General features: G+C 29.9%; 4 protein-coding genes and 1 pseudogene across 4 annotated transcripts; 3 read left to right on the plus strand and 2 right to left on the minus strand.

Moving 5' to 3' along the window:
• The first annotated feature begins 8,041 nt into the window (after window positions 1-8,041).
• Window positions 8,042-15,016, plus strand: LOC112694352. Its single transcript, XM_025569791.1, has 6 exons — window positions 8,042-8,543; window positions 12,694-12,896; window positions 13,645-13,708; window positions 13,787-13,920; window positions 14,392-14,518; window positions 14,593-15,016. The coding sequence occupies exons 1-6, from the start codon at window positions 8,445-8,447 to the stop codon at window positions 14,980-14,982; spliced, it is 1,017 nt and encodes a 338-aa protein (XP_025425576.1). The 5' UTR covers window positions 8,042-8,444; the 3' UTR covers window positions 14,983-15,016.
• A 13,455-nt stretch (window positions 15,017-28,471) lies between these two features.
• Window positions 28,472-31,784, minus strand: LOC112694327 (annotated as a pseudogene).
• Window positions 31,785-38,282: 6,498 nt separating this feature from the next.
• On the plus strand, window positions 38,283-41,464 carry LOC112694315 (seipin). Its single transcript, XM_025569746.1, has 5 exons — window positions 38,283-38,506; window positions 40,392-40,537; window positions 40,636-40,838; window positions 40,906-41,137; window positions 41,222-41,464. The coding sequence occupies exons 1-5, from the start codon at window positions 38,283-38,285 to the stop codon at window positions 41,371-41,373; spliced, it is 957 nt and encodes a 318-aa protein (XP_025425531.1). The 3' UTR covers window positions 41,374-41,464.
• Window positions 41,465-47,280: 5,816 nt separating this feature from the next.
• On the minus strand, window positions 47,281-50,105 carry LOC112694341 (tubulin alpha-2/alpha-4 chain-like). Its single transcript, XM_025569780.1, has 3 exons — window positions 49,889-50,105; window positions 48,683-48,984; window positions 47,281-48,185 (listed from the first exon to the last, which is right to left on the minus strand). The coding sequence occupies exons 1-3, from the start codon at window positions 50,007-50,009 to the stop codon at window positions 47,358-47,360; spliced, it is 1,251 nt and encodes a 416-aa protein (XP_025425565.1). The 5' UTR covers window positions 50,010-50,105; the 3' UTR covers window positions 47,281-47,357.
• A 17,904-nt stretch (window positions 50,106-68,009) lies between these two features.
• LOC112694349 lies at window positions 68,010-68,649 on the plus strand (the record flags this gene model as incomplete). The annotated part of the gene is given in 2 exon segments (XM_025569788.1): window positions 68,010-68,190; window positions 68,284-68,649. Coding segments are annotated over 2 exon segments (377 nt in total), but the record flags the coding sequence as incomplete, so codon positions are not given.

The raw sequence follows: 68,649 nt of genomic DNA on the forward strand, positions 1-68,649 counted from the left end.
AATAAAATATGATGAATTTACTGAATGTTGATCGACAGAATTTGACCGGTCTGGACGTGCCAATTCATTGTCAGCGACAATGTTTATAAACTTTGTCGAATTTTCCCATGTCGGATGGAAAACAAAAATTTGTCGATAACAATGTCGCCGATACAATTGTTGTACCATAATAATAATAACAAAAAATTATTAATAACAAATTATATAGAGAATAAAGATAATGAAATAACTGTCGTGGACCGGTGGGAGGCACGACGCACAATTTAATAATAATAAAAAGGAATAATAAACACAACGCGGTTGACGAGTTGGTAAGTACGAGTGGGCCGTATATTAACGGGCGTGAGCACTTAAAAATAATAATTATAATATTGATCAACACGATCGTGCGCAATGTGGCGAACACCGAATAACAAAAAATTATAATAATAAAACAAAAGAAATCACGTTACGGTCTGTAGTCGCAAAAAGATGAAGTTAATTCGTAAAGACGCAAAGTGGCGATGTGACCAGGCGAAGAGTTGACGAACATCGGCTCATCGTTCCGCCGACACTTGCCTTCGGCGGTGCCGATGCCCCGCTCTCCCCGCTCCTTAAGGAAGGTGCGGGGTGCGACGCGTCGGTATCGTGATCCGCGAACTATCGGCTGATTAGGAGACTATAAATACGGTCGGCGGCGCGCCGCTATGGTGAACGGTCGTCGCCGGGTCCGCGTCATAACAAAAAGCAGTTTCGATGCAGAATATAATAATGTTGATTTATGAAATAAATAGTTAAACAAAAAAGTGAGATCCGTATTGGCATTAGACATCATCAGGATTGCCAACTATTCAGTTTAGAAAATCGGGCCTTTTTTTCCAACATAAGAAAATTTTCTTCCGGTTTTAATATATTAAAGGCAATCATATCTGGCATAACATATTATAAGATATAAGTATACAACACAGATATTTTTTTACTGTATGGTGTATGTATATAATAAACTTTATTAATATAAATTGTATTATGAACATAATGATTAATAAAATAATAATAATAATGATAATTATAAAATATTTTAGACGAAATGTTTAATTAAAAAAAGTAATATTAATTATAAACTGTACATTATTTATTTATCTAATTTTATTTTTTCTGGCTCTTCACGGTGTTCAAAAAAGCAGTATCTTCTTTTACCAAGTTCACAAAATCAATACAGGAACTATTTTTAGAAGGCAATATATTTAATGATATCATTAATTCACTTTTTATCAGGTCCACTGATCAACGATTTCTAAAATTTGTCTATTGGTATACTTAGAATAAATTCTAATAACATTCCAAAATTTTTTAATTTCTGAATTGATTAAAGTTCTAACCATTTTTCGTATTGTTATTCGTATTTATGGTGCTGCACATCTGATTTATCACCATGAGATATTAAAAAGTCTTTCTTACATACCTTACAATTACCATACAAATTGTTAATTTCTGATTTTTGAAACCTTTGAAAAATGTTTGAAAATGTTTGTTATTATTATTAACCTGAACAAAATCGCTATTGCACTGTATAATGATATGCAGTCTTATACTTTCAAATAGAAATGATCGTCATTGGTCGGAAACTTCCTTACCGAATTCATTAACATATGTCGTTTCGAACTAATATATTTGATTTCGACGTTTTTACTCTCGGCATATTGAACTTATAAATCACATGAAAAAACACCACCCGACGAAACAACGAATACCAAGACTACGACGATGGGCGTACTAATTGGTTACGAATTCAGTAATACTTGTCGAAGCCTAGCTATGATGAAATTGTTATCAACGATAACTTGTCCCTGTGTATGGTGTAATAAAAATAATAATTCATAATAGGTACATAATGGTGATAATTTTCGGGGAAAAGCCAAGGTATGATAAAATATATGGTACTATATATAATTTATTATTCGTACCATCGGCAATTTGCCGAAGTCTCTTGCAAATCACAATTTTCGTTCATTTTAAGGTACGGTTTCCAAGACGCGACAACTTGTCGCGACGTTTTTTGGATAGAGTAGTTTCCAAGACGCGAAAAGTCGCAGTGACACAACTGATATTCGGGGGGGTCGGAGCCAGTACAGTTTTAATACACAAAAACATGTCTTACAGGAAAAACTCTCACGCCCTATAGAATTGTCGAATTTTGTTAATTTTTTTATTATTCAAAAGAAGAAAACAGGTCGGATTCGCAGGTCGGATCAAAACGAAATTTTTAAAATTATAATTAAGGAATCTAAAATATGCATTCCAATAATGCACAATATTTGCTTTTTTTCAAATGTAATTTTCTAGCACTGTTCAAAGTAAAATGAAAATTCGGGCTTTGATCCGACCTGCAAAATGTTCTCATTTTTCAGAAAAAAATTTTTTTTATCAAAATGCGACAAATAATTGTGACGTGAGAGTTTTTCCCGTAAAAGCATTTTTGTTCATCCTAAACAGTGCTTCGAAAAATAGTGACCAAAGTCAATCACTGACTTGTGCGTGCGCGTACGTAAATATCCTTATCTGTGCATTTGTCAACGCACACAACCAGTATAAATTGCGTATCGCAGTTCCCGGATAAAATTAAAAATAATTTGCTGTTGACGATACCGTGTTGTATATTATATTCGGAATAAAGGCGCGTTTACACGGTGACAGTACAGTCATGACAGCACTGTCGTATAGTAATGCGACAGCTACTGTCACATGAAGATGAGCGTTTACACGGTGACAATAATTGTCATAACAAATATTGTGTTTCGTGCGATAGCTAATTAAAATTGACTAACAGTGTCACTAGTTTATTTTATTATTCACTTTATTATAATTTATAATTAACTGATTCACTTATTGTTTTAATTTTGCCTATTCTTAAAGTCAGGTATACATTTATCCCATAAACAAGGATGTTCTTCGTAATATTTTAGAAATTGAATAGTATCAAAAACCATTTTGAATTATAATTTCATTTATATAATTTTCAATTAATTATTATAATTAGATATATATTATTATTTAAACATTTAAATTAATTGAATAAAAACTGTAGGTATATGTAATAATAAGTAATAATTGATAACAACAATACAAAAATCGTACTACGGTAGTAGTTGACAGTGTGGTAGTCACTGTTTACGCGATAGAAGTGGCTGTCACACTGTCAGCTAGTTACTGTCTACTATCTAGCAGAGCTAGATAGTTCGACAGCTGGCAGTTGACAGTGTGGCAGCAACTGTCATTATGTTTACACGACGACAGTCTTACGACAGCGACTATCATGACGGCGACTGTCGAGTGCTACTGTCATCGTGTAAACGCGCCTTAAGAACAAGCTTCGGCGGCTGTTGTATTTTTCCGTACGACTATATCAGACCCCAGTACCATCAGTCGTTACTCGCGCACCATATCACATACGTTGGTCAGTCCGCGCTCTTGAAAACCAATTTCTTTTGTTCGATTGTTATTCCCTATATTATTTTGTTTTACCCGAAGTAATAAATACGTAAAACAAATTCCTATAATTTAATTATTTACACTTTATTATAATAATAAAAAAAATAGTAACCGTTTATCAGTTCCAAATTATAACAGCCGTCCATTATACATTTGTATATATTATTATTATTGTAAAAATGTATCTAAATAAAATATAAACTAGTGTATGATAATAATTCACGACTAATAATTACAATAATAATAGTTTAAAAAATTTCCATTTATTTTAAAATTGTAGGATTTACAATTTCTTGTAATAAATAACAATTATAAAACTCGACCAATTGTGTTTCCATTTTATCCTTCCAGAAGTCGTCATCACGCATTAATATTTCTACAAACAAAAACCATATTTAAACTATGAATTAAAAAAAAAGAGCATTTGGTTATAATATATTATTGTATATTATTACCTTTTGGAGTACAAACTACAAAATAACACGAGCATTTATTGGCTACTCTTAATTGCCCCTGAACCTGGTAATAATAATTATGGTTTTTGTCCAATTGCAGATCACCATTATTTTTTATTTTTAAAAATTTGATTTTTTTAGCCACAACTCCTTGTTGTGGTGTCATATCTTTACTAATATGTGGGCATTTTATTTCAATAATTTTATTATAATAATAATAATAATAATAATAAACACAATTCATAACAGTAATTCTATGAAACGATAACGCATGGACTAATAAAACGTATAATATACATAAATATACACATCGGATAATGTGCAGTCATTGTAGTTATCTAATTTTATCTTATTATAGCTCACGCACACTAATATCGATTTACATACTCACATTCATGCACGGTTGGTGCGCCGCCGATACAACATGTGAATTTAATTGCTTAAATTTTACTCCTTAATAAATGACCAGGTTAACCGACATACGTTTTTAAACCTGTTCAAGTGCGCACGTATTTTTCATATAATATAATATCATATCACAACGAATAGATATATTTTAAATAATAATAATATTCTTCTTACGCTATTATTATTATTAGAAGAAGAAAAACAACAAAAACAACAAATTTTAGTTACCTTATCGTGAAACATTAGAAAATCTATAAATTAATTATTTATACATCGAGACAGAGAATGATTGATGATGACCAAATGTCATATTTTTATAATTTGAATCTCCAAATCTCCAATATAGTATAGAAGTGTATTCTGAACTTCACGAATTAGAATTTCGTCTTCCGACACCGAGAAAATCAATGTTGACGCCATTGTAACTACAAACGTTTCAATAGTCATTGGATGTGTCGCGCCTTGGAAACTGTACATTTAAGAAGAAATTGTGAAAAATGCTCTTAAAACCAAGAAATGTAATAAAAACGTCAAAAAATGTCCTAAAAATACATTTAAGGTTAATTTTGTCAAGAAATGCAAACAAATGCGAAATAAAAATACTTTCAAATAATCAGTATCACGCAAAACAGTGGCGTATCCAGAATTTTTTTTGGAGGGGAGTTATAAAAAATGTAACTAAATTTTTTTTGAATTTTGTGTGTTTTTATTATAATCAATAGACAATATACATATACTAAACATTTTCGAGGGGGGGGGTATAACCCCCTAACCTCCCCTGGATACGCTACTGACATTTAATACTTACGGACCAACGTTTCAGAACATCCAAAAAAGAGATGACTTTGCATCAAAATCCCAACCATAATCATAATTATCATTATTATATTATCAATAATATTTATTCTACAGTAATATTTATACACGTAGGGATGTAATACATTATTATATAATTTCATATTTAGAAATATATATTGTACTATTTGATAGATGCTCAACTTTGATATTTCAATATAAACGAATAATGAATGCTTATCTATCCAAAAAAAAAAACATCTAGTTTTTCTTATTATCGTTCATTTTTAGGACGCCCCTTAAATTTATAATACTTTATACGCCCTTGGGCACTTACCCCATTTGCCCCTCCCCATTGGGACGGCTATGAGTCCACCTTTTGCGTAGGCATATAATAATATTCAACATCATACTGTTCTTTTTATTTAAAATATTAACTATTATCAAACTTGAATGTTTCGTGTTTATTTTTACTCTAATGGGTGAGTACTCTAGGGCGGGTTTAAGGGGGTGGCTAAGGGGGCATCAGTCCCCCCTTGGGACTAAGCTATCTATTTACAAAGTAAATTTTTATTATGTGTTGATAATTATAATAAAATATCGTCAATGGTCATTGATGAATATGGTACTTATTTTGTATATTTTTTTATAAATAAATAGCTCACTTTTGTTGTTAATTATATGTATTTACCTATATTTTAAAATGGTTTCAGATTAAAATTAATACCAATAATATAACTATTTAAACTTTGTCATTATTGTGAAAAAAATGAATTACTTATGAGGGACTCAAAAACATATTCTGTAATTTAAAATTTTATATAGATTTAAAGAACCAACTAACTAAATTCTTAAACCTCCATTAGCCCCTCCCATGGTTAGTGATAAAAGCCGCCCCTGTGAGTACTGAGTATGAAACAATAGTCTCATATTAAGATTATGTAAACAATAGGTTCCAACCAAAGGAGCACTCCAAAGGAGCAATAAATGTTGTCTAGTTAGTTCATTGGAGACTAGAGAAGTCATTTTTTGAATAGTTGCGGAAAAGAAAAATTGCAAAAAAAACAGCAATATTTAATGACTGCCGACTTTGATTTTTATTTTTTAATGTAATTCAAAAAGTAATAATCATAAGTAACTTGAAATGTTCACTAAATATTCATATGGATTTTCTTTAGAGGTGTTTTAAATTTTTAACGATTTTGGATTTTATCGCGGAAATAGATTTCATAAAAATAAAATTTTCTAACACATAACATTTTTTTGTGCTGCTCCGGTAAACTTTCGCTGGAAAGAGTAACTTCTCTAGTATATTATTACATTAAATTTTTAAATTTTACATAAGTATACATATTGGAATGTTTATCAACTTTTAACTACCAAAAATCGGCAGATTTCGTGATTTTTATCAACATTTCAAATTCAAATGCTTATTTTTAAAAATTGTGACTGTAGATTTTTGAGATTTTTTCACATGAGTAAAAACAATGTGTGGAAAACATTGTATCAAATTTTCAAAATTTTATGGCCAACCAAAATTTTTTATTGACGTTATACGAAAAAAAAATAGGACAACGGAGAAACGATCGCGGTGAAACGGTCGCGTCGAAATGTCTGAATCCGATATTATGAATTACCCACCGTTATGCCGGGTTTACATGCTGCGTAAGTACTTGTCATTAGTACTTGTCACTCGCACTTGCACGTTGCGTGTAAACAGAAAAAATAGTGTTTAGTATTAGTAAAACCGGGAGTGCGAGTGAATAAGAACGCTGTTCTATTTACTAACGATAAGTAGCTACCCCTCCCACGACTCTACTCGCGGTTGCAACTCGCAACGTGTGACCGTCCGATATAAGTGTTTAGTGACAAGTATCGGTAGCAGCACATGCGTATTTCGTTGGTTTTTTAATTTATTTATTTGCGTTTGTGCTGATTTTTTTATACTTATAAAAAGTTTAAAATTACTGAAAAATGGAGTTCAGAAACGACAATTAATTACCAAGGGTATCCCGTCTCAAAAACCATTTTCTAGTTCATAATAGTTTTTTTTTTCCGATTCGTTTTCAAGTTTTTGTATCAATGATGATATTATAACGTTGGCATAATGTTTAAACATTGTCTTTAAAAAAAGGCAAAGGTCCATCGTGACATTTGGTTCGCTACTACTTACTTGCTACTTACTAGGTATTCACGTGTGAACAATAATAGATAAGAATAGTACGAGTGGTTAGTGCGAGTGACAAGTACTACGCATCGTGTAAACCCGGCATTACCATTGTTTTTTGTATTTTTAGATCTTTTCTGAAAAAATACTGTTATTTCACTTGTTCGCTTCATCTTAACCACGTATTCACAAATCACAATTATATAAATTATAACTCGACTGTGACCGATCTCATCGGTTGTTGGTGGTAACCTAATGATTCTTGAAATAAATTAGATTATAAATCATTGTACAATCGCGATAATGCATTTGCTATTCTATTTTGGGTGTTGCGGTTAAATACTAAATCGTTTCCGTTAAATGTTAATTGTCTTCATGTTATCTTATTTTTATATACGTACTTCATATAAAATATATTAACTGCTACGTACATGGTACATGCAAATAAAACTTAGTTTACTGTATGCGTATCTTAAAATCATGTTTATTAAATATATTTGAGTTTTGTTTCTATATTCAACATAAAAATCAATATAGAAGACGGCCCATATATATTAGTCACCGGAACGTAAATCCTAGGAAAATGTCCATAGAGGTCATGCCTTCACGGAATTTTTCTCGTGGGGGGAGTTGCCCCCATGTGTTTGCCTCTATACTCCAATCGTTTATTATTAATCGTTGTGGTTGTATCGATAATGTGCATAGTTGTATATGTGCGCTGCAGCGGAACACGTGAAATGTTTTTGTTTTCGTTTATTTCTCGAATGACCCGTGCTCCCGTGAGCCGGTGTAATTTTTTATCAACGGTCCGTTCCGAGATTTAATCTATTCCGTGCTTGCAGCGACGGCCGTTATTGGTGAAGTACTAAAGCGTCGGTGTAATGTCGCGGAACCGGGTAAGGGTGCTGGTGGGGAATGTTGTCGACGCTTGACCCGCACGTACGAGTGTGCGCGGGATAACCGCGCGCGGTCACGTGCGCGATTTATTACGGTACCGCTGTAACCTCACAATCGCAAACGGTTTCGCTCGCGTCGTCGACCCTCCGGACCGCACAGTCGTGCTCGCCACGCCGAACCCTTCGTCACGTCCTCGTTTGCGGTCCGTCGTTCGTACGCGTTCCACCCGCCAATCGGACACCAGTGCCAGCGAGATGTCCGTCCACGACCGGTACCGCCGCGTCTACATCGACGACGAACTGTCCGCGTACGAACGGGCCAGATTGAAAAACATCAAGGACATATACGAACAGGTGAGCGGTGGCAGGTTCGCCCTTTCGAATCCCGCGTGCTCCGCGGAACGTCTGTTAAATTATAATAGTAATAATAATATTAATAATAATAATAATAATAATAATAATACTCGTATCTAAACGTTTTCCCGTTGTCGGTACTGCTGCGTCGGCGAATCAGTTGGTCCGCGGGATAACGCTGAAACGCGAGTCGGGTGTACCCGCGCGGCTTCCAAGGGACCTCTACGACCGATTTCTCAAATCGAAATTTGTTCCGTTTTTTATTTACAATTTTTTTTCTCGCCCTATCGTATTTTTTTAATTTACGTTGCTGGTTTCCAATTAAATATATTGCAGACATAGATATATTTATCGAGCACTTTTTTTCTATCGACTCCTCCGGTTGGTATTTGCATACATGGATTCAGATCACCCGTCCTTGAAAACAAAATACGTCTCTAATATAATGTTTCTTTTTATTAGTTTTTTTTTCAATCCATAATGATTTAGGAAACTAAAAATAATTCGACTATTTCAATATTATTAAGTGTGCGCTACCCTACATGTATTGTACTTTGACCTATCATTTATTGCGTTTAGTACATCTATTAATTTGGGCACAATATGATAATGTATTTTCAACTAAGGTTTTTTTTAGTCAGATGTCCATGACCGGTGTACTAGAGCACTTGTCTTATGTTCTACCAAAAGTAAGTTTTTCTGAATAGGTCATACAACAATTAATTGTTATGGGTATTGAGCTATATTGTTTTAATGCTTACCTATTACGTTGAAAGTTAAATAAAAATATGTAAACCTAAAATAGTTCACATTCATTTTATTATTGGCAGCCTAATGTTTCATATACTTACATATTTAAAAAAATTTATTTGTTTAAAATATTCATATACGTCTCTAATTAAGAAGAAAAAGTTGAGTTAATAAATTGCAAATAAAATTTAATAATAACATTACATGAAAATTACATGTAATTTTCTACCATCGCTTATGACTTAATTTTTTGTTTAATTTATTTATTATTTGTTCATTTAAATAAGCTTATATAAACTTTATAAAATCAATTTATAGTTTAAAATACCTAATATTTGTTAATTAATTAATTATTATTTAGTTGAATATTTTGCCTTTACATGTACGTAAACTTTAAATTAAGTTTATGTTATAAATAATACAGGCAACTTTCGATATAACGAATTTCAAAGAACCAAGTTCAGTATATCAAAAGTTAAATACATCAAAATGTTGTTATATCAAGAGCAGGGACGTCATTTCAACTTTTGAAAGGGTGGGGCAACTGTTTAAATTTGCTGACTTCATAATATTTAAAAAATTATGGTTACTTATATATTTAAATATTTAATATTTATGGACCATAGACTATCAATAAAATATTTTTTCGGAATAAAATATGTAAGGATTATTAATGAATATGATGTCATGAAGATAAACAAAGAACATGAAACGTTTCAATTTACCCAATTAAATAATAACATTAAAGATAGTAAAACATTAATTAGTTTGCTTATCCTATAGGCTGTAAGTTACCTATCAATAGGTTTATTGGAATAATAATATTAATCTAATTAAATAATTACTTAAAATTTTATTATTTGTATGTTTAATACTATTCAGAACTTATTTATAAAAACAAAAAAAATTGTATCTCAAATATAATGTACCGTGGTTTGAGGTGAGTAGGAACGATTTTAACGGTTTTTTATAGATTATGACTCAATTTTTATGGTATGAATATCACGAAAACGGTTTTATATAGATAACATATACAGAAATATATAATATACGAAAAATAAAATTATAAGGTTCGCGTAATAGCGATTATCATAAACCAGGGTGAAGCCAGTGTTTCCCAACTTTTAATAAACCGTGAACGTGTATTGAAAAGAGAATATAATCTGATTTCTGAGTACAAAATAGTAAATAAAAATTTACTATTTACCGATTTCAGCATTTGATCATCGGACAAAGAATTGCCGACTTTTTAACATTTTATAGAGTGAGGCATTTGCCGTAGTCTGCTCGCCCCCCCTCCAATGACGCCCCCGATGAAGAGTATAAACCAACAAAATTTATTGAAAGTTATTTAAATGAAAATTCAAATTTAAATTAACATGCTTTGTTGTAATGTTTACGACAAAGGCGTACAAATACGTATTCATGATCATTAAATAATATGTTGTTGCACAATTACTTACACATCGTCACCTCAGTTCAAGACTGCAAAAACTATTATTGAGTTATTTACTTGATATATTTTGCAAAATTACGACGATTTCGATTCTATAATGCAATAACTTTTAGTTGCATTATTTATCTCTAGGGGTCGTTTATTTCATTCTAGAACCAGTAGTTTCATAATTTGAGTTATTGCACTCTTGAACTGAGACGTCGATATATGCATACATAGTTGTATTTATAGTTAGTAAAATTGAATACAGACAAACAATTTGAGTCATTAATTACATATATATATGTATATTTACTTTTTTAAAAATCAGTAAATTCTTTGTGTATAGCCTCTTGTCTACTCAGTCTAACTACCCGGTCGATAGCATTGTACAAATTTAAAATATTACATAAAACACTATCATCGATATCATGATGATAATTTAAGACAGCGCAGAGACCTGATTTTGCTTCCTTCGGAGGTTACAATTACGTAACACGAATTATGTTACTAGTTATTTATATTTATCGATATGAATTTTATCTTATCGCATGATAATCGCCAAAAAAAAACTTAGTAATAGTAGGATATTTACTTTAGTTAATAGTTTTTCGTAATCACTAACACACGCAGTAGCGTAGATACAATTCTTTTCTGGGGGGGGGGGGGTGTTTAAGAGTAAGTTTTTAAGTGTTCGTAGTATATCTTAAAACGAGATCATATATAATATTACATTTAAAATAGTGTTATTATGTCCCGTATTAATGAAAATTATTTTGTTATTCAATTTTTAATATATACCTAATCATAGTAAAATCAAAATATTTTACTATAATATATAAATATTAATAAATAATAATCAAATATCATTAAAAAAAAATCTGTGGGGGGGTGGAAACCCCTTACACCCTCCTCGTAACTACGCCACTGAACACACGTGTATCATATATTAACGAAAATTAAAAATTCGTAATATTAAGATCTAAAATTGTAAACATTTATGACATTGTGAGAGCTTTGATCAAAAAACTTTGGGACAAAACTACATTCAATTTTTCATTATATCACAAGATTTTCCAGAGAACGATAATTTCATTCGCTGTATCTAGATTTTCGTTTCATAGAGCTTCATTATATCGGTAGTTGACTGTAAGTATGTGCAGTTTTGACAAACTAGAGTTAAAAGCTTGAAAAATATATTTTGAAAATGTATGTATTTTTTTATCATAACTTATTAATAGTTAATTTAATAATTTAATCTGTGTATCATGTCCTCAATTATTACTACTATTATACAGTGTGATCACTATTCAAGGCAACACTAAATATCTCAGGTGGATGTTCTTATATTGAAGTGAATATTTTAGAGGACCTAGGGGTACTTAAATACATATACTTAAATACACATTTATTCAAGATTCTCAAATTTTTAACACTTACGGTGTGCGCATGCATAATACAACTTACATTTTTTTAAATGGGAACACTACTTTTTTTTTACATATTCGGATAGATTTTTTTTTTAAACATTTTTTGTCTTATAAATTTTTTTTCTATTTACAAAATTGAACAAGTTAGATTAAGTCAAAATTTGAATTTAGGCATAATTCGTATACTAATAGAATAATCGTGAACTAAAAATTATATTTGTAATTATTTCACACTTATTTTGTTATTTACAAGGGTTATAAATAGAAATTCCATTATTAATTATTTGTAAACAAATAAAGTAAATTAAACATTTATCAGGCATTTTTTTTTATTATTATTTACAGTGGTTATAAATGAATATTCCATTAAACAAGATTAGGCAACTTATATTTTAAAAATAAAACTAAATGTGTTAATTTGTGTTAAGAACTACTGAAAGTTTAAAAAAATGTATAATTTTATATACATTATTTGTTTAATTATATAATTGATTTGTTGAGTATTGAATCTTAATATTATTTAATTATTTAACAGTTTGGTGAGTTATTTGAAAATGTTCAGAAGTCTGCTGAAGTGTTGCAAACAGCAACAAAAAGTACTTCGGCACCAGTAAAATCTGAAGTGAAGACCAACGGTAGAGTTCATAACCGAAATTGGCAACGATTCAAATTAGGCTCTAAACCAAAATTACTATTAAATGATAGTGTTCGCCAATCATCTAGACTGGGTTGTAAAAGGTATTTTATATTTTAGAAAATAATTTTTTGAAATTTTAATTGCCATAATCGTATTTAAAATGTTCACTGTTATTATGAACTCCTGAGTATTTATAATTAACGTTATTCGAAAACGGAGCATTACGATTATGTTTTGTCATCGCGTCGCGACAGTAAGAAATGCTTACATAGAATTTTACGGGATTCCACGCACGTATCATAGCAAACATAGAGATCAATTAATCGTATTTCAACAGCTAATGTGTGAGATTGTCATTCATCATATAACTATTATTCTTTTTAATCTTTTAACTTTTTTTCGTGTGTTATTCATTTTTTGATTTTTTGTGATTTTATTCATAACACTACTTTACAGAATTACAATATAACTCATCACAATAGTTTATTAATATATTAATTAAATTGCTTAAAAGAAAAAACATGATATATTCAATTTAATTTGGCAGATTCAATATTAATATACAATAAATATTTATTATATATTATTATTTACTATTATTTATTTAATTAAATTTCAATATACATTAAGCAATTAAACCTAAAAAATGTAGGTTGATTACAATCGGTAATAATTTTTTTTTTTATTTACTTAAACTAACTAACTGTATTTTATAATTTATTAGTTATGAACAATGTAAACACTTTCAAAATTGTCAAGTTAAAAATTTGAAAGTTACCTAAATTATGTTCTAAAAAATCAAGTTTTGTGAAATTTAATAGGTAATTATTTTTTATTTTGTTATTGTAGAAAACCAATAAAATATAATGACTTAAGTGATAATGATGATGAACCAAAAAAAAAGAAAAGAACTGTATGTATTAATCATTATGATATATAGTTATTAGTGATATTAAATTGTATGCTTAATTATAATTAAATATGTATGCAGTCTTCAAAAAAAATTTGTAAAGGAAGAAAAATATTGTTAGTATCAGACGTGACACAAGAAATGCTTAATAATATTGCATATAAAACATCAGGAAAAATTCTAAGCGATAATGGTACTACGTGTCATCAGTGCAGGTATTATTTATTTTAATATTAATCAAAATACAATTTGTATAATATTTGAAGAAAATTTATAATTATTGTTTAATTTAACTAAATTACTTATAATTTAAACAATATACAATGTAGAATCTCAATGGAGTCTGAAAAGTATTATCCAATTGTTAATTTATGTTATTAAATTAATTCATAGTGTGATTTTTCTTTTTTCCAAACATAAAAAATTCCGTTTTTAATTCTCTATAAACTTTTATTATAATTATTTTTTATTTCATATATGTAATACATTTATAAATATATTGTTATTATTTTGTTGCAAACTTTCTTTTTTTCAAATTTCTGAAAAACTTTTAAATTATTACTTAAACATTTTTGTAACTTACCTTAATTTTTTACTTTCTAATAAGCATTAATCTTACTGTTACTATTACTGCTATAATTTTTTAGTATAAAATTGAACTAAAGTTTTACTTATTCAACCTTTAGGCAGAAAACTTTGGATCAAAAATCATGCTGTAGAAACAAGTTATGTGTTGGTGTTCGTGGAATGTTTTGCGGGTTCTGTCTAGGAAATCGTTATGGTGAAGATGTTGCTGATGTTTTACAAAATCCAGTAATTTTTAAATTATAATTATGTTTGATATATATATTGTTAATTTTAAATTAAATTTATTATTTGTTTTAAAGAATTGGACTTGTCCTGTTTGTCGCAATGACTGTAATTGTAGTATATGCAGACGTAAACGAGGTCAAGGACCAACTGGACCAATGGTGCAACTAGCTACTGCTTATGGATACAAGTCTGTTAAGCATTATTTATATGAGAAGGAAAATAAGTTTAGTGAAAACCTTGTATCTGAGAATGTTAACTTAAATGACTTTAATCCAGTTGAGCAAGGGTTTACTGATGACATTAAATCAGGAAATCAAATTCCCTATGAACAGTTAGACAAACTTATAAACAATGATTTTGTCGAGGTAAAAATAAAACAAGACTCTCCTGAAATGATTCTTAACAGATTGTATCAGGAGCTTTATTCAAAAGAGGACGATTTTGAAGAATTTGAACTTCATTAAAACATTGTTATTTTTACAAAAAAAAAAAAAAAAACTATTAAAATACTAGAGTCATAAAACTATATGAAAATAAGATTATATTCCTTGCATATTAATTATATAACAATTTAAATGGAAAAATTTATTTCTTGTTATTTATCTTTTTATGTATTGGTATGTATTGTATGCTTGGTTATTGTTTTTTTTTGATACTTGATGATTTTTAGTCCATTTAAGTTCCATGGTTTATATAAAAAATATTTTATTATATTTGATTTTTTTCTCTTTTTTAATATACTTATTTAATTTTGTTATCATATTATATACATTCATATTTCTGGAAACTCAAAGATTGAGTTACATGATTTGTATTAACCTATTTTTATTAAATATGTTTTCTTTATGACTTGCACAATTCAAGATTTTGTTTTAATTATTATGGAGAAACTCAAGGAAAGAATTTCTTTATATTATAATGTACATTCAATTTTCTGAGTTATCTATGTTTGAGTTCGGTGATTTTTTATTAATGGTACCATTTTTTATTTTTTTTTTTGTCCTATATTTTATACTCAAGTTTATATTTTGTATAATTACTTAAAAACTAAAATAAAATAATTTGATTATTTGCAAGTTATTTGCACTTTTTCATTCATTTTTTTTCTTTAAACACTATTATTTTGTTATGTGATTTTTAAAAATTACGACTATTTTATTTTATATATAACTTTTCTTTTAATATTATATATATGAGTTTTGATTTGGTCTTTACCTTCACATTTTTTGAAGCATTAGTATAAAAAAAATATTGTTACATTTTGTATTAAGAATATTTGTCTGTTGTGCGACCATTTGATAATATTATTTTATTTTTTATATTTAAAAACTAAATTTAAAAAGATAACTTTATAATTTTTCAAAATAATTACTAATAAATAGTGATTTGAAATTAATTGTAATATTGAAAACTATATATATCAATGTTCAGAAGAAGAAAAAGCTGTGTTTTTTTAAATTTTTAAATTTATTAATGTATTCCTTTTGTTTTCTGTACGATCTCGACTAGTTGGAATACTCCGATCATCACCAAATAAAAGGTAAAATGTAGTTTATAGGTTTTAGTTGATACGTTTAAGAAGTAATTTTTTAATTTATCAGCAGAATAATTGAGGAAAATGGAATAATACTTCAACTCTCGCCACTAATAACTGCATATTATTTTATTGTACATTATTTTCTTCGAGACAACATGATTTTGACTAAAAAAATTGTTATGATCCTCACAATCATGCGAGATTTCTAATACCAAATGTTGTCTAGTTAGGTACTTAGAAAAAAAGTAATTTTATAAATATCCTAACAGTTTTCTAAATAATTGCTAAAAAGGTATAAGAATATGACAACATTTATGGTATATCGTTTTCCGACAAAATCAAATTTTAGTTTTCATCTTTTCTAAAAATTAATTATTATAGAGACATGAAATGTACAAACGGTTTCAAATTTAAAAGACTAATACAAAAATCACCAATTTCACACAACCTAGAAATTTAGCCATTTTTTGTACTGTTACTGTTTTCAATTTCTTAATAACTATGTACAATTTTTAATATTTTATTAATAAGATTATATTCAGGAGTAGCAACATATTTTTTTTAAATGATTTTTCATTGAAAATTAAAATTGCTACATGGTTCTATAAAAATTAATTTTGTTTGCTTATTTAAATTTATTAAATATAACAATTTTACTTGTTACATTTATAGAAGGTATAGTTTAACTTTAATTTTCATGTTTTATAGAAATATGCATATGTTAAACAGTCAAAATGAATATGTTAATATTTTATGTAGTACCAAGTTGTATAGTTTACAATTTACCTATTTTGAAGTACGTTATTCGGGACGCTGATTATGAGTAAAAAACCTAAAACGTGTTGGTACTGTTTTTGGAGGGCTGCTATGCAATATTCTTTTTTTTTCCAAAGAATTAGATATGCAGTCAGTCTGTTTATTTGGCGAATGGTTAAGTGACGTTCACGAAAACCGAATTGGGTTTGTGGTATAACTGATACGTCATTTAAAAAAAAAGAAATCCGTTTAATACTAACTTTTCACAAAGCTTATCGAAAAGTGGTAGAAGATTTATGGGTCGATATAATAACGGATTATCGAGGGTTTTACCTTATTTTAGAATTAAGGTGATAACTGAGATTTTCTATTGAAGGGGAAAATGGGAGAGTCTTATGATAGTGTTTAATATGTGCGAAAATTGCTATAATTATAACTTTAGAGCTACTTCTGCCGTAATTAAGTCCAGACCGGGAGATTTTTTTGAGGCGAAATAGGCTTAGGTGCACGATAAAGTGGTAGTAAGGGAGTTCACAATATAATCTTCAAATATGATAATATTGATGTCGTGATGAGTTTTTTGTAACAATAAATAAAAACATTTGATTATGATTTTTTATGTTTCTAATGTAACATAAGAAAAAAAATAACAATAAGTAACTGCAGAACTGCTAAGAAAATATTTCAAAAAGTTTACGATATTTTGCAATTTAAAATTCTTCAAAGAGTTTTTTATGGACGTCTTCAGTGCGACATGCAACGGCTTTTTCAAATACTTTCTTATTTAAAACACTGTCATTATCCGGTACGAACGGAGCTTCTAATTTCTTGTTCAATATCAACGTCCAATCTATGGTTTTAAACCAACTAAAAATAATTGAAGAGTAATCTTACAAACAATTTTATATATATTAGTATTAGTATTTACTTCTCACATATAAATGATTATAAGTAAGCAATGCTCGACTTGGCAAAGTGAAGAGGGACTCTGTTTACTTTTAAAAAAAGATCGTCCTCAAAGTTCGTTAAGCAGAGGCGTACCCAAGAGGGGAGATTTCGAATACGGACCCCCCCCCCCCCCCATTGATATTTCAACGTTTACATTTTTTACGTGATTCAAATTAAATTTAATAAAACATAAAATAAAATAGTATTAATATTATAAACGTATTTTGAAATCTAAACCATTTGTTATTTGTTAATGTATTTATCATATTAATCATAATTAATATGATACATTTTGTCTGTTGTGGTCTTTACCCGAGGATTGTATAACTTTTGAAAGATAACCACGGACTACAAGTTGTAGTTCGTAATAATAACTATCGTTTTGTGGAGGTACCTGTCATGATAGTGATTAGTGGCGGCAAATATTATAACAAACAGGCCCGTGTTCGCTTGAACTACAAATATCCATAAATAGATATTCATATATAGATATTCTATTTGATAAAACAAAATTTATTAATAACAGCTATCGTAGTTGTAATTAGTGGTAGGCATAATCAAATGATTTCAACAATCGAATTAATAGTATTCGAGACATTTTTATAATCGAGAGATGTCTAGAAATAATCATTCGAAATGTTCAATAGAAATATAATATAATTTTATTTAAAAACGTTCTGAGAAATTTTTGTTGTTTTGTGGTTGAGTAATTCAAAAATTATAGCTATAGGTAATATAAATAACTAAGAATAACCGTATATCCATCAATATTTGTCTAACAACCAGTCTCATGAGTAGCACGAGTCGAAAATACAGACTCAAAGTGAACAACTAGTATTTACTTTTTCGATTATGAAGATTAAAAATAGTATTCCTCCCTCACTCCTTCGTTCCATGAAAATTATTCGAAATATTTTTTCATTCGATACATATTTCGAGATCAAGAATTCATTGTTTTTAAAATAAACGAGATAATCTTTCGGGTATATAATCGAATTATTATTTTGATAATCGAGATATCTTGATTACGCCCATCACTAGTTGTAATCAATAATGAGAAACAACGATACAATGACCAATGGAGCTATTACCCACATAACTTGTCAGTTGTTAAATGTCAATTGACGTTTATGTGATTTTGTGACCTATTTTTTGAAGATTTTTAATTTTATTATAAATTCGAAAAAAGGTGATAACACCAATGAAAGTGACAAAAAAAAAAAAAAAAAATCAAAAACGTTTCACACTACAGTTCTGATTATTTTAAAGTAATTTTTGTTTTGCATTTTTTTACCTTTTAAATGTATTTTCTTAATTTTTAGAGCATTTTTAACTATTTGTTCATAAAAATAAACGAAAATTATGAAAAAAGGATATTATCCAACGACAATAATTTTTGTTTCAAAATATAAGACAGCAAAGTATATCATTATACCATAGTAATAGTAATGTCGTTCAGATTAGTAATAATGACTAGCAAAAAAAAATTTTAAATATTAACATTTTTTTAAATTATGATTTAGAATGAATTAAAGAAAACAGAAGTTAATAGAAGTTAACAGAAGTAAACAGAACTAAACTAGTAGCAACGTACAATACTATCAAAAAATAAAGAAAATACACAACTATGGTATAATTTTCAATTTTTTTCCAATTTTTAAGCTATAATAAATATAATTGAAATCCAATTTTACAGTGCATTTTTTGAGATATTTTAGGATATTAAAATCCCAGCCCTAGTTATAACTTATTATTTATTTTATATTTTATAGTACTCTGTTGATTTTAAATTTAACTATGATCATGGGTACCCATAAGTACAACTTTAAAAATGAGCCAATTTTTGTTTTTTAAATTATGAGCTATATATTCTAAAAAAGGTAATACTTATTTAATTTTATATTAATATTATTTTTTTAGAGAAGGGAAGGGGCAAGTGCACAATCTTGTCTTTCCCAATGATCACCCATTACTATGATTATATATAAAAAACAAATTAAGTAAAATTGTTAAACCCCCCTTCAATAATTTCTAGCTATGCCACTGTTATTAAGATTTATAATTTTAACGTAACAATAGTAGGGGGACGCTAAAATCTCTGAAAATTAGTTAGGGTACTCCGTTCCAATGCGCAAGTGGAGCACTGTTAGTCAGATGATTAACATACATGTATGTTTATCGACGTATTACATACAAGTATACGTATGATATATTTTTATCATATTAAATAGACGTACACGTTGAATAATAATCTTTGAACAATATACATCCCAATGGATCGTATTATATTCAAGACTGGGCAAGTAAACAATTTTTTTATCTCGTTAAGTTGATTTGAAAAAATGTAAGTCAAGTTTAAATTCAAAAGTTACTTTTATTTTTTATTTAACTTGCTAAAGTTACAAATTAACAGGAAAAAATAGTAACTTAGTTAAAAATAAGTTACTTTTTTTTTTTATAAAAAACTATTGATAAAATAGCTCTTGTTTAAACTTAACAAATAACATAATACTACGCAGTGGCTTAGCGTGTGCATATGCTGTGTATGCACAGCATACACTTCATAAATTGAAAAAATAATTTTTTTTTATATTATTAATGTAATATTTTTATAAAAAAAATGTTTGTTTGTATTAATTTAACATTTTGTATATTTCTTCATATATTTCTTTATATATTTCAAGTTCATTAGAATTGATTAATCTGCAACACTACGGCCGCATCGCGTTATTGTCCGTTATATTTATATCTAATGGCTGGTACCTATCATGTAACATGTTCATTATGTACGCAGTATGCACGTCGGCGATTGCATACGGGTACAGAAACTATTTATATTTCTTATCGATAATATTAATAACAAAACATAAAATGCTCGCGGTCGTGTTTTCGTCACTCGTGTATTCAGGATCAGTATGCATACGCTATCGCATAGAGCCGTCTATCGTGTATTCTGCCGACTATATTGCTATAATTAACATTTATTATTTAAAGTTGTAAAGTGCATATTATTAATTTTATATTATAAGTGTGACATATCGTTTTTAAATAAAAACTATTTAAACTAAATAAATAATAATGAATACAAATAATACAATATGTGAGTGTGCAATCGAAAAATTATTTTTAAAGCCTTTCAGTTCACTTAATTTTGATGAGAAAAAAAGTATTATTGAGTCAGGAAGACCCACACCAAAATTACCTAATTTAACAACAAAATCAAAAAATTATGTTCGAACATTTAAATATGAGTATTACAGTACATATAAGTAGTTATCGGGTTGTAAAAAAACAAATAAACTATATTGTTGGCCATGTGTTATTTTTTCTCGTGAAGAAAATTTTTGGTCTAAATATGGTTTCAATGATCTTAATAACTTTCATCATTTAAAAAGTCGTCATGAAGCCTCTAAAAATCACATACAATGTTTGATAGATTTAACTAAATTTGGTAAAATAAGAATATATACTTGTTTGAGTGAAGCTTTCAGAAAAAATATCGAAAAACATAATGTTACAGTAAAAAACTAGAGATACATATTAAGTAGTATGATAGATTCAACGTGTTTTTAAGCTCAACAAGAATTGGCATTCAGAGGTCACAACGAATCAGATTCATCTGTTAATAAGGGTAATTATGTTGAACTTATTTACTCAATGGCCCAGCGTGATGAGTTGTTAAAAACACATCTTGCAACGTCCACTATATTTACTGGTTTATCCGGGGAAATACAAAATGACTTGATTCAATCAATTTCAAACGTTCTTCTTAAACAAATTGAAAATGAAATACGTGATACTCCGTTTGTTGCAATCATTATAGATAAGACAACCGATATTGTTTCAAAGTCACAGTTATCAAAAGTTTTGCGTTATGTTAATACCATTGATGGTAACGGAGTTGTCGAAACATTTTTGGGATTTACTGATGTTAGTGAAGATCGATCAGTGAAAGCATTATCAGAGCATATATTTAGTTTTATTTCAAAGTATGCATGTGAAGAAAAATTAATAGCCCAAACGTATGATGGGACAGCTGTTTTTTCCGGGCAACATAATGGTTTGTAATCGTTAGTGCGTTCGAAATATGAAAATGCTATTTTTGTACATTGCTATGCACATAAATTAAATCTTGTCTTAAAACAGTTAGTTGAGCATATTAAAGATTATAAAATATTTTTTTTCAACCCTTTCTGGTTTATCGTCTTTTTATTCAAAATCTACCAAACGAGTACATGCACTTGATAATGTAGTTAAAAAAACATTTTCCATCAGTAGCTCCAACAAATTACAACAGTCGACTTATTGAAATGATGGTTGAACATAAACTAGATGTTATAAATCTAATGGAATCAATCATAGAAAATGCCCACAATTGGGATTCGGAAACATTGTCTTCTGCTAAAGGGCATGTGGCAATTCTTCAAAGTTTTGATTTCAATTTTTTCCTTAAATTATTTTCAATCATTTTACAACAAGTAACGATTATTTTTGAAATATTACAAAAAAAAGTTTTTGATATTTCTTATTGCTCAAAAAAGATTGACGATTTTATTGTTTATTTAAATACTGTCAAGTTTTGATGACATTTGGTCACTGTTAGAAATTATAAACAATGAAGTAGTACAGCCTCAAACTCACCGTTCAAAAAAGCAAAGATTTAATCAAGTTTCTGGAGATAAAAAAACTAATTACATGACGACTATTTTTTTAAATAATTGACGTTATAATTAATAAGGTAAAAGAAAGGTTTTCAAATCTTAATCAATTATAATTTTTTGCATTATTAGACTTTAAAAAATTTAGTCTATATGCTAATGATTTTCCTATAAACTTATTCAATTCGTTGAAACAATTATACAGTAAATATTTTGATTTACCCAAACTGAGAAGTGAACTTTCGGTTGTCTACTCAACGGAAAAATTTCAAAAACCTAATGTTCACGATCTTTTAATTTATTTAAAAACCACCAATTTAGACGAAAACTTACCACAAGCAACAAAATTGATTTCATTGATATTAATTATTCCTGCTTCTAGTGGGTCAGCAGAACGTTCATTCTCGGCCCTTAAAAGGATTAAGAATTCATTAAGAAATTCCCAAGAACAAAATCGTCTTTCATCATTATCAATGTTGTCAATAGAAAAAAAAATATTGGTAGAGTTGAAAAAATAATTTACGTTTCGTAATGAAGTAATCAAAAGTTTTCTTACTAAAAATAGAAGAATTGATTTAATATATAAGTAATTTTTTTGTTAATAAGTTAATTATTTTTAAAAAGTGATTTATTTTTTGTTTATTAAATATAATATTGTGTTATGTACTAACGTAATATATATAAAAAAATACTCAAAACTTTGTATGTTAAAATTTTATGAAAAGTATTAGGGGGGGGGCATAGCCCCCACGATTTTATTAACTTACTATTTCAATGCATACACTAAGTTGAAATCCACGCTACGCCACTGATACTACGTCTGTATACTTAAATATGTGTACGTTGATGTAAGCACTAACATAAGATATATATTAAGCTGGAGACACTATTATTACGTTACGTGAGCTCAAGTGCTAATTTTTCCACTGGTGTCACGTGAGTACCTTTGGAAAATCGTGTAGTATAGTCATACTATTATCACGTCATCACATGAATGATGCAGTTGATATGGTAATTAGTGCCGCAACTACAAAATAGGAGACTCGTGTGCGGTAATTATATTGGGCCCCTTCCTAGGGTTTATTTTTGTTCAATTTAAGCATCAATTTTTTTAGGTTTTAAAACATGTTTCACATCAGTTAGTGTAGTGGCGTAACTGAGAAAAAACCTAGGGGGGGCAATATAATATATTTATTATTACTAAAACCCTGAAATTCCTCCCCCTCACCAGTTAAAACATATTTTTATTGTATGTTTTTTATACACTATATCTGATTGTTTGATTTTACATAAGTCTTTTAACTCATTTTATGGTTTAGATAAATATAAGTTGTAGGTAGCATGTACTAGGTACCAATATTGTTAAATAATATCCATAAGAGTTCATTAATAAAAGATGCTATTTGTACTGTTGGATTATCTGGGGAGGGGGGGCAAAATTATACCTTTATCTCTCAAATAATGGTCAGAGGGGGCATTTTGCCCTTTTTGCCCCCCCACAATTACGCCATTGAGTTAGTGTATGATATATGTATAATATATATATATCAAACTAAATACCTATAACTGTTGTATATTATACTTCACTACATATTTATGTAGTAAATTTATTTAAGTAGTTTAGGTAGGTCTATTGTATGCCTACTCAATGGACTCATTGTTAAATAAATATTATATTATTCTAAATTTTTTTTTTTATTATTAAATAATTGTGTGTTAGTAAAGTGTAGTTTATTTCAGGCCTTGACTAGGGGGCCCCCCAACTGTATTTAAGCCTTGGGGATCGTGTGCGTGGCACACTCTGCACGCCCGGTTTTTGCGGCACTGATGGTAATGTGGACCATGTTTGGTGTCTCCCATCGTCATTATAAAAAAAATGATTGTTATAAGTTATTGTTGTTATTTGTAAAATTATAGTATAGAAAAAATAACAATAATTATGTAATTTTTTTTGATTTTTGACAATATTTTATTTATCACCAATACAACATGAACTAGTTCATCAAAACGTCTAATGATCGAATAAAGTTAATTTGATCGGTTGTATTATCTAATTCAGCGGTTCCCAAATTTTTTTTTCAGCGGTGCTTTTTTTGGACCCAATTTACCCACGATGTCCTGTTGTTAACTACTGTAACTACATTACAGAACAAAAATCTTTTGGACGCCACTGTTTGTATTGATACGCGTTATTTTAAAATCCAGACATAGTACAGAACACTGACAGTCTATAATATTTAGAATACATTACACGATGATTCATTATACAAATTTTATGTAGCGTTTTCGAAATATTAAGGTGGAGTCAACTCTCAAGTATTAGGTAGTCTTGTGTTTAAAAAATTTGATAACTAGAGACACGCGTTTGAAACATTTAATGAACACTCGTCAATAAAATGTAATTAATATTAATTATATATTTACATAAATATTATACATTGATAAAATCACTGCCAACAGTTTTTTTAATATAAATAATGCCTATTGAAAAAAATGTTATTTTTCAGTACCCATTAGCGCAACTAGAGGGGGACTTAGGGGGGGCTTAGCCTCCCAAAATATATTATAGCCTCCAAATTTTTTTTGATTATTTAAAATTTAATGATAATTTAAGCATGGGATAGTGAGATACATACTAAATAATATGAGTATATGACGCAGAAAAAGTAAATTGTATAAATATAAAATATTATTATTATAGTTTATTTTGTAATTCCTAGAATCCTACATAATTAATAATATTATTGTTATCTATTAATTATGACGGACAACGGTGGAATATTGAGGTGGTGTTATGTTATTTTTTATGTAAAACATACTACATAGAAATAGGTACATGATTTTTAATAATATAGTATGATAATAATATTTTATGATTATTTTTATTTCAATTAATAATTATTGTTCTGTGGCTGTGGCAATGGTGGGTATGGGGGCAGAGCCCCCCATGGTTCACATTGACTAAATTTATTTGTAGGGCTTCAGCCCCCCCCCCCCAATATTTTAAACCTATTTGCGCCAATGTCAGGACACCCTCTCCCAAAAAAAATGTTGAAAATCCGCCACTGTCAAGTGTGGAGATATAATATGATAGAAGAACGGGTATAAACAGAATTATATTTAGTCCATGATAAAAACAATTTTATAACTAGTATTTTATGAGACAAGCCAAAACGTCCGAAACAATAAGAATAAGTTAAAAATAATATATTATTGGATTTCCGTCGAAGCCACGGCTCAGCTTACCGATAAACTGGATAAACGTAAATACAATTTTTTATACACCCAAATTATCTGATTAATTATCTGTATTAATGTAGTTTGAAAAATCACAATATTGTTAAATTTTATAAGGTATCAAAAATCAAAATATTTTTGTTTTTTGTGACCCGTTTTCAATTTAAAAATTGTCCAGAAATTGCACAGTTATATTGATGAGTTTATGACAATAATTATAAAGTATTTTTGTTGTTGTTAAGACCAAACGACCAGGGGGACTAGGACCTCTACTTTAAACTTTTGGGGTACTAAGTCCTCTCAAGCCTCCCCCTGATTTCCGCTAATGACTACCGGAGCGTTTTAATAAAATCAATATTTATTCAACATGATGTACGTCTAACATGATTAAAATATGAAAATAACTTATTTACGACTATGTATACTACACTATTTTTAATATTTTCTTGTGCAAAACCTACACTATGTTATTTTTTTCTGAATTTGAAAACAAGCAGGTGTCTATATCATAGCTTTAATTGGCGTTGCGCGGTTTTCGTTCGATTCTGCATGTTAGTAGTGCAAAGCGTCTTCAATGTTTTTTTTATTACCACTTTTTAACATTTTTAAACCGTTTCATCTTTCAAAAAAATTACTGATAAAAATAGGATCCACTGAACCTGGTAAGTACTTTGTGTAATTATTTATCAAGCATGGACCAAGGAACAATTATAAGAATAGTTAAAAACAATATTTTAGGATTTTGAGTTCATAAAATGTATTTAGTGATGTATGTCTTATTTTCATTACGTGAACATGGACGATATAATGTGAAATCGTTTTAAAGTTTTATTACAATTAAAATACATATGACCACGACGCGTCAGTTGTTTTATAATTTTTTTTTTATAAATATTAGATTAATTTATAAAAATTAGTAAACCGACAACTGGTGAAAATACAATACACATATCGCACCCTTAGAGCAAGAGTGCCACAACTCAACGTTTCGTTGTTTTGAGTTATGACTACAGGTCGATTATTATTATTATTTTATATTATATATTATTATTATTATCTATTATTTTTCTCTATAAAATGTTACACCGACAGACGTTGTCTGTACCAGCGGTTCTTAACCATAGGGTCGCGACCCAATTTTGGGTCACCAATAATTTTAAATGGATCGGATAAAAATTTAAAACGTTGGTATAATATTTTTATTTTTAAGTCTTATTAATAATAAATGAAACCTCATGTACATTAGTTATCACGGGGAAAAGTTTTAACAAGATTTTTTGAATTAAGAACTGAAATAGAAGTATTTTTAAGAGAAAAAGATTCACTGTTATCCAACCATTTTCAAGATATAATTTGGTTGACAAAAGTTGCGTATCTATCAGATATTTTTTCGTTATTAAATGAGTTAAATTTAAGTATGCAAAGGCCATTAACTAATATTTTTAAATGTTATAATAAAGATATTAACTACAGTGAAACCTGTATATAATGGACAGTCACTGGACCAAAATAATTGTCCGTTATAGACAGGTTTCAATGTTTTAAAAATTACAATTTTTACGTACATTTGTATTATTTTAAAATATAATCTATTAATATTATATACACATTATACACTTACATTATAAATTTAATTTTAATTATTATTTTTATATTACATTCATATAATGACGTATTATAAATTTGTTATACTATATTTATATCAATTTGTTAATTAATTCTTAAAAAATGATTCTATTGATGGTTGTTTTTTGAACTTCGATTTGGTAATTTCCAATTCGTGATGAATGAGTAATTCGCTCACGGGAGGTGGCATTGCTAAGGAAAAGATGTACAACTCTGACTGCGAACCGATAGAAACTGAATAAAAACGTTTGATATTCATAGTTATCATTTATACGTATTGCAATTTATATCTGGATATATTTCTGTACAAATTTCAACTTTATAAATTCAATAGGTACTCGCAATTAGCGTTATCGTAATCGGCGATAATGTAATTGATCGTAATCCGTGTTTTCACTGAATGACCTAATTGCGTTCCTTATCGACGCTGTTTCGTAGCATGTATGTATTTTTGTCCGTTATGAAATTGTCGGGTTAAATATTAGTGTCTGTGTCCGTAATAGAAGGAGTCCGTTATAGACAGGTCGAAATACATTGGAATGCCTATCTTTTTGTCGGGACCTGGTCATTTTGTCCGTTAAGAGAGGTGTCCGTTATATACAGATGTCCGTTAAGTCAGGTTTCACTGTCACAATCAAAACGAAATCAAGAAACAAGCTTGATGTCGAACCGACGATGCGTATTTCACTCACTAACTTTATAGAAGCTCAAATTGATTCATTGGTAAAGCAACATCAAGACCAAGGAAGTCATTAAATTAAAAATTATTTAAAAAATATGTACAATAAAATTATTAAAAGAAATGTTTATTTTTAAATATAATGTAATTAATATTATGACTTGTTATAAATACAAGTAATATGAGCAAAAAATTGTATTAAATTAAGAGTACCAAATAGTTATTTTTTATTCTGCCATTGAATATTATTTATAAAAAGGTCGCAGGAAAAATTTGGTAAATATCTTGGATCGCCACTACACAAAGGTTAAGAACCGCTGGTCTGTACAACCATAATACATTTATGTCAGTATTGAAGTTAATAAATTGTTCAGTAAAAAAAAAATAATAACGTCATATTATTATATATTATTTTGATGTATTGCTTTTTTGAATTGTGGCACTCTTGTACCAATGGTGCGATATATACGTGTACTCGTATACACCTTTATAAATATATTTAAATGTTTTTTTTACCGGTGATTTTTTATGTCGTTTGTTCCATTTTTGAGGTTTCCAAATCTTTTCGATACATCCAATTGAAGTAGGTTACGTATTATATCGGCAAGGTCCGATGAAATGGTATTCGGGGCTTTATATTTGACACCTAAGATATTTTTGAACATCTTGTTGGTGTTCTTATTTTTAAACGGTGTCCTTCCAACTACGATTTCAAACATCACGACGCCCAGTGCCCACCAGTCAATTGGTTTGCCGTAAGCTTTCGACAAAATTATTTCGGGCGCTAAATATTGTAGAGTGCCGCACATAGTGGTCGTTCGTTCGGTCAAACGTTTGCTCAGTCCAAAATCAGCTAGTTTTATGTAACCATCACTGATGACCAACACGTTCTCGGGTTTCAAATCTCTGACAACAGTAATAGGTTGATATAACTACACGACAACTTGACATTAAATTATTTATCCAGGACATCATATTCAAGCGGGATTGTTATAACTATAGTTTACATCAAGGGTGAACGCAGAAAACAATTTCAGGGGTGTTTTGAAAAAATGTAAAATTTTGATGAATTCCATGCTTTAATACTTATTATATGATATTTTATTTATTTATTATACACATATTTTATTTGCAAGGCTCATGGAAAACATTTAAACTACTATTAAACTTGCAAGTCATTGTTTTTTTTTTTTTATAACATATTTTTCTAGAATTCTTAGAATTCTGGGAGGGCAGTTGAACCCCTATCATAACCAAACCCATAGTTCGGGTCTGGTTTACATGTATGGATCAGTGGATACTATCAACATTTATTTTACGACAGATAGAGGCCGAGAACCACTGACTGATGCAGCGAATTCACGGTTGTATACACATTCATAAAATTACCTACAAATTATGTCCATCCTGTGTAAATATTCAAGGGCTAACACCATCTGCGCTGAGTAAAATTTGGCGTTCGGTTCATTCAGTGAACCTATATTAGTTATTAAATCGAACAGATCACCGCCCGTCGCAAGCTCCATGACGAAATATATGTTGCACGAGTCCTTTGCGTAATACTTCATGTGTATGACAAACGGATGGCGCATACTGGACAAAATCCGTTTCTCGTTCAACACGTATCTTATGATATCCTTTTTTACCGATTTTTCCTTATTCACTACCTAAGTATAGGAAGGAGACATTTCATCCAAAAAAATGTAATTTCGCGCATCGGTTGATGTACGCAATATTACTGATATAACGTGTCTACTTGTTATAATAATAAAGTTTCTATAGAACGTTTATATAGTTAAGAACATTTAAATAAAACGAATCATGTTTATTTAATATTATTTAAAAGAAATCCAAAACACTTAAAAAAAAAAGGAAGAACAAATTATTTGAAAAAAATGATTAAACACAATTATTAAAAAAAAAAAAACCGGTAAAACTCACGTTCTTTTGTCGTGTTATGCGTTTTATTTGTATACGTTTGAAACATAGGCGTGCGCAGGGGATATGCAGGGTATGCAACTGCATATCCTAAACATAGAGCTTTCTTTCTAAAATTACAAAAAATAAATAAAGTTATGACATATTTGGCCTTATGTATATTATGTGATTTTGTATTACATTATGATTTTTATTATATTTTTATATTCATTCCCAAACAGTTAAATTTATTTTTGAAACACAAATCATATGCTATAATAACGATTATAATTAAAATCCCGAAAACATTATTGGTGATATTAAGAACTCAACTGTACGCAGAATTGTATTATGATTAATTTTGATTATTTATCAAATTTATTTTGTTTTTCATTTAAGTATATAATTACGTTTTTATTTATTTACCATATTTAAACGTACTACTCAAACCATTTCAATATATATATAAATATATTTAATTTTTTTTTTCTTATTTTATTTTAAATTTTAGTTATGTAGACAGTATTAACGATTAAGAAATGGCTATTCAGTCACTTTTTTCAGAAAAAAAAATTAAATTTTAAATTAAATAGTTATTAAGACTAGAATTTCGAACGCTTAAATTAACTTTCAGTTTTAGGAGGGGGAAGGCAGTGACAGCCTTTTGCATACTCTGAAAAAGAGGTCTACGCATGCCTATGGTTTGAAAACAGTGATGAATCGTGGAATTGAAAGAATTTATTTAATTGAAAAATTAATGTTCAATTGTAAAACGTGAATTCTGTATATGTCTATGTCATTGTAATATTATAATAATAATATTAACTATTATTTATGTATACCTAAGCATCGACTTACTTTCATGGCCAAAAATTTATCGTCCTCGGATTTGTGATTAACCTTCATAACGTACCCAAAAGCACCGTTACCGATAGTCTTATGCAATATAAAATCGTCGACTGATGATTCTACAATAGCATTTTTATCGTTATCGTACAGCTGCTCGAACAATGTTTTAGAACACTTTAAATAATTTTCGATATCTGTGATCTCCTTCCCCGCACAATCTAGTTCAACTTTCGCTTGTGGAATGACTTTCGGAATCACAGTAGGAACGACAGTGGCAGGTTTTTTCGGAATCACATTAGAAACGACAGTTACATGTTCTTTCGAAATCACAGTAGGAACAACAGCGGCAGGTTCTTTCGGAATCACGGTAGGAACGACAGCGGCAGGTTCTTCTGGAATCACAGCAGGAACGACAGCAGCAAGTTCTTCCGAAATTACAATAGGAACGACAGCGACAGGTTCTTTTGGAATTACAGTAGGAACGACAGCGACAGGTTCTTCCGGAATTACAGTAATTGATTTTATATTTTCTGGGATCACAGTAATTGATTTTGTATTTTCCGGAATCACAGGGATTGATTTTGTATCTTCTGGGATCACCGGGATTGATTTTGTATCTTCTGGGATCACCGGGATTGACTTTGTATTTTCTGGGATCACAGCAATTGATTTTGTATTTTCCGGAATCACAGCAATTGGTTTTGTATTTTCTGGAATCACAGAGATTGATTTTTTATTTTCTGGGATCACAGGGATTGATTTTGTATTTTCTGGAATTACAGGGATTGATTTTGTATTTTTTGGGATCACAGTGATTGATTTTGTATTTTCCGGGATCACGGTAATTGATTTGGTATTTTCTGGGATCACAGTTATTGATTTTGTATTTTCAGTGATCACATTAATTGATTTTGTATTTTCCGGGATCACAGTAATTGATTTTGTATTTTCTGGAATTGTGGTAATTGATTTTGTATTTTCCGGGATTACGGTAATTGATTTTGTATTTTCCGGGATTACGGTAACTGATTTTGCATTGCTAGTCTCGGATCCTGTCATTTCGACGAATACGATTTATCTCATCCGTAAATTTTACGATTTTACGTATTTATTGGATTGCTTATGGAAAAAGCCTTACCTCAATGAATTGTTTTGGGTTTTGTTGATTAAGTAGTCGTTTCTATAGTGGCACATTTAGAACTCTCACAATATTATTTTAATTTATTTCGCTCCTAATAAGTTTACACAGTGATTTGTTTCCTTACAAAAAATAACTGTATATGATCCGCAACGATATGCACGGAGGACAGTTTTATATATATATATATATATATATATATATAAATTGTAGGTGATATAAAGTTCACCGAGTCAAATATGTCTATGAAAAACATAGCAATAGCAAAGCGATGTCAGGTCAATTATGTAATATAAAATAAATCCTAAACACTTAGTATTAAGAACCACACAAGCAGGGACAGATTGGTAATTATTTTCGGTCCAGGAAATATAAAACAAACCAACCCATGAATCCCAAATTACACTATTTTACCCCCCCCCCCCCAAAAAAAAAAAAAAAGCTTTATTTTGCATCAATTTCAAAATTTGTTTAATTTCACCCCTAAATTAGAAAAATCAATAACTTTACAATAATTATAGCTATAATAGTTTTGGGTAAGTCACATGATTTATCAGTTGTTTATTATAAACGAATGTTTATTCGTTATGAAATAAAAATGTTTAAAACGTCGGTCGGAGAGTGTGTCACTAAAAAATTTAAACTCGTTTACTTTAAATCGGAGTGTGTATATTGAATAAAAACAAATATAGACAGGCGACAGCAATGTACGGTGCATCACAAATCAAAACACGTTCGGGTTCTGACGCTCATGAAATGTCCATCGTTTTCCACTATTGAAATTATACTTTTATATTATTAATATAGGTAAATATAGGCCATATATATATAATATAGGTACCACACGGACTCGTCAGCAACAGAGTTGTGTATTATTGTTGTACGTGTTATATATATTATATACGTGTTATAGAAATTATTATTATTATAAACCATAGAGATTATTTTAGGAACTATATGATAACTAATAATGTTATTGTATGCTACCATCATGATGGGCTTAATTGGTTTTGTTTATTTTAAGAGAAAACTACGTACGTATATTTCTCTTCCAAAAATATGTTGAAATAAAGTTCATTGCAAGACAGCACGAGGAAAATTTTAATTTCTAAAGTTTAAACTCACGATCAGAGTTGTTTGTTTGAAACAATTTATATGAAACGTCATCAACATTTCGTTTAAAACGTTTAAAAATGTTTTTTAATAAATATTTTTAAAACTTAAAAAAAATATACTACATATTATTATTCAAATTCCATTTGTTTTCGGTCTTGTAAACAAGTAATAACAACTAATTATATTAATTGACATAGATGGGTAAATTATAATTCAAATTTATAAAAACGTCGATTTTATTGCATGTCCTATTTTGTACATTTATTTGTAATCATCAGCTATCTACCATGTTTTTTGAAGACTCCTTTGGTCTGGAGAGGATAGACAAATATGTAACTACAAGTAATTGTCAACATTCAAACTAACTATAGTACTTGAACTACTTAATTTATTACTAATTTAAATTACATGTATGCGTTTGTAAGGTACTGATTACTATTGTCTAGTGTTGATTACATAGATTCCTTCAATATCCCAAACTATGACCAGCTTCGAAAATAAATATTGCGGCATAATAACATACATTATTTTTGATCTATGTGTCATTTCCAATTGTCCTTTAAAAGTAAATTATAATTATTTTCTTATTTTAAAATGTTTAAATGTTTAAAACATGTTTTAAATAATTGAAAAAAAAAGAAAAATTATTCTGTTTAAAATTAAAAAAACAGTTTTTTTTCCGAACCCTGACCGTAATAAACGAAAAATTCAAACAATGAATACTGAAACGATCGACACATAATAAATGATTGCGACGCTCAAAGAGTAACGCTCTTAATATAATATTTACATCATGACGCAAGTAGATTCAGTTAAAAATATAGGAACCGAAAAGTAAAATACGAGGTGCAAAAGTTTCCGTTTTTTTTTTTTTTTTGTTAGTTCACTGATAACAGTGTACAATCATTCAGCCTATATACTGATGTAATAATGGCTTTTACGGCAAAAGTTTAAGACGAAAAAAAATAAGTGTTAGGTACTTGAAAACATATACAATAATGAAAAAAAAATCGATTAATTACTTAAATAAAATTACATAGAGAACGTTGGTTCTGACTTAAAACTAAAACACAAGAAGTTATGAATAATGAAAAAAAATTTACGATGCTCTGCAATGGTCTTTACATGACTTACGGTGCAGTGTCTTCGTCGAGTCGCAGGATTCGCTGATCCAGCGAATTCCCATGGCTCGACAGTCACGTAGATCATTCATTTCTTAAGAATTTAGATAATTGTTTATAGTGAGTGTCATACAATCGACATGTAGTCTACAGGGTACACCAATACATGATATAGTGGTATGGTGGATTGATTGCAACCTTAGGTATGTCATATTCGTATGGAAGTTGCACGCTTTTTTTTTCTTACATACTATATTTTTATACTTTTTTTCGTGTAGATGTCACTTGTTATACTGTGTGATTATAAGTCGATTCACACTATACGGAACGTCGACGTCACGTCACAGACCGGCAACGTCACGTTAAAATATCTTACTACGTATTTATACCGCAATGTTCACACGTACCGGCAACATTATGTATCGTCAACGTCACGGAACAGCAACGTTTATCGAAAACTATATTTTGACGTGACGCAACCGGTCCGTTCTTGTCCGTTTGGATATTATTTATGTCACAGAACGTTTCCGTCAACAATAAACTATTACTGATGTGGAATTGAATTGAAATTGCATTAATTATTTGATTAATTAAATAATATATTAAACATTTAAATAGTTATGGAAGATGGGATGTTGATTGAGGAAGTACGCCAATATCAACAACTATATGATACGACGCACAAAAAATATAGTGATAACATTCACAAAGATGTTTGGAGAAAAATTCATAATTTTTTTTCTTCGTCGTTCAAAATTAAGGCAATCATCACTAGTTGTTTTCTACTGAACTTAGGCATGTTACAAAATCGAATATTTAAAAAACAAAAAAAAAAATGAATTTAAAACACTAAATGAACTAGACTTTGTCTAACTTAACAGAAAGTCCGTTTAGTAGATTTCCGTTTCCATGACGTTACCGATAAATGCGAATGTATTCTATTTTTGACGTCACGTTGCCGGTCTGTGACGTTACGTCGACGTTCCGTATAGTGCGAATCGACCTTATTGCAGAAAAATCTAATATTTCGTGTATCTGGTTTACCACAACAGGAGAGGTTACAAATTGTAATGTATGTAAATCATTTCCTCAGTCCTTACAATAAGATTTGTAACTGATTACCCATTGATAATGGGGTAGGTACTGTAAACAACAATCCATGCGACTGTTTTCTAATTTGTGGAGTTTCGATTATGGGATACTCTTAATTTTATCTTGTTCGTCGTAATAATATAATTTACACGTTATTTATTTCGTGTGAAAATATCATTATAATAGAGTAAAATAAAACTAAAAGTATAGGCTCTAAACGCATGTAAACATTCTAGTTTTTAATAATTGCGCGACTATTTTCAAAAATGTTTCCGCGAAATGTAATTATTAAAATAACGTGTAGGTACTTGAATTACATTGACAACTTGGATTCATAAAGTATTCCCAAAAAATACATTAAAATACTTTTCGAAATTCCAGCTATATAATAATGTAAATACCTGTAAATAATAATCTAATACTAAACTGATATTAATTTAGTATACATTAATCATTAAAGTGTACTAAAAAGGAGCTTACATTTTTTTTTATTAATTTTTTTAGATATTTGCATTTAAAGAAACAAAGTAAAATTCACTGTAAAATAAATAGGTACAGGTTATTATGATTATAATTATTATTATTACAGATTATAAAATAATATAACACTCATTATACGTTGAATTATTATTGCTAAGAATTGTTGAATATGATTTATGGACAACGAATAGGTATCAAACATAATACTTGTTATATTATTTCTTTAATAATTACGAGATTTAGTGATTTAAATATAAATAGCATTTTAAACGTGTTAATTATAATATAGATTATTATAAATGAAATAACAATTTTTCTTTTAAACTCAAATGAAAATGGAACAATACATTTGCAATCCATTACCGGTTTTTTTTAAAGATTTTGGAAATGAAAATGTGTACAGAATCAAGAGATGATTGGGATTTTCAAGAACAACTGATGTGACAATACTGTTGCGGAAAAAGAGTAAGGGATCCGCCGAGAGACTAAAAATAAAACGATATGATGACTGAAAAACCATTTTCCCGCTGATCAGGTAATACTCGTACCTGTATCATATCATCCTACACACGTACGCACGGGGGTTGCCGGGTGTGCTCGGGCACCCCCTGAAATATTTTAAACGAGGCCCTATGATTTAAGTTTAAGAGTAATGGGCCTGTATTTTAACTGATGTTGTTCAAATTGAATTTGATTTATTCTAAAATATTTGGTAAAAAATAAATGATTTTTCGTATAGACAGAATAAAACAAAGTGTTCTAAATTTTCGTGCAAAAATATATTATGATAATATAACAGATAATGTGCATTCAGCAGTAATGAACTACAAAAATACAAATCATAAGTAATTGAAGCTGTATAGGAAAAATGTACGAGATTCAAGGAAAAAATAATCATCGAGACTAATATAGAACGGTATTCAATAAAAAATTAAAGTTATGTTACACGTTTTGTTTAGACAGGGCCCAAAAGAATACTAAGCATCATCTGAAATACAGGTCTGCCGCACGTCCATGCTAATGTCCTTTCGTATACCGATTAGCTACCTAAGGTTCTCGTTTCTTAGTTTACGTGTGGCTACGCACTACCATATTATCTGGTAGCTAAGCACAAAACGATTCACAAACATTTTCGTCCAGCCGTCCCACTTTCGAACAATTAACATTTATCCGTCCGGATCCTAGTGGATTCACCGAAAAAAAAAAAAAAAAAAAAAACGTATCTATTGCTGTTTGCGATCAGAATAATGTTTAGCATTCGTTTCTTTCCCGAAAACATCGATCACTTATCAGTGCCAAGTTGTTGTTCACGTTATTTCGAGACCGCGAATACCGGACCGAGTACACAACTGTACTATAATAACAATCGTAATATGTTATTTCCTCTAGCGGATTAGCCGATTCGCCGTGTCCGTGTACGATCAACTCGATAACGTTGCGCGTTCATATGCGGTGCGAAACGTTGTAATGCTCACCGGCTGGATGTTTGTTTTGTCCTACACGTCATACACTCGTACGTATATTACAGATTTTGTCGATAACGTAACGCGATGAAATGGAATACGTACGTTTTGCACACGTTTCGTACCGAACGAGCGGAAAGCGTTCGACTTGCAGGTCACGCCAGTGGTCGTCGAAACACCGTTGTGCAATTATACGGCAGCCGCGTACGCAAATACGTCTACGGCGGGACCTCGCGGCTACGAGCCGAATTGCACAACCCGCGTGAATAACGTTGCGGTTATTAACCGATTCGTTCGGCATTGGGTCGCCATGTACGTTTGTTGTCTTGTACAGGGTGTCCCGCGTACGAAGAACCCGTATCGGCGCTATTGCCGCTCGTCTTCTGTTCCGTTTCACGACCGTCGGACCGATAGAAAACGAAGCGAACCGGATTTCGAGTACGATATCCATCGCTGTAGGAAATTTTGTCCGTCGGCAACGGTGGCGTGCATAGAAATCGTTATTGGTTCATCATAGATAGAAACTAGCAACAGATCTAGCACTTAGAGGCTATTACTAGTTTAACAGTTTCCGTAATGGAATTTTGCGAAAATCATCTCCGTTTCGGGAAGGGAGACACCCCTATATACGCCACTGGTCGGCAAATCCTTCGTGCGGGTACACCCTGTACCGTACGGTTCACTCGCATTAAACACTGCAATAGCAACAATATTATGGGTACATTAATCGATGTGACCGGTACCAAGTGCGGGTCACCTTTCGTAACCTTCTCCGGCTCTCGTACATCACTACCTGTTGCGTACATTTTCGCTCTCGTACGCGCGCGCGTGCGCTCGAGCTGATACGTAGTTACAACGCGCCCGCGCCACCGCGTAATCTTTGCCGCCGCCGAACCGTTATCAATTTGAAAAACGATCCGTTCGATTTTTACGTCCGAACGTTAATCGCCAATGATTAATGGCCATCGTTCGGCGGCTCGCCGCAACGATGTTCCCCGATCATACGTCTTTATTACCGCCGTCAGGAACGTCGACGTGGCCCCGAGCTACTGCTGTTGAAGTGTCGCAACAGGCACTTTGTTCACGAGCAACGGCAGGGTAACGCTGCGGTTCCTCCCGCGAGACCGGTGAACGTTCGTCGGAAACAATGAAAATGTTCGGCGTGAAACGGATGATCGACGATAGGGTTAAAAACGTCAAAAAAATGGTCAACGACATGGTAACCGACGCGGTGGACAGGGCGTACAAAGGAGGTTTGTTCTCAATGATAATCATCACCATCGTGTGGGTGTCCATATTTTTGTACATAGCGTTCTATTATGCGTACATGCCGTCGCTCGTGTTGAGCCGACCTATTCACATGCAATTCAAGTGAGTTCTGACGTTCCGATGGACATTTCGCCGTTTCTATTTGTGCACTGTTGAACATTGTTGTACTTTTTGACACGGATTTGGAATACCTAGTTAGTTTTTTATTTTTCTATCAGTAGAAGCCATTAAAGTTTTTCATTGATCTATCAATTACCGTAGAAAGCCGTCGTCAATAAAGCTAAAACAAATTAACAGTGATCAAATATTGACCAAAGAAACTAAGTTAAGTTGTATCAATAAGTAATGGCATTCAATTCGATGCAGTTAACTTCGTTATTAAAATGCATTTGACACTCTAAATATTAATATTTTAGTAAATTTAATGATATTGGAATCAATATTTTAATGGTATAACTCATATATATATACCATCAAACTCAACAAGTTAGTTTATAAATTCAATTTCATCTATTATAAATGTATTCTCCAATGAGCCATAGCTGTTTTACTATTAATGATTCGTATTATGAATCACATATTCTATATTTTTAAATTTGCATTGTTTGTTGACGCTTTAAAACTTTATTTTCCAATTTTAATAATAATTTCAATAAATTACAATATGATCTTAATCAATTAAATGTATGTAAAAAATGTTTTTAATTTGAGTATGGATAAATGTTTTTAAATAACATTTATATCAAATAAACAAAAATTTATCATACAATGATTAATATCTAATAAAAAAAAAAAAAACATAATATTACAAAAAAAGTCCAAGATTTAGGCATTATTTTTTCTAGTGATCTTTCCTTTGTTGAACATATATATGTAATTTATAATAAAGCCTTACTTGTCTTGTGTCTTTGTATCATAACTACAGGTAATTTCACGACTCTATATTTATGTATCTCATATTTTTCACTGTTCTTATTAATTTTAAAATATAAATCAATAAGTTGAAATTCACACCAAGATTACTTTATAAAATAATTTGAGTAAATGCAAAGATTTCTATGTATGTTTGCGTATTATACAAGTAAAGCCAAAGAAATACTGAAATCACTAACCAAGTTATAAGTATTGAAATGTTAGAGTTTAGAGGTAATTAAACAATTTGGGCTGGCTATAAAACTTACTTAATTCCAAAATTAATTGTTCTGAAGTATTAAACTTAATTTCTCTAATTATTCATAACTTCATACTGAGATTTCCTTATAGATTATATATATATATGCATTATATGATCATATACACAAACATAATTATTGTTTTATACAGTTTACCAGTAAACTCAATGTTAACTTTAAGAAACAAACTTAAGAATTTTGATTTCATTTTTCTTCACCAAATGAAATATTGTTAAATTCCTATTATAATTTGAAGCAATATATTTATAACGATATACTCTGTTTTAATTTCTTGCTATTTGTATTTACATAATTCTTTCAAATAACATTTGAAATGTTTAATTAAGTTGTATTTATACCGCTGTTCATTGCCTTCGGGAAATTAATATATCCTAAATAAATTATGTACTTGGTATAGTATTTGGATAAATTATTTAGTTCTTTTAAAATTGAATAAAAAAATAAATAATTATTCAAGATATAAAAAAAATATATTTTGAATACTTAATACATTTATGGGTTACTGTAATATTTATTCATTTGTAATCGAATAACAAAAATATATATTCAATAAACGTTTGATTAAATTAAAAATATGATTCTTAACAATAAAATACCTTTATTTTATCATATTTGTTGATAAATTTTAAATAAATGAATAATAATAAATGCATGATTTAAATATTAAGTTATATTTTTTTAAATCTTAATATTGATAAATTATTGTTTAAATTTAATGTAAATAAATACTATATTCAATAAAGTGATTTTTTTTATTTGGTTTTAAAATTATTGTTGAACTGTTTTGGTTTTAGATCCTGTTACAGCAGTAAAGGTTTATGTGATTATCCATCAGCTCATATTAAACTTTCCAAAAATCAGCAAATGCTAATGATTGGTCAAAAATATAAAATGATTGTTCATATTGAGTTACCAGAATCTCCAGTAAATGAAGAAATTGGTAAGTTAAGAATTTTCTTATTTATTAAATGTTAATACTTGTACATATTAACGAATAATTAATTTGATAATTTTATTTTAAATGTATTAATTTTTAAGGAATGTTTATGGTATGCATTCGTTTGAGTGATAAATACAGTTATCTAGTATCATCTTCCTGTCGATCTAGTAGATTAAAGTATAAGAGTAATCTTTATCGTATTATTCATACACTTTTCATGGCCCCATTTTACTTGATAGGATTGTCTGGAGAAAATCAAGTAATACAGTTGGAAATGTACTCAGATTTTGAAGAAGATCAAGTACATACATAATTTTATTTAATATGGCTTTGTATTGATTAAAAACATATTATACATTTTATTTCAGTTACATCCAATCACAGACATTTATTTAGAGATTTTGGATCATGATATTCAAATTTACTCTTCTAAAATAAACATTATTGCTAATTTGAAAGGTTTACGGTACCTGATGTTTCATTGGCCAATATTATCTGCCTTTTTAGGAATTGGATCAAATCTTTTATTTGTATTTTTTGTGTTTTCAATGTCATGGTCACATATATATGGATCAGAAGTTTATAGAAATGAATCAAATGGTAATGTAAAACAATATTGTGTACTATTAAAAATAATTATATTGAATGCTATTATTGATATTTAAAATTTGTACTTATTTGCAGGTATTTTTAGCCGAAATATATTTAAATCTGATTATGAACAGTTAGTTGAATTAGATTCTGAGGATGAATCGGAAGAATCCGATGAAATATGTAAAAAAGGTGTTTTGTCTTACAGCTACTTAGACTCAGATCTAATGACTCCTGAGCAATAGATTATATTTAAATTTACTACTGTTTATACATATTTTGATATGTTTACCTACTAGTTAATAGTATTTTTAGGGGTTCAATTTGGGTAATATTTTTTATTGAATTTCATTATATAGGATATTTTTTTACTCTTTCGAACAGTTGTAAACTGTTTATGTTTTAGTTAAATTTTATTTATTTTTTTTTAATTTTATACCAAATTTTAAATTGTTTTGTTGAAAAAATGTATGTATTCCTGTTATTTGTTTGAAACTGAAAATTTATTATTGTTGTTTTAAATTGTTATTACTATTGTACTTATTAATCCTAATTACTAACAGAAATAGTTGTAACTTTGGATCTTGTCATTATGTAGTGTAAGGTATTACAAACATGTTAGGTTTTTATATATTTATCCGAGAAAACAATTTTCTCTTTTTATTATAATATTAAATAATGGTTTGTATAAATTATTTATTTTATAATGAAAAAAATTAAACTTTTGTTTATACTATTAATGGAAAAATGTATTTTATTTGATGTCTAACAAATTATAATATAATGAAGTACTTTAAATAGCTATGTTACTGCTCGATATTTCCACTAAATGTGACTATTCGGTATTCGTAAAATGGTAACATATGTCCGTCAATAGAGTTATTGTATTCTTGACAATCTCAGCATTAGAGTACCAATTGGCCTATCTACGATATTATTAGGCGTAAACGTTGAGTTGCATATTCGCCTAAAGTTAGGCGCAACATTTGTAGAAAACTAGTTATATCATTGATTATAAATACTATTATAATACTATAAAATATATTACTACTATTTATAATCAATGTTTATATATAATTATTATAATCCAGATTACTATTACATTTATATATCGGACATCACTATTCTTGATGTAATATTGTTATTGTTATAATACATTTTTTTTTATTTTAATTTTTATACTTAAAACTTGAAAATTGGGTACTTATACATTAGTTATAAGTTTTATAGCTGAAATAAAAACGACAAAAGTGTTTTATAATCATTAAAAAATAAAATATCGACGATTAATTATGTAGTTGTTCTTCTATTAATAATAATCAAAGTGACTCAGAAATATTAACTGAGTACTTAAATAATTATTTTAAAAATAATACATAGTTTTTCTCAAATTGTATAGGTCTTATATTCCGAAAAATAGAACGCGAAGCCCTGTACGATTGCATTTTCTGCGCACGCCTTGCGCCGGCACTACATATGAGAAATATGCGTTCACTAAATAAGAATTAACCAAAATCATCGAGTTTTTCTCACTAAAGTGAGCCTCACACGATCAGTAATACTGTCAGTATTTCGATATCCGATTTTTTTCAACAGTCATCTGTATTGTTTTTTTCATACTGACAAATACATCAATACTTACTTCACACGATCAATAATACTGTCAGTTAGTACTTAATAAGGCCACTGAGAATATTAAATATCGATTTAATATAAATTGTTTGACAATAATATTGTTAGCGAGTTCGCGAATAAATATAAATTAATTTATCGACGGAAATGTTTGAATATTCGACCGTTCGATAAAAAGATTTCCCAACCCGTATTAAACGGTATATGTCTATACTAATTAACCCGGCGATGGTCGTAATCGTAATGACATTATTTGGATTAATTATTTTACGAAAATTAAGACTTAAAATAAGACTGACCACTTGATAAATTATTTTTCCCAATTAAAAGCTCGAAAAAAAAGTACATTAAATCATTCGAACTCTTTAAGTAATTTATAGATAGTAACTTGTAAGATTATAAAATAATACATATTATTAGTGTTTGAAGTGTTTCATTTTGAAATATTTCAGTACACGGTGAAATATTTCACAACATCGTGAAACGTTGAATTCATTTTTAATTATTGTTTTTGTGTATTTATTTCTTTGAAAAGATAATGCTCCATAGGGCTATTACGAGTATAATGTTTATAACGAAATTTGGTTTAATTTCCCGATATTCAGTTCATCATCGACGATAATGATGTTCGTGGTAGGCCTTGGTCCGTGACTAAATATAAGGATATTTCAAATTTATAATATACCTAGTGTATAATATAAGTATATAAGTGTATAAATGGGTAGGTATAGGTACTTATTACATATAACTAGGGAACGGATTTATATGTAATAAAAATACATAAATATGTACATATGTATGTAAGTATAATTTATAAAATATGTACTAAAACCATCCAAATATGTAGGAAAAAAATTTAAAAAAAAAAATATATAATTATTAAATTATCAAAATGATTTGTTGCATAGAATTATTACAATATATTTTAAATTATCAAATATTAAATGTCGCCTATTAGATCTGAAAATATTTTTAAAACGGCTAAATGATCGTTCCACATCAACCTACATCGGTTGATTTAAGCATATTTGAAGGGCATATTATTAGAAGGCGATAATTCCAAATTTTTAGAAGGGTATCTGCCACTAATTATGTCATTAATTAATTTAAAATCAATATGACCTGAAATTTTTTTCTGTAAAAACATGAATTTTCTTTTTTACTACTTCTCCTATTGGTCCGTTTACAAGTTTTTATTTTGCAATCGTTGATTCGACAATTTGCATACTTTCGTTCAAGGACATATTTTTGTTTTTAATTTTATAATTGTATGTGCAATAAAACTAAAATTCACTGAGATGAAAATTAAATTTGTTTTCAATATTTCATTTTGCATAATATTTTGAGCTTTTCTAATAGCGATAAAAGTTCTGGATCTAAATTTGAAATAATTTTTTGTATTATTGTATGAAGAAGACGTATGAATGATGAAATAATAAAATATGTTTAAAAATATTTACAAATTAGTGAAATATGTAAAAATATGTAATTATACCAAAATATGTAAATATATGTAAAATAAAAGTAGCATCATATTAATAGGAATGATTTAAATTATGAACATTTCTTATCAAATTTTAAATATCTCGTTTTAATAAAAATATGTATTTACATATAAATCCGTTCCCTATATATAACACTATAAACACTGTTATTGACGTTCAATATATATTTATTATCATAAAGGCCGGTTTACATGCAACGACTTATTGTACGTTTTATCGAACACGACTAATCGTATTAAGTAAAAAGGAGTGTGTATACAGTAAATTGTACGTCTTATCGAATCAGAATGAAATCCAAGATTGGATCGAAAAACTGATGGGCACGGATTATTTTTATGCGAAGTTGAACGACATGCCACATGTAAATTCAAAATTGGTGTATAGTACAACTTTTTGTCCTTTTTAGGTTTAATTTTCTCCTTTACTTAATAGTTTTAACAACTTAATTTCATTTTTTTGTTTTTAATAATTATAATATATTATAGTAGGGCCTGCTATTAGTAGGTATATTAACCTATATTATTTAATAAATAATATTCAATTTGATTCGCATGGTATTTTTTGTTTTCTTGCGAAAATGTCTAATGTATGAAATTCTGTTGCACACGTACTAGAAACATTATGGTTGTGCTTCTTCCATATAATTTTTCATAGTGCTTCTTAATAGTGCTTCTTTCATATCGTCAAACATCACTAAAACTGTACACTATTGAAGAATGAACAAAAATACAGTTGAAACTGGGATGGAAAATGAGTAAAGGTTGAAACGTGTAGACACTTTATAAAATGTACGTCTTATTGTTCATTTTATATGTCCAGCAAAACGTGCAATAAGTCGTTGCGTGTAAATCGGGCTTAATAATTATAAAGTTTATATTATGAAAATTGTATACGAGTTATTTTCATACGGTTATTACTGTAATGTGGTGTAAGTATTCATTATCATTTACAAATTTAATATACTTTTATCATTATAACTCTGTACTCATTGCTGTTCAAACATTTATGCGCGTATCAAATACGTTTGGACAACATTGAACATGGGTAAACATAGTGCAAAAATATATAAAGGGTTTAGAGAGTAGGTATAGTGAAAAAAAAACGTAATAAAACCATAATTAAAAGGTCGTGTAATTACTGCAATTGGATAACAGTAGAAATATGCAACTCGTAAACTAAATCAAATTTTAGATTGTTGTAAATGCCCTAAAAACATTAAAGATGTCTTTAAATCTCTATTACAACTCATTCGACTGCTACAAGTATGTAGTATAGATTTTAGTTTTATCTTATGATTTTAACACAAGGTAACTTGAAAACGATTTTAAATCCATGGATACTTACTTTCTTATTGCTAGTCGTAGCTTTTTAATTGTCTACTAGGTAGTGAAATATAAGTATAAAATTATCATTTATCCGTGAATGAACTTATGAATATGATAAATTCATAAAATGATGTTTTATCATGTAAATCAAGTTAATTTTTTATAAATCATTATACTAGTTATATTATATAATTATTTAATACATTAATTCCGTGTCGACTACACGCATATTCTAAATATATTAACTTAACTATATTTCTTTTTCCTTTTTAGCGACTCTTTAGAGGAACGTGCCTCAGGATGCCGAGAAGATTAATCCGCTGTAATATTCCATATACCTTATAAATAAGTTGACTTAGAATTAAAATAATCTAAACTTAAATTACTGAGAGATTTATACACACCGTATTACTAATATAAAATAATAATGATCTGACGATGGTGTAGTATACCATATGTCGCTAATAAAATAACGATTCGTATGAGAAGATAATTTTGTAGCGCTTCACATACTTAAAAAAATTATTGACTTATATATTTAATTTGTACAAGGTATATATTCTTAGAACTACTTCTGTACAACGTATGGGTCGTCTATGAGAGCGAACAACGTCACACTGTGCATGGAATCAGCTACAGAGGGCCGTCCATAAACGTATATAAGGATCGGCTCTGCATTCAGACGTCTCCAGGCCATACAGCAATAACGCACCGCTTATATCGGTCATCGTAGTAATTATAAACTTCATTGATTTTTCCAAGTGTTTTAAATAAATTACCGACAACACAGTGTTACACAAGTGCATTTAGTGAACTTGTCCTTAAATCTTAACACTTGGTATTATATCTGTTATGCCACCGGAATAAGCGACAAATGAACACAGGTTGGGTGTACTGATCGAACGTGTATTACGAAAGTATAAATATATACATATTACAAAAACGGACGTGCTTTCGGTACACGATCACAATACGATGCGCGTTGGAACTAGTGAGTTCGCGTATAATGGTACGTGGGAACAATGCATAGGAACGGCGTGGCGGTCACTGGTCGCCCTTACCCTCCCCCGGTTTATCTCCACGCACATATCCTCGTAGTCCTTCTTTAAGGTGGTCAAGTCTTCGTGCGCCTCCGAGAACTCACCCTGTGCAAAATAGAAGCAACCGTTGAACTTGCCGTGAAATGATTCGCAGCAATTTGTCGTTCGTTCTAAATTACTTTTTTTATATTCAGCACACATTGTTGGTGCCAATGAGCGCTACCTTTTTTCAGTATAATTTTCTAGTATATAATCAAAATATTCTTCAAGTTTTTCATAAATCAGTTCTTATGACATCGAATCAATAGTAATGGAATCGTTATTGTAACTTCCTCAGACAATAATAAAGATAAGTAAAAAAAAAATGATAACAGTTTAAATATTCACTTCATATTTATGAACCGTTATTTTTTAAATCCTTCGAAAGCCTTAATTTTAATATCTTTCTCCGCCATACTTGGCGTAAGTGAAACCGACAACATTTCAATTGAGTCGAGATAATATTATACAATTTCTTCTTGGTCCAGGATCGCGATACGATAGTGAATAATCAATAAACGAACACAAGTTGGGTGTAGTGATCAAAGGAATGTGTATTACGTACGTATAAATATATACATATTACAACAACGTATTTTCGGTACTGGTCGTCGATCACATTACGATGCGCGTTGGAACACGTGAGTTCGCATAAAACGGTAAACAGTGAGCAGGAACGGCGCAGCGGTCACTGGTCGTCGCCTTCGCCTTCGCCCTCTCCCACGTTGATCTCTACGCCCACCTCCTCGTAGTCCTTCTCCAGGGCGGCCAGGTCCTCGCGCGCCTCCGAGAACTCGCCCTCTTCCATGCCCTCGCCCACGTACCAGTGGACGAACGCGCGTTTCGAGTACATCAGGTCGAACTTGTGGTCGAGCCGGGCCCACGCCTCGGCTATGGCCGTCGTGTTGGACAGCATGCACACGGCCCGCTGCACCTTGGCCAGGTCGCCGCCCGGCACCACGGTGGGTGGCTGGTAGTTGATGCCCACCTTAAACCCTGTCGGGCACCAGTCGACGAACACGATAGTACGCTTCGTCTTGATGGTGGCGATCGCGGCGTTCACGTCCTTCGGCACCACGTCGCCGCGGTACAGCATGCAGCACGCCATGTACTTGCCGTGCCGCGGGTCGCACTTGACCATCTGGTTGGCCGGCTCGAAGCACGAGTTGGTGATCTCGGCCACGGACAGCTGCTCGTGGTACGCTTTCTCCGCGGATATGACCGGCGCGTACGTGGCCAGCGGGAAATGGATGCGCGGGAACGGCACCAGATTCGTCTGGAACTCGGTCAGGTCGACGTTCAGCGCGCCGTCGAACCGCAGCGACGCCGTGATGGACGACACGATCTGCGCCATCAGACGGTTCAGGTTCGTGTACGTGGGCCGCTCGATGTCCAGGTTCCGGCGGCATATGTCGTAGATCGCCTCGTTGTCCACCATGAACGCGCAGTCCGAGTTCTCCAACGTGGTGTGCGTGGTCAGGATCGAGTTGTATGGCTCCACCACCGCCGTGGACACCTGTGCGCGTACACCGAAAACGGATAAACAGAATGAGAAAACCGTGTTTATTTCGAGGACCAAGGAGACGTGCTACCGTTTGCACTAGCTGTTTACTTATAAAGATTTTTATAAATATATACGTATAAAAATATTCGGATAACCTGTGATCGATCTGGACTGGAAAAATGGGCGAAAAATAATAATTTACTTGTAGCGCATTTTTCTCGCCCGAAAAAATAACGAAAAGGTTATTATTATTTTAATTGCGAGTGTGTGTTGCGGCCAGAGCAGCACTGAGATAATCTTCACGAGATTCCATGTCTAAAATGTTGGAGCGTATCGATAATCGAACCTTAGAAAAATGGTGTTTAGATTGTGTCGAGGGGGTAAACGATCGTTACCGGGAATCCAGCACTGATTTTACTTATCACTATGACGACGGTCGGGCCTAGGACTCAAATTAATTCACGTTAATTCCGCAGGAGAGGAAGCTCATGTTCCATCATCGCACTCACTTGGGGTGCCGGGTAAACGGCGAATTGCAGTTTGCTCTTCTTCCCGTAGTCCGCGGACAGCCGTTCCATAAGGAGCGAAGCGAATCCGGAACCGGTGCCACCACCGAACGAGTGGAATATCAAGAACCCTTGGAGACCGGTGCACTGGTCCGCGAGTTTTCTGATCCTGTCCAGCACCAGATCGACGATCTCTTTGCCGACAGTGTAATGGCCACGTGCGTAGTTGTTGGCCGCATCCTCTTTTCCCGTGACCAGTTGCTCCGGGTGAAACAGTTGTCGATAAGTACCGGTCCGAACTTCATCTGCATCAAATATAATTTAGTGTGATATCGTTGTTTTGTTTTGTTTTTTTAATATTTTTATCCCACCCGTGTACGAATAGTCTACTCAAAACAAAACCGTAAAGTATACTACTTGTTGAAAGTGTTAGAAAATTATGTACGAGACGCAACTAGAAGTTAAGATCTTAGTGTTAAGTACGACGCTTTTATTTCATTTACTTGGATACGTTAAACTTGTTCTTAAAGTCTTACTGACATATTATATCGATAGATTTTTAATTTAATTCAATATATGACATATTTACATTAATCTAATTATATTATTATACACTATGTACAACGGTATAGTTAGGCTGGTGCAGCCGGTGCAGCGCACTGAGACTCCTGTAGTTTGGGGACCACAATTCAATAGAAAATTGAAATAAATAAAAAATAGAAGCTTGCATTATCTACAACTCATTTTTTATTTTTATTTTTGACTATATAATAATTTTCCTTTTATCCATACTACTGTTAGTTGATAATAATGTTTGAACAATATTTTAGTGGGTCTGGTAAAATCGATAAATACTAAACAAGTTTGTACCTAATAGGTCTTCACTTGCCTATCATGCACCGGAGTCTCCAAAAGTTTAGCTACGCCGATGACTATGCAATATGCATATTTATTTAGTATGCTACATATATTATTATTGTACACTATAAAAATAATACATAATAATACATGTAACGAGTAAGTTTTTGCATTTTCACAGAAACATTTGTAGGATTTTCATTTAGGATTTTTAGTTTAACTTATAATATAATATCATCGTGTTTAGAAGACACGAATAATGTTGTTTCATAAAACTGTAATACCAATATATTCCAAAGTATTTTGTATTTTTTATGCATGCGCGTACCATCGGATGGAGGATATGCTTACCCACAACAGTCGGTTCAAGATCAACGAACACGGCCCTAGGCACGTGTTTACCGGCGCCAGTTTCACTGAAGAACGTGTTGAAGCTGTCGTCTCCACAACCCACTGACTTGTCGGAAGGCATTTGCCCGTCCGGTTGAATGCCATGTTCCAAGCAGTAAAGCTCCCAACAGGCGTTGCCGATTTGCACTCCAGCTTGACCGATGTGTACGGAAATACATTCACGCTAATACGATATCAATAATAGTTAGTAGATGGTAGATAATAGTTGAAATACAATAATTATATATATATATATAGAACTCGATTGCGTATGATTGCTGTTAAATAATGGAAACCCGTAAAACGACACGATTGCGTATGCAACGTTTTCAAATTTGTCAATAATAGTAAGAACAATTATACATAAAAAAAAAAAAAAACATAAACAATAGATACATATAAAATACATATAAATACAATCACGTTAGTGTACAACACACGAAGTACAGTAATTAGCAATTATATCATACACTTATGTTCGACCAAACGAAAACAAAGTTTTAAACTCAAAAAGGATTTGCTTGAATTTTGATTTTTTTAATCGTTTAATATTTATATTTATTTTAATTAATTATAAACACTTACCATGATGACAGTTAATCTGAGCGAATTACAAACAAATTCTAGCGATACAACTCAATGAGTTAAACAGTGCAAGTATCAAAACCTTTGTGAGGAATATAAGAACTAATATTTAGTCAAAACAATATATAACCAAACAAAGATGGTTGTCGAGGAAATTCAACAACTTTAGAGAATAGCAAACAACAGAAAATAAATTTTTCATAAGTCATTTTCATACATTATTCTTTTAATTAATCTTATACGAGTTTTACCATACTCTTTTCGTAATTTGGTATGAAGTATATCAAGACCTAAAAATTATATTCCATTAAAAAGAATTTAAAAGAGGAGTATTTGATTTTAATATAAATGTGTCATAGTATCAAATAAAAAAAAGTTGATTATTATGTTGATAAAAACGAGTTAAATTAATAAAAAATTCTCAAGGATATAATACTAAAAAATTATATTTTAGAAAATATAGTAAATCATTGGTTAAATTGGGTTCAAAGTCTAAAAGCTATTGCTTATCTTAAGTTATTTTATATTAATTTTCAATAAATTACACAATGTTATAATGAAACATTTTTTTTTCAACATAATTTACATAATTACCATCCAAACATTTATTTACCTCACAAGAATTTAAGATAAGTCGTCGGTTGAGTAACAGAGATTTACCTCAAATGTATTACTATCAATGGGAATATTATAATATTTAATTAACATTAAACAATATTATTATATACGAATACATAAACGTTGAAATACGATTTGTATTTTTAGACACTTGATATATAATAAAATATATCCTTACAAGAAAATCAATAGAGTGGTTAATTATATGATTAAATAATTAGGTACAATGTTATAAAGTTAATAAATCAACGCATTATTTTAATCACGACATTTATATCATGAATGACAAAAAAAAAAATAAACTACAATTATAACAGAAGACTAGAAACAAAAGAAAGAAGATGACTAGAAGATCAGCTTTGTATGGTATATTTGTTATTAACGGTCATAAGTCATTTGCGCATTACCATTGTTTATTTGAACCATTTTAATAAGACGTTTGAGCATCGTTTGATTTTTGAGTTAATCATCATTTGCACATGTTAACCTTACTTTAGGTATTTAATTTTGATAATAATGTACAGTATTACAGTCTTCATCTTTCAATATGGAAAGTATGAAACAGTAATTTTTATAAATTATTAATTAAGCCATATTAAAAATATATTTGCTTTTTTATTTTATTATTTATTTTGCATCATAAAGGATGATTACGCATGTAAGGAAAACAGTACAAATTATAATAGACAAAATACAAATATAAAATATTACAAGGTGAAATAACTTAAATAAAAACTAAAAAAAAAATAAAAAAAACTTAAATAAATAATAATATTGAAGAATCATGATAATCAATATTATTAATTTTGTTACATAAGTTCAGCATTCAATTGACCGACGAGTTACTAATATAGTTCTTGTATATGAGTAGATAAATAAAACATTGGATAAAAACGGAGAGATACCTGAAGAATCTTAATAGATATTAAATTTAAAATTTCTAGACAATTGATTTTATTATTTAGTAGATTATGAATCCATTTAACATCTAGACAATTTCTTCCACATAATAGATGGTACATTTTTAGATTTTCAAGCAACTTATCATATTTAATTTCATTATTTTTAACTTCATAAGAGATTAATTTAAAAACAAAAAACAATGTTGGATAGATTCAATCTTATTTATTATTATTATCACTTAACACATATAATGACCATATAATAGAACCATATTCTAAAACGGACCGTAGTAGTGCAGTATGTATGGTTTTTAAACATATAACTTTCGGTTTTATATAGGTACTTAGGTTATCGAAACATGAAAATACAGTCGGAAACCTACATAAAAATTAAAGATTTTTTTCAGTGGTTATTTATAACCTAGTCGTCGAAAATTATACTACATTAAAGACCAATAGCTTTGGTATGCCACAGGTGAAATAAATAGATTTGATTTTTTAAAAACTAATGGGACATTAAAATATACCTATTGATTAATAATATTATTTTAGTTAAGTTCAATTATTGAATTTTCTTTTCGTATATTATTAATTATCTTATAAATAAAACCTCAAGTAATTCAAATACTTGTTTGTACGAGTACCTACCTGCCACTCAACTTACTATTATGTTGATGCATCAATGATGTCGGCGAAGAACAACTGAGCATATACCTTTCCAGCAATAGCCTTGAGTATGATATAATAAAGTTTTGAATTTAAAAAATCATCATTAGCTACAAAATGTGCATTGAATATCAATTAAAATGAAATGAAAATAATTTTTACAAAAATAAAAAATTTTTTAATTTAATAATAAACAAAAGTGTTAGTAAAAGATATTGTATTTTTAATGAAATTATAATTTTTATTTTTATATGTATACGTATACGAAATTTTAACGTGGTATTTTTCTAGATATACTCGTATAGTGTACCTAAATGTGTTGCATTTAGGGTCTACTGTATCCAAACGTGTTACGGTCGATTAAATGTTAGTAAACCGGTGTAACAAGATTAAAAAAAACGTGTTAATCCTTTTTGATTTAAAAGTTATATTCTATAAATTATAAATGTACAGCAGGTTAATGATTTCGATGAATAGTTTTATCGAGTAATTCCTCTGCGTATAATCTTAATTGCTACATAATATCAGTGGCGTATACAAGGGGGGTGTTTGGTAGATATGACACCCCCTTGAGCCGTATCATATATTACATTATTATAGGAATATAGGTAAATCGATAATACAATATGAAATATAAAATAATACACAATACTAATTACATATATACAGGTTAACATTATCGCGATTGTGACAATACGTGACGAAAATTATTCTTTTACGTTTTTGTGCAACACAAAACGTTTAATAATAATAGGTATTGTAGTATCGAATACTGATATTCGAATAGTTAAATATTCGAATGATTTATGGTAAAGCTATCCGAATTCGAATATACATTACATCTCTATTACAGACATTATGTATACATATTAATTAATTAAAATAAAAGTTTTAGTTTGTACGTATTATATATAATATTTAATAATTATAATTAACACCCTCCTTCAGAAAATCCTAGCTACGCCACTGCATAATATTATATTAATTTGAAGTCATATTCTAAATGCATCAATATATATGGTTTTAAATTAATATATAGATAATAAATTAATTATAATGCAGTTACAAAAAGTTTATTTTAAATGTAACTGAAAAACTTTATTTAAAATTAATACATATAAATAAAAAAAAAAAAAAACGATTAATTTGTTTATTGATATATTTTAAAAATGTTTTTTTTTTTTAGTTACTCTCGGTATGATGACATGGGTATAAACCCAGTCGGGCGTCATAACCGCTGTGCGATGTATTGTTCGACCACCACATATCCGTTTGCATTAGTTATCGGTATCATTATATTTTTATATTGCTTATTGTGTGTTGTATGGGCTACATTATTGTCTATTAATCTTTGTTGTTCATATTATACTAGCTGATAAGGCCGTATCTGCAAGGGGGTCCAATATGTCTGGACCCCCTCCCCCCCCCGAAATTTCTTCAATATTTTACGAATGTTTAAAATACTTTATTTTTAATACCAAAATAAATATTTTCAGTCAAAAATTACTTAAGCTCCAATTAATCATTGACTGCTTATAATTTTATATCATAATATATCAAAATATGATATTAATTTTAATAAAAGATTTTAAAAATCTTTTTCTGTATATTTTTAACCAAATATCAAAAGTTAAAATTTAAACTCAATAAAATTACAATATACATGTTTTGGACCCTCCGAAAAAAATTTCTAGATACGGCATTGCTAGCTAAATTACCCGGTTTCTCTCGTGTGTAGATTTTGCTTTCTTTAAATGAAACGCTTAAATCAACACACATTGTTGTGTTTTAAAGAAGAAAAAAATGTATTTAATTAAAATTGATTAAGTGCTAAATAGTAGTAGCTGATCTATAAATAATAAAAAAAAATAATAATAATATTTACAAATTGTTCTAATGATACTATACACATATTATTATTATTAAAAATGATTCTATAATCCTTATCCTTATATATATATATATGTAAAGAACAGGTTTTTTTATATTCCAATTTTGTAATGACACTATTTAACATTTTTAATAGCAAAGTTGTGCTAAATACTCTTCTGAGTATCACCACATCAACTGATTTTTCATTTTTTTTTTGTTTGAGGGGAGGGAGAGAGGGAGTGTATTTTTATATTCTGATTTTGTGACGACATTATTTAATATTTTTCCAATCCCCCTCTCCTTCCCCTTCGACAAAAAAGTGAAAAATCGGATGAGGTGGTGACACTCAGGAAGATATTTGAAACAACTCTGTCAAAAAAAATTGGAAAAATGTTAAATATTATCGTTACAAAATTGGAACATAAAAATACAATTCCCCCCTCTTTCACCCCTCAAACAAAAAAAATTTTGAACGAAACGAGGAATATATCCCAGATAGCAATTTCTATATTTACCTATATAAGTATCCTGTGATGTGTGTTTTTTATGTCTATTGAAGCTAAAAAGTAATTTGTTTTACTTATGTGCTCTTATTATATATATCACCTGTGTTGTAACCATAGGCACCATGTACATGGGTGCCCGGGGGCTAAGGTACCAATTGAAATTATTATGGGGGGGGGGGACTGGGCACCCATTTGTATACTTTTAACATGTATTTATAATCTCTTAACACATTGTATGACTTGTAAAATTTATTTTGTACTCATATGAGATATTTAAAGACATATTATAGTTTCGGAATTTTTAGTGAAATTTGTGCATTTCTTGATAAAGGATAAATTGACAGGTTCTTGAAAATTACGATTTTTTTTCTATTACTGATGTTATATTTAAGATCAAGTAATTTTCCATAGGTTTAGATTAAAATTTGAGTAATAATAACCCTCAAAAACGTCATTTAGATCTCATCCCAGACAACAATTTCATAATATCAATATTATTGTAACTTTAGTACTTGGTTAAATTAAAAATATTATAATTGTTATATTATAATAACATTATTCGTTGTTTAAAAAAGTAATATTTAATCTAAAATATTTCTTAAATGTACTATTTAAGTTTTTTTTATAATATTCAAATTGAAATCTAATAAGAATATTATAATAACATATACTTTCTAACATAGTATAATATTATTTTGCAAATATTCTTTGTATTTTTTGAATTTGTTAAATTTACAATATTTTAGTTATAATTGTTAGAAAACATTTCAAGAACAATTTACAAACAATCTAAAATAAAATTTAGTTTTAAATGTTCTATGTACATTTCACATGAATTATATTTAAAAAATGACTAAGAGGACGCCACACAAATGATTTTTGTTGTCTCAGTTCAAACGTAGAAAATGTACGCTCAGCAAATAACGTTTAACTCCATCAGTTGTAATGCGAATGAACCTATTATGAAACCTGATAGTAAAAATATATTATCTGTGTTTGTAAGTGGGCTTTTTACGATTGTTCAATTTTTAAGTGAGTTAAAATTTTTAAACTAACGGAGTTAAACGTGATCTGATCATAAATATGCTATGATGTACGTTAGTAAGACAGAGACACACATGCGGGTATAACGTCTGCTTAAGAGGATGCTACTTCTGCATGTAGTGTTGTCTCAGTCTCACAGACGCGTAACATAGCAAATTGTACTCTCAGCAAATCATGTTTATCTCTGTTTGTTTAAAAATTAGAGTGAATTGATTCCTTATAAAATTTAAAAGTAAGATTATTATCTAGGGCTTTTCATTGGCAATTTATTATATATTAAATTTAAGGCGATTTATAAGTATTTTAAAATTGTAAATTGTTTTGTACAACTTAAAATATTCATAACTAGTTTAAAAATTAAAATATAATAAAATGCCAATGAGAAGCTCTAGATAATAATCTTACCTTTAAATTTTATAAGGGATCAATTCACTCTAGTTTTTAAACTAACAGAGATAAACGTGATCTGTTCAGAGTACAATTTGCTGTTACGCGTTTGTAAGACGAAAACAACATATGCGGGTGTAGCGTCCTCTTAAGGAAAAATTTTAGGAGTAAGTACTTATTATTATTAATTTATTCAAATATAATATATATTTTAATGTTAGACGTGCCACACGGCAGATAAATTATAAACACAAAACTATAATTGCATGAAACTAGCCGATATATTTGTATAGGGAAACACACCTTGTTCCATGCAACTATTTTTATTTATAGTTTACAAAATTGATTACACGAAATTTGCCATTCTGGTTTCATTATTTGTTTCATGAACATTTTTACTAGTTATGCACTTTTTTAATTTTTTATTTTAATTTTTACTCTTTTAACTAAACAAATAACTTTGTTGGTTATGCGGCTTGGAATTCCAAAAAACATTCATTGGCAAAAACTTGCAATGATTGTTTCAATTCTGATTTCAACATCAGATGATCTAACTCATCTTGAAATAGAAGTTCAAGAATTTATAAACATGAGAAGTCGAGGACATTTACTTAGTCCATCAGAATGTCTAATGAATATAATATACTCATTGGAGACTGCTATTATAAATGTCACAAATAACAAAAGTATTAGTAAACATATTTTAGTACATGATTAGTATAATTTTAGTGTACCAATTTTAATTTAATTCATGTTCCTTATTTAATATACATATTATATATTAAATAATACTATATTCTAGTTATAGATGAAGTAAACATTACTGGAGTTCCTTCCAAAGTTGGTTGTTTGGAACATCAGAATGAATTAATAAAATGATATTTACATGCAAAAGGCATAATGATCAAATATCATATAAGAAGAACACAATTAAAAGATTAAAAAAAATATCAAAATGAATATAAATAAAAACTATGACCTACCTATTAGTAATTGTAAATGTTTTCCAAACTATTAAAATATTATATGAATTACAAGTACCATATGCACATATAATAAGTTTTAAGTTACACTATTTAAAATGAAAAATATAATTTATATTATGGCATGAAGTCCATAACCTTTGTAATCCCTAAATATACTAAATATACTAAAAATAAATGCTAAAATGCATTACGTGACTTACAAACTGTAGAATTTTTGAGCCCTCATCGGGTAGCCAGCGCTCCCGGTGGCAGTTACAAGTGGTGGACTTTTTTTCGGCCCACTATCATAATGGTACAATATAGGATGTGTTTACACCTCTATACATCCACCTTGATCGTAATATAATATAACTGTAATAATGCTAGTTGTACATTTGTACACGCTGTTATCGGGGGGGTGGACACAACACGGCGGCAATGAAATCAGCGGCCATTTTAATTGAGATACTTTTGTTGTCAAATTATATTTAATGATAACTGATATTCGTTATTAATTATAATTTCAATTATGATTATTGTTCAATATGTGGTCTACCAAACAGTGTGAAACATGATGACCTACTGGGTACCAAGAAGTTTTTACTTGTGGATCATTTTTTAGATAGTATGTCTATCATAATGCAGGCCCATGTGCAGGATTTCAGAATGGGGGGAAAAAAAATGTATAAAATAGATTCATTGATGATTAAATATTATTATACAGGTGTAGTAATCCCATAGGTATTACAAGCACGTCGACTGGAAGTATAGTAATCCTATCCGGGTTACGAAACCTTTGGGTAATGCGAGCACGTCGAAGGTAATACCTTATGGACTACCCGAGGCCATGGAGACCTCGGCACCCATAAGTCTTTTTTTCCTGTTTCCTTATTGTCGACCTTCCAGAAGCACGCAACGTAGTAATAGCACTAGTATATATACGGATACGTTTGTATACTAGGGCATAACTAACTTGTGTCTTCGTCTCAACACGTAGTCTATGTTTCACTCCTTGCGGCTGAACCATAGATTACCTTAGTATTTAAAGTGTTAGTTTTCATTGTACTTTTTAGTTGATTTAAATAAAGTCTTACATTTATTAAACGTTCGTGTATTTTGTCTCAACCTCTGACGTTTTCCATCTACCAGTCAACAGCGAGATCTCCGTCATTAAACAATCGTACGAGCTCAACTCTTTCAGGTCGAGGCTCGCTACACAGGTATTTATATAAATTTTTTAAGTATATTAAAAACGTTTATATCGATATAATACTATAAAATGCAAATCATTGTTGTAGTAAATTTACAAATACAATTGTAATAAATTTACAAAAACACAATTTATATTTTTTTGATAATGATGGGAGGTTGGTGGTTGACTCATGGTCATACCATAGTATAAGACTTATAAGCCCCCCCAAATCTCAAACTATTATTGCACCTAATACCTTGAAAAATAATACTACTATTAGTAACATTTGAAAATGCGCAGTAGCTTATAAATAATATTACTACCGTTTCATGATGGAATAAAATGTTACTAACTTCCTACTGTACCTCAAATAAAATGGCTGACTGATTTCATTATTGTCCTATGCTGCCCATGTAATTTGTTGTCCGTGTCCATTCTGTTTTATTCTGTGCTGTTATTCAACTTATTATCGCAAAACATTTTATACCTAATGATTATTGTAAATTTGTACCTACATAACGTTTTAAATCAATATTCACGTTTCGCGACAAAAATAAACTACGACTATTTTACCAAACGACCAATTTACAAAACGACCAATTTCAGACGACAAATTTTACCACGACCAATTGACGTAGACTCTAATGAAGGAGCTACGGTTTCTACAAATGAAGGTTCAGGTAACATGGTTTTTGAAATTCATAACATTTATTATTATTATTAGTTATTATCATATACTTGTGAATACTAGGCCTACTGAAAGGACTAATCTGAATCTAATCTTCTAAAAATTAACAGGTACATGATTAACTAAATTAAAAATACATTGATTACTAGGGCAGAGGACTTGTAGCCAGGGGCGTATTTAGGGAGTGAGTGATGTGGGTGTTATAACACCTCTATCAACCGTATTTTATGGTATTTCACCAAATTACTAACTTACAGTATAATGTGAATAGATGTTGTATACAACTTGTAGATTTTACATATACTGTCTTAATTTAATCATTTTCATCAATATAATAATTTATATAAATATGTACATGGTATTTATTAATGTAATATGGGGAAGGGGCAGAGCCTTCCCCAATTACCATAAGTTGATTAAATTTTAAAATACGCCCGTTAAACGAATTCTGGATACACCACTGCTTATAGCATTTGCATTTTTGTTTTGCACAATCACAAATATTGCAGAATACGAAACAAATATGTTTCATGCTTTCATATAGCTAGTGTCTTCAAATTTTATTTTGCATATAAATGCATAATACGCATTTTTTTTTTTTTGTTTTAAGGGTATATTTTTTTCATTTTATAATTTTAGATTTATATTTCAAAAAATTTATTATTTTATCAATACTTCTCTGCTGACGTTCTTATTTCATCTAATATACGACTAAAATATTATCGAATTAAAAATTATTTTAAATTTTGATCATATAATATTGTTGTTGATTGTTCCCAGGCGCACATTTTTTCTAGTAATACGTCCCCAGGATGGGTAATTAGATTAATTTTATTTATAAACAGTAAACATCAGTAAACAGTAATACGTTTTCCGATAGGACGTTAACGATTCCATAAACGATACCAAAAAATTTCATTGCATTGACTTTTGTCAGTGTTTGTAAGTAATTAAATATTATTGTTATTTTGTTTTAGTTCTGTAGTCTGCATTTATAATAATTCTAAATATGTGCGTCTATTCGTAATTCGTGTAACCTTTTCGTCTTTGTGTACTATTTTATCATTAAAATGTCTAAAGATAAGCAGTCTTTTATCAATTGGTTAATTAAAACAATATTATTATTATATAATTAATTTGTTAGAAAACTCAATCAACCATTAGAAGTTGAATAAATTAATTGGAAGGTTTATTATATGGGATGGTATTTTGTAACATAATATGGTATCGATTATTTCAAAACATCTACCAGATGTGGTTTTTTTTTAATCTTATAATGAGAAATTTTTTAGCATATCTCGTGTTTACTCCTTTCCTTATTGGTTCTAATATTTTATGGCATTTTATATATATACTCGTTATTTTTAAATATATTTTCTTAACAGGAAGCATATTTAATTCTGTATACAAATATCTAGTTGATTACGTTCGTTCCTTAATGAGCAATATTCTTGGTACACCGCCAGATAAGTGGATGGAAAATATAGGTGTGCGCCTTTGACCCATTTAAACCTAAATTGAAAAAGAAAGATAAGAATAATAAGTTACCAAATGTGCTACTAATTTTTCTTATTGTTTTTACTGTATCCTTTTATTATAATATTAGTCTCAATTTTAGTTCACTAATTTGATTAGTCCTAGTCTTTGTTATTTGTTGTTAAAGTGTGTCTTCATTATTTATGCCGGTGTCATAATAATAATAGTACACCGCATTTTATAAAATAATAAATATATATTTTAACGCATTGTTTTCTATTATTTAAGTATGAAGAGTATGTAAATCGTTATCATTTAATTATAATTATTTTAATTTATGAAATAATATGCTATGATCAATCGTATAAAATGTTTTTGTAAGGTCTAAAAAAAACATTAGCGCATTTTTTATTATCATCAAAAGTTTCTTAAATAAATTGTGTCACCTTAATAATGGTTTGATTTGTGGCTTTACCTTTTTGGAAACCATATTGGGATTAATGTATAATATTGTTATTTTCTAGGAATATTAAAAGTGAATCTTAATTTTATTTTATTTTATAGTAATTTTTTCAAAAATTTTTGCAATGTGAATCAAAAACTTAAACTAAATTTGTATTCATCGAAATTGGTCGATAATTATTGATTACATTTGTTTCACCCTTATAATTATTATTTTACCTTTGAATAGTTGGATTATGGTTTCACTTAATGACAATTTATTTAAATTTTTTATAAAAAAGTCATCAGCAATAATTAAAAACAATAAGTTGAAAAAGTATACCTATTTATAGGTATATAGTTGACACATTTTACTATATAATATGTAAATATTATATTGCAATAAATATTATTATATTATAAAATACTATAATATAAGATATTATTGTGTTTTACTTATTATCACGTAAGAACATACTAAAAACACGCGAAAGAATAAAGAACTATGGAAAGACAACAAAATTGAGTTTAACCAACGGTGGTCACATATAGAAATGTGGTGCAACCCTGAAACTATACAATACAGTAAACGTTATTAAATATCAAAGTGACCAGAGCAAAATGGTAATGTTGTAAAAACCAAAATAACTATTTTAATCATTTTTACTGGTTTATTTTGTTAGCTTTAATATAAAATGTAGTGAATACCAAAATGTCTATGTATATAGTTTAATTAACTTATTACATTGAACTATAAATAATTACTTATTATTTTGTGAAGCACTATTTTTTATTTATTTTTTTTATGTCTGAGTTTGACACGTTTTTGACCAGAATATTTGCTCCGATCATCACAAAATAAATAGTTTTCGATAAAAATGGGTTTTAGTTAGTATAAAGATGGAGGATATTTTACGAATTTTGTAATAGTTTTCTTAGTAATTGCGAAAAACTGACGAAAAGTTATAAAAAAACGGCTACATTTATGGTATGCCGGTTTTCGAATTATTGTTTATCAATTGTATTGTTATCATCGTAATGACTTGAAATATTCACTAAATGCTTAAATTACTATTTAATATGGATGGTATAATTTGCAAAGGATGTTTTAAGCTTTGTAGTCCAATGAAAAAATAATTACTGAATAGATACAAGAACGTTTTATAAGCATTACAAAATAAAATGTTGATGAAATCTGATATTTCAATGCCATTAAACAATATTGGTTATTTATTTGTGATCCTATTAATATTATTTGCAACTACTCGAAACATTTACATTGTCTTATATAAGATATTTAAAGGCATACATAGTTCATGAACTTTTAGTGCAATTTGTGCGTGTATAGGTTCTTGATATTTACGATTTTTCCTAAATTTGAATCATTTATAGTTATTTAGAACGAGTGAACATAATTTTCATCTAATTTATTTATTTAACTAAAAACTTTTGGTTTGGGGAAGTTAAAACATTAAAAGTTCAACCTATCTTATTAAGAAATGTTATTCTTTTACAATATCAAAAACCATTGGAAATAAAAACTGATCCATTCGAATTCTTTTTCGAATCGTTTTTCGAGAACAATGATACATCGGTTTCAAGTTTAAAAAATCAATATAATTCTTCCGTCATATATCACCCCTACCAAAACATCCCACCCGAATAGAGTTTCATCCTTAATTTTACATTTTTTTTATGTAGATATTATTGAATTGGATTTCGATCAGGTATGGGTTTTCCATCTTTTTTTCGATTAATAGTTGTGCATAATAATATGAACTATGTGTAATTCTATATGAATAATAATTATTATGGTGAAAGACGGTTGACGAAGGATAATTTTATAATAATCTATAAATGACATTATCGATGAAACAGTTAAGAAAATAATAATAATTATTAATTAATATATTTATATTAATAATTAATATTAATTAGGATCAATGTATTTATATTAGTTGAATAATATTTATTATATCTAAGAGTTAGGATAACTTGATATAGGAATAAAAAGCCAATGTATTGTATTTCTGGAATAAACTCATACATATATTTAATTTTTATTACGTCCTGTTTAATTATATTAGTGATTTTTAGATCTAAGTGAGAACGGTGGACCAAAAATGGTTTCCGGTGCGCCTGTCGGCTCTGATTCGTTTATAAATTAAAGACTATACGGACAGTGGCGGTATGCAGAGCTGTCTCAAACACGTAATAAACTGTGTTGTTGAGATTCATTTGTTCTTCGGTGTACAGATTCACTGCAGCAACCGATGTATATGCAATACTGTCGATGCCTAATTTAGAAACCGGTCGCCGACGAGATACGTTCTTGTTCCGCGGCGTGTATAGGTACCTATATTTTTTTTTTACATTTACATAGTATGTATAATTTATTAAAACTTCCCAAAAATGTTAAGGTCTCAGAACCTTTTATTCTAACTACACAACATGCATTAGGAGGTACTATAGTAAAATAAAAATCAAACTTATCTGAAGCGAACCATCTAAATTAGGCCAGATATTTTATTACCTTTCTCTTTAAGAGGAAATGTAGAATGAACGGTGAATATCGATTTTGAATTATATTCTTACCTTATTACCGTCTGTACTAGAAGAATTTTTTTCATTTATGTTGTTCTGTGTTCTTGGTGAATAATAATTTAATTTAAGAATTAAAAATCAACGGATATATATGACGGCATATCAAAAGGAAAACACAAAGTACTAAGATAGGTCAGAGTATTATCTTGACGTGTGTGGGGGTTACTTATAATAATCTCTTCGTGTGTTTCTCCCTTAACAGATTCTTTATTAAAAACAATTAATTGATATTATATTACGATTCATTATAATTATATGATGTGTGGTGTTCATATCAGTGGCGTATACAGAAAATATTTTCGAGAAGGGCTACTATGGACAGAGTTAAATTACCTCTGCTATCTAAGAATTACTAACAGAACACAGCAGGTACTTATCTTCATTTCATTTACAGAATGTTTCAAAACGATTTGACAAAGGCATTAAAATTGGTTAATTTTTACAGCGTTCTTGCTGTCCTTTTGTATAGACGGTCAAAGGCGAGTGTAAAAGACTACGCAGATCGTCTATGCAGAAAGATATAATTAGTTGCAAAACGTTCTATAAAAATTTAAAATACGTGTATTAATGTGTGTAAAAAGAAGTTTAAATAAAATTATTAAACGTGAGTAAAAGAAAAAGTTATTAATATTTTAAAGTACGAATTGGTTACCTTATCTCATTCCTCAAACATCAACCGCGGTTTTCAACAGGCAGGTCGGTACAATCACCGGAGAGGTAATATTAAATATTTATAATATAATAATTAATGATTTAAAAAAACATATAAATTAACATATAAAACTATAATTTTTACATCATTATTTATGTAATTATGGTTTTCTCCTAATGTATATAATTGACTAATATTAATTTGATTAAATGTTATTGTAAGTATGACCATGAATAATTAAGATATAATAAATGTATGGCTAATATATATATATATAATTTAAATCTATTACGTGTAATATTAGGGTATACTACAATATATTATACATATTACAGTACCAAAAATCAATATTATTTTAAAATAATAATCATCCACTGTGCCAAATGCAGTTTCAGGGATATCCTGACAATTTAGATGGAGGATAAGCGATGGTAAAATAACAATTAACCAAAATATATTGATATTATTAAGCTGCTCGTGGGATTGCTAATGCCCGATCGAGCGACTTTTAATAAAATCGTCTATAGTCTATAAATTACACCATCTATAATATTGGTTTTTCGATATATTTATTTCATGTCAAATTTAAACAACCTAATAACATTATTTTTGCCTATTAAAATACTCATCTTTAAGATGTTTATTCAGAGCATAGAAAAGATAAAATAATTTACATAAAAAAAATACTTAGTGTTTTGATAGAATAATGCGTTTTTATTATTATAAAATGTACATAAAACATATATTTATTATTATAAATTATTTATTACAATTATACGGGCTCTGGGTCCTTTTTATCATAAAATATTTGAAGTAACAATTTATATACAATCAAAAGAAAAAAATTAACTTAAAACAGAAAAGTAATATACCTAATCAAGTTAATAACAAATCGTTGAAGGTAGGATCTGCATTGACATTTGACATGAGGTGCATTAAAGGTTTATTAGCCATATAGTTGGTAGTGATGTGCGGGATATAAAATAAAAAAATTAAAATTTCTTAAGAATACAAATACATAGAAACGGAATGTATATAAATAATAATAATGAGTTTCGTTACACCTCTTAACAAACAAAACATATTTTTTTGTATTAAAACAAAATAATAAATAATTAAATACATTTAAAACTATACAATTTCATTATGACTTAAAGTTAGTACCTTGGCCAACTTTTACATCTTAAGTATTACAATGGTGTATAAATAACTTATGTATGGGGGAGGATCAGTTGCAAAAAAATTACTATGGAAGGAAAATTCTTAAACCCAAGTACCTGCACATTTAAATAATAAATAATAAATGATATATATTGAATGTGTCAAAATAATAATTTACAATAAATCCTTGCAATATTTTTTTGTTTCCTTATATCATAATTTCTTTACAAGAACACTATTTTATACAATTTTAAAAAGACCTATCGGGAGGATCTGATTCGCACATCTTCCCTTGTATACGCCCGTGAAGTATTATATGTTTTACAATTTTCACAGTTATAATTATTTTAACGTTAATTTTATATGTAGTTTAAATTACTTGTTACACATTTTGTTTTTATTATATAATTAATATGTATTTAATTTTTGTTAAATCTTAATTTATATGATTACACTGTGTTTAAAAGCCAAATGGCGTATATTACAATAAAAAAATTAAAAAATAAAAATAAAAATTATAATCGTTTTTTCAGTAACCGGATACAAAAAAATATATTTACATAATATTATCATTGATTATACATACTATTTTATTTATAATCAATGATTTTAACATTAATACGTATCAAATTAGAGGACTGTGATAAAATATTAACAAAGATGATTGCACACTAGGCGATTCGAACGTCGCGATTTATCGCTCAAAATTAAACATATACTTTTCCATGGGTTTTTTCGCACACGTAAAAGAGACGCACGTTCGGTCGCGCACGTTTAAGTTTGAACGTTCCTTAACTATAATTAAACAATAAGTTCCCAATGTATTAACAATGCATTTTCATTTTTGATAACACACGGTCTATTCGGACGCCGCGTTTATTTTTCGTTCACTCATAATTTGTGCCTTAAATCTTGTACAAATTAATCTCCGTACAAATTGTATTAATTTATATTATAAATATGTTTTACTCGGAAGAATAATAATGCGATAATACTTCAAAAACTCTTCCGAGCGACTACGTAGTCATAAATATCACCAGAAACTGGCAATTTTTTCTGGTCTTTTTAGATTAACCGGATGGACCTAATATCGCCTTTTTTTATTATTATTTTTTTTTTTGTTTTTGTTATATGTTCATCGTTCAGTGCGAACATAACACATGTGATTTTTATATCGTTTAAACTTTCCATGTTTGAAAATATTAAACGATTTAACAGTACGCGAAGTACTACCATATTTGGTGATAATATATGATGTGCAGTAGCAACAAGATTATTATATCACAAAATACAAATGATTGGTGCGCTTTTATTCGAGAAACGCGCCTAATGTGTAAGCGAAGTAAGTTTGCGTTTTACAATCGTTCGAATCGCTCAGTGTGTCAATCAGCTTAATACTAAACCTTATCTAATACGATTCCAACAGAACATCGACAAAATTAACAAGTACGTTTTAACAGATGATAAAAAGTATAAACACTGTGAACAGTGAACATGGTTCGAATAGGTATACAGCCGATTGAGTCTGGTAAAACGGTAGTCAAAAACGTGTACTATTCCTCATGTGGAAACCGAGTAAATTGTGAATCCGTGTCTGGCAGTCGTAACGCGAACGAATAAAACGATTCGGCAGTTCGATTTTCGATAACAGCGGAAAACGGTTATCGTCTGCAGGTTCCAATTCAAACATGTTCGACATTACGGACCGATTCCGACTAATTGCCGAATAGTGTTTTTTTGATGGTAGACGGGAAATCCCAGATAATCACCAATGGTTATCGAAATAAAATACTAATTATAGTTGTCTGTAGTGAACGATGTGTTCGATACGTACGACGCGCAAGTATACGTTAGCCGTTTCGTTATTGCAGAAGATTTTCTAGAACTCGAATAATACGTTTGTCGGACGCCATCGTTTCGTGGTGAAAACCGAAGATTTTGGGGTTGGTACGTTCGTAGGGTATTTATTTATTTTTTTTTTTTTTTTTGTCGATCAACGATACAATGCGACGGTAGGTACGTTAAAGAAACTCGATGAATCGTCTGAACCGATCCCCGCGCGTACACCGACGGCAAAAGGTAATCTCGATAAATCATCCGGAGTTTCTCCGAAACTGTGACCGTGTACGCGCCGTATCGGGCGGGCTAACCCCCGCGCGAACACTTGGACGGGCGGCGGAAGGCGGCGATCGGTGTCCAACAGGACGCGGTAACGCGCGAGGAACAGGTTGGGGATGCTGGCGCGCGTGCGTGCGCGACCGTGGTGGGGTGCAACGGGAGATGTACACCGCGCGTCGGCGGCACTCTCGACCGTTGTCGTCGTTTCGACTCCGTCCCGTGTCGTTCGGCTCCGTCTTCGTCCGTGTTCTCCGCGTTCTCACCCCCGGCAATCTTCTCGCGCGTAATCGCCGATCATCCCGTCAACGATCCCGATACAGCAGTCTGTCCACCGCACAAAACACACGTCCGTGGCAGTAAACTTCTGGGGCAGCAATGAACAACAAGTAAGTTGTGTATTTCGTTTACGTTTCGCGTCTCGCCGAGCACTCCGCCTCGTCGCAACAACAACACGTTAATCTCCCCGTTACGCATTTCAGCGGCGCAGCGACGTTCGGCCCGCAAGAGCCTTTCGTCACGCTCAGCCAGGTTCGGGACATGTCGGACAGGGACATGCTGTCCAATCCTGTGACGCGACTGGTGCTGCGACGCGCGTGGCAAATGGTCCACACCATTCTGGACCACGATCCCCAGCAACCTGCTGTCGCGGTGCAGCAACGTTTGACCGCGCAGATGGCGGCGTCCGCGTTGGTCCCCGAGCCGAGGCGTACGTGTCATCACGTGCCGTGCCGATGCGGTTCTGCTCATGGGGCGCAGCAGGGCAACGCGCACCGACCGGCACCGTATCCGCCCGCGCCACCCGTCTCCGGGGTCGCCGAGCCGAGGCGTACGTGTCACCATCACGT

The sequence above is a fragment of the Sipha flava genome, unplaced genomic scaffold (genome assembly GCF_003268045.1).
Source record: "Sipha flava isolate LNK unplaced genomic scaffold, YSA_version1 127_pilon_pilon, whole genome shotgun sequence".
NCBI classification, from domain to species: Eukaryota; Metazoa; Arthropoda; class Insecta; order Hemiptera; family Aphididae; genus Sipha; species Sipha flava.

Excerpts from the sequence above, each read along its gene's own strand:
- LOC112694352 (XM_025569791.1), top strand. The coding sequence starts at position 8,445 with ATGTCCGTCCACGACCGGTACCGCCGCGTCTACATCGACGACGAACTG. Across the intron at positions 8,544-12,693 it reads TCAAGGACATATACGAACAG|TTTGGTGAGTTATTTGAAAA; the intron begins GTGAGCGGTGGC and ends ATTATTTAACAG. Across the intron at positions 13,709-13,786 it reads CAAAAAAAAAGAAAAGAACT|TCTTCAAAAAAAATTTGTAA; the intron begins GTATGTATTAAT and ends ATATGTATGCAG.
- LOC112694315 (XM_025569746.1), top strand. The coding sequence starts at position 38,283 with ATGAAAATGTTCGGCGTGAAACGGATGATCGACGATAGGGTTAAAAAC. Across the intron at positions 38,507-40,391 it reads CCTATTCACATGCAATTCAA|ATCCTGTTACAGCAGTAAAG; the intron begins GTGAGTTCTGAC and ends TTTTGGTTTTAG. Across the intron at positions 40,538-40,635 it reads TCCAGTAAATGAAGAAATTG|GAATGTTTATGGTATGCATT; the intron begins GTAAGTTAAGAA and ends TTAATTTTTAAG.
- LOC112694341 (XM_025569780.1), bottom strand. The coding sequence starts at position 50,009 with ATGCCTTCCGACAAGTCAGTGGGTTGTGGAGACGACAGCTTCAACACG. Across the intron at positions 48,985-49,888 it reads TCTTGAACCGACTGTTGTGG|ATGAAGTTCGGACCGGTACT; the intron begins GTAAGCATATCC and ends TATTTGATGCAG. Across the intron at positions 48,186-48,682 it reads CCGTTTACCCGGCACCCCAA|GTGTCCACGGCGGTGGTGGA; the intron begins GTGAGTGCGATG and ends GTACGCGCACAG.